The 72,089-nt window shown below is 37.9% G+C and overlaps 2 protein-coding genes across 2 annotated transcripts in view; one reads left to right on the top strand and one right to left on the bottom strand.

The window, feature by feature from the left end:
- Positions 1-2,603, bottom strand: part of ISPF (isoprenoid F) — a 3,668-nt gene extending 1,065 nt beyond the window's left edge. The window contains exons 1-3 of the mRNA XM_087668284.1: positions 2,380-2,603; positions 1,369-1,598; positions 1,149-1,279 (exon numbers count right to left, since the gene is read on the bottom strand). Of these exons, the coding sequence (XP_087524410.1) occupies positions 1,149-1,279; positions 1,369-1,598; positions 2,380-2,492 (474 nt within the window). The 5' untranslated portion in view covers positions 2,493-2,603. The remainder of the gene's footprint in view (positions 1-1,148; positions 1,280-1,368; positions 1,599-2,379) is intronic.
- A 36,681-nt stretch (positions 2,604-39,284) lies between these two features.
- On the top strand, positions 39,285-43,047 carry LOC148013352 (uncharacterized). The gene has a single exon (XM_087668381.1). The coding sequence runs from the start codon at positions 39,374-39,376 to the stop codon at positions 41,369-41,371; it is 1,998 nt and encodes a 665-aa protein (XP_087524507.1). The 5' UTR covers positions 39,285-39,373; the 3' UTR covers positions 41,372-43,047.
- Positions 43,048-72,089: the final 29,042 nt, after the last annotated feature.

Here is a 72,089-nt window from a genome sequence, read left to right as displayed (position 1 = left end):
ATGGTAATGTGAACGAATAGCATGACATCAAGATGCTAAAAAAAGGTGCTCACTACCAAATGATGGTTATGTGAGCACAAGTTAAGCACCACAAAGATAGAGAAGTAACAAAGTCTGAAAAAAATGAGTTTCCTGTGATGATGAGCAACTCTACTCTTACCTCAGAGTTCACAATGTATGCACATGGGGCAAGAACAAATATCAGCATTAAAACATGGTACACTCAAAGCAGGTAAGTGCATAATCCCTCCCTAAAAGAATATTTATAGACTATTCGAATAAGGTGAAGCTCTTTAGAGCACCATCTCTTGTTGAATTGTCCCAGCCACACTAAAAAGGTTATTTGTGGCAGATTCTCCTCAAGATTGATCATAGGCAGTTTTAAATGTTTGTTTTTTTGGCTTGTTTGTAGTCTGGACTGCATATCAGGCCTATTTTTGGGGTCTAGGACTTGAGGGGAAGTTATTTGTATCTACAAAAGAGAAACTCTTCATTTTTTCAGAGTCGCACAATATAGCACAGCCCCTAATGTGTGGTGCTCCTATGCTTCCACCTTGTTGTGCCTTGGGCCTATGTATAAGGTTCCCATTTCAAAAACTATGCTTGACTCTTCCTGTTTTTGCACTGCAAGGGGGACACTCATTGCTATTTACATTTAAGTTGCCACACGAGTTGAGAAAATGCTTGGCAGGCTGGCTGCTGGGTGAATGCATTGGTTGAACTCGCTCCTTTATGAACATAAGAAGTGTTTACTAGCTCCGGCCTACATGATAAGTGCTCAATGTCTTTGCCAAGGAGCAGGTTCCAAAAACCTCCTTTGGGTCAAATTAGAAAATCTATAATTTCAAGTAGCTTGAATCCCTAGGCAACCAAGGCCCTCATATGTGACAAATGCAATGACAGAAAATTCACTTGTTGTTGTCCATAAGATTCTATAAATCCACCTTAAGCAAAGTAAACAGTGACCATTGACAGTCTTTGCACATATTAAATTTCAGGAATGAACCACCTCTATGAGATCATTCAAGCCATCTCTAGAGTCTTTGAAATTGCTGGAAGCACCGAAAATGTAGGCAATAATTTCCAACCATTAAACAATTCAAGCAACTAAAACAACCAATGAAATTTTGTAGTAGCAAGATCCACACCGCTTCTTTCACAAACACTGAGGACGCTGCCCCCCGCCATTTGGGATCATTATCTGGAAAGATCTGGCCTATATCTGGAAGGCCAAGTGCTCCAAGAATTGCATCCACAATGCAATGAAGGAGAACATCGCCTACATAGATCAGAACACCATAATCATCAACCGTTTACCACGGAATTATCATTGTCATACATACATAGGAGAGAATGAAAATAACTCACCATCAGAATGAGCCTCACATCCTCGATCGTGGGGTATATTTATTCCACCAATAATTAGAGGCAAATTAGGCTCCAGCCTATGCAAATCAAAACCATGGCCAACTCTGAAAGGCAAAACAGGAGCTTTCTTTTCCACCTTATTCCTAGTCTCAATATAAGGTGCAGCTGATGTAGCTTGGCAGATTATTTGATTTGCAGAGAGAGACGATCTTTTCTCAACACAATGAATCCTACACATATCCATGTGCAATGTAAAGTTCAGCTTATTGAGACAACTGGATTAAAGCCTACTAGTTTGTATTAAGAGATCAGAAAGAAACTATCCAGTTAAAATCAGACCAGATATGTTCTACAACAATCATTTTGTCTATCTGGCCTGATGCCCTGCCGTGATTAGAAATTAAGTTCATCTTAAGATGTACTTGAACTCAGATCAGGCCTATTCCAGTACAGTCATTTCCTCTATCTCGCCTGATGTCCTGACACGGTTAGAAAGATAATTTATTTTAATATGTAATTGAACGGCTGGGCCAAGCGGTTCTTTCAAGGGAATTTAACAAAACTCATGCTTACAAATGGGATCAGGCTGCAGCCTCAGTAATTAGAAAGAAGTTTTAGATAAATTTGCATATAACTTCCACTTTGTGAATTATGACAACATCATGAGCTTCTTTGAGGGAGGTTCTGCATACCTAGCTATATGCAGTTGGGGGCAAGGGGCTACTGGCCCCCACCCGCACCTAGCTAGGTGTGCGGTGCCTCCCAAGCACAAGTCATGATGTTGAACACTGTAAGGAAAAACAAGGGAAAATAGCCCCTTTCCCTCCCACATCAGAGGATGTCAAAAACTTATTGTGATAGTCCGTCCATACTTAATAATTGATAACCTCTTGTGAAAGTCCATACTGAATGATTGATGACCGGACATCGCATTTTGTAAAGGAATTTAGCAAAACTGCATACTGTTCACGAATGGATGCAGGCTGTGGGCGACACATATGACAGACACACCTGAGATTGCTTTTGTTGCCGGGGCTGGCGAGAGGCAGAGAAGAGGCGTGTGCGAGGTGAGGTCGAATCTCCACAGCATGGCCTGTAGGGGGAGCCAGTCGAAGGGCCGCCATTGCAGCAGAGGAGGCCGTTACCGATGTAGAAGAGAGAGAAGGTTCAGTAGAGCTTGTATGTGCTCGCGCGCGAGAGGAGCATCGTTTGGGCGAGATCGCGACAATCTATATTCGTCATTTTATGTTGTTGGCCCACGTTTTCTAGCCCTCTCTTTAACACCACACATTGGTGAGTGATGAGAACTTGTAAGGGACCAATAGTGTGAGTTTAGAGCCTTGCCATACCTGAGTCCATGTAGTGAGCATGGAGGGGCCTTATTAGAAAACACCCTTGCCATGCACTAGTCAAAACTTGTATGGACCGCTCAAAAATGCACAAGAGCAAATGGTTTCAAAGAAGCATCTATAAAAGGAAATATAGAGAGAGATCGCTATAGAGCTTCCATTGGTAGAACTTGCTAATGTCAAGCTAATAGCTCTATATTTGGTGATGCTAGGTTTGCTCGGTGAATTCCCACTTTTCCAAGAGCACAAGTCAAGCACCTCAGCTACACTCCCTGCAACGAGACTCCATCAACTTGTGTAGGTCAAATGGATTTAGGGCATGGGCTTATTAGCATCACATTCAAGAATATGATGACAAAAGTTTTCTTTTTATGCTAAAGAAAAATAATTTGTATCATTGTATACATTACCACAAAAAGGAAGGAATGAACATGTCATTGCATAGGCCCAAAAAGATCCCCATTAGTACAATTTAAGCTAGTATGAGTTTCTTAAAGTCCATCTTGAAATAGTTTGGCCCAAGGAGTAGTAGAGTTGTGGTAACAATTGATGTAAATCATGGAGCGTCTCAAGCCTAGGTCGCAAAAAAATAACATCCATTACATTTGATGTGGTGGCGATCCTTTACTATTAGAATGTCCTAAACATATGGGAAGATTTTGTAGCCACTATGGGTGGCATTGCCATGATGGAGCTATAGCCTTGAGACAAGGATATTCCCATTTGAATCCATACCCAAACAATCCTTATCTACCCAATTAAGGGCTTTTATATGAAAAAGGAGCACCCTTAGTCCTACTTGCACTCAATCATCAAAGATCTATGGCACCTTATGATAATATAATTTTTTACCACCCCACTCAATAATCACACAATCACTAGCCCATTATGTCAAGAAACCACTAGATGATGAGACTTACATGAACCCTTACAACATTTATGATGAAAAAGGGAATGTAGTATAGACGGACTATGGACATGTTCTAGTGATGGTACTTGGGTAAGGGCAAGTCTATAGACTATTCCAACTGAGAGAAGAGATCTTTTATCAACATTATGATCAATCTAGCATGTAGCATCTTATTGCCTAGAAATCAAGAGTAGAACAAGGAAATAATGTAGACCAATGATGTTATAAATGTGGTGTCAAATACATATTCATCGATTTCCCAAAAGGAGACACATCTATTAAGTGCCCTAGAGCTTGTTTGGATTGATGCTCCTTCCACCATAGCTCTTGCTTCCACTCATGTGCTTCCACTTCAGGGCTCACCTCCCTTCAACTAGTATTAGAGCCATCTTCTCACGAGCTCGAGCTTCGTCCATCATTGCCTCATAGCTTGCATTCAAAGGTTTCTTCATTGGCAGCCATGGCTTCTCATTCGAAGGTATGCCTTTGATACTTTGTGTTTGCTAGGCTACTTCCAGCTGCATTGGACCTCTTCCAGGCCTTCCTTGGCAACCCTTCAAGCTTGCCTTGCCCCCCATTTTCCTCAGCACACACTGTAGCACCCCCAGGACATGTTGCGTAATTTGCGCATGTTCCTGATCTCCCCAAATTATCTCAACTACTCCTCGAGCCTCTAAATGGCTCCTGGCACTCTTGGCAACCCTGGTGATCATTGGCAACTCCTCCTGACACTTGTATTCAGCATTGGGCATCGAACTTGAGCTCTACATTCATGGTCATTGTTGGTCATAATTTTGGGATAGCCTGCCCTGAGTTCTACATTGCATCTACATACTTATGTGATGCTTCTACTAATGCCCATTGGTATCAAATCACTTGTGGATGTTATGCCAATGCATTGGAGATCATTTTGGGCTGATTAGAGCACTTCATTTGCTTAGTTTGGATAGAGATTTGTTGATGTTTATAATAGGTTTGAAGCTTTTTTATGAGTGAAAGCATATGCCTATTGCTCTTGGGTGCTTACCGACTATTCGGGGTGATGTACAGATGCTTATGGATAATGTGACATGCTTTGTTATGGTTTTGAAATGCATTTGAGTAGTGATTGAAGCGCATTTGTTGATTGAAAATCTATGTGCTGCTTATGTTTTGAATAGGTGTCTCACAAGAGCTTTATGCACCATCACTCCTTATGATGCATGGATCAGCTCCAAACCTTCTCTCAATCATTTGAGGATTTTTGGATCGCTAGCATATGCTCATGTGCCTTCTCAAAAAAAGCCATAAGTTGGATGATAATGCTATCCATTGCATATTGGATATAGTGCTAAAAGTAAAGGGTACCATCTTTATCAATTGTCTACAAGCAAGGTTATTGTCAATAGAGATGTTATCTTTACTGAAAACGCTTCTCATCAAAGATCTTCTATCATTTGCTATAGTAGGCATCCACTTGAGACTGTTTATGCCTATTATCCTTGGACGATACTCGAGTTGTCCACTTGGATGTTAGATGTCTAATATGAATGTTATATGTCTTTACTATATATGATGAACATTTGGGCTTTGTCTTGACTTTTTTTGAGTTATTCTCGAGCTTTGGACATTGACATTGGTTTATTAGTCATTGCCTCATATGCTACAGTGGATGCTTTGCCAACCATCTTGACTTGGATGCTCCGAATATATGCTACTTGGATCTTGGATGTATGGATGCCTTCCACATGATGTTTTGAGCTTTGTTTGCTCATCTGGCATTCGACTTTTGTTCCGATGGTGGGAGCCAATACTTGATGCTTGGATATTACATTGAGCATTTGGTTATGTAGTTGAGCTTGAGGGTTTTTCAGTGACACCATAGGACTTGGTGACATGTGTATGCTCTTGTGCTGATCTAACATTCCTCTCTTGGGTTGGCACCTATCTCTGTCCATGATGTTGTTAGTGATGTATGCATCTTGGTCGGTTATGTATTGACCTCTCGTTACATTGCTCAGTCCTGCTGCAAAGTGGAACACGTGGCAAAACTAGCAAATTAAATCTCAATCATAAACAAAGATTTTAGTGGAAAAATCTAATAAATCAAACATCTCAACTGTTGAATACAAACAATATTATAATACATAAGAGGATTTGAATAACTCAATAGATTGAGAAAGACAAGAGAAAAACACACGATTGGGCCCAACCTCCCCCATGGCAAAAGCCATGGTTTGCCATCCTTAATTATATATTATAGTTTTACATGGATATTTGCATACATATCTTACATATAATTACAAAGAAAGTACAAATATCAATTAAAATACAGAGTTTTAAGAGTCAAGAGGTATCATGTAACATGCTACAGTTGCTGCAGAAAATTCTGCGCTCTGAATCTTGATGTTTTGACATCACCATCGCATCCGAGCAATGCCAAAACCCCCAAAATAACACTTGAAGTTCTGAATTCTAATGCTAGATGAGGGAGAAACGAAAAAACTAAGTTTACATCCTATTCTCCTATTTTACGTGCGATCCTGTTGCTTTTATAAAAAGAAATCTAGAAAAGCCTTCTAAACTTAACCACATTAAGAAAATAACAAGTATTCCATAAAGAAAGTTTATTTCAATAAAAGCATATCTTAAATCTCATATTCTAAAATAATCTATATTAAAAAACAAATAAATTAATATTACTAAGGACAGTGATCTAATTATTACTAAAGAAGTTTAAACTTATAACTTACAAATAGAGTAATAATTTTAATAATAAAATTTACGTTTGGACTTACGCTAATGCCCAATGCTATACAAAGCCACCACTGCTTGCTCTACACATCAACTGAGGCATTCACAATTGTTTATAAATAAAATAAATAAACAATAGTGAATACCTACCAGTCTTCAGCTACAAAATAAATAAATAGATTGGAACTCTGTTCTAACCTTAATTTAATACGAGTGCACTCTAAACTCATAAACGTATATTAATTTAAATATGTATTTTGTGGAATCACCCGCTGTGGAGTCACCCACGCGCATATTAATTTAACATGACGCCCGAAAAGGATAGGCGTCCCCGTCAACTTCTCGCACAAGGAATCCAACTTGTGTACAAGCCCCGGCAAATAAATAAAGTTTTACGAAATCCACCGTGAAATAAAAAACTTACGAAATCCACCGTGGAATATGCCTCCTGGCATCAAGTTCGTTGTGCCTTTGGTTGGTCTCTACTATTACATGTAAGACCCACTCTATGCATGATGGTTATGGCTATGGGATATATCTTAATCTAACACAATGATTCTTTGATAGTTATTGATGCCAAACGTATATTCACTCAATGCTAGTTGGAGCTATTCCCTAGCAATTGCAATTTGTCTCATATTGGTGATGATTGCCCATCTTTGGCAACATTGATTTTTTACTATTTGAAGAGTACCCTGCCACGGCACAAATCAAACCACGAACCGGCTAAGTAGAAGCTGCAAATACATTGCTGGCCACAAAAACTTGCAAGAAAACTTTCCTTCTTCTCACCAAGAACCATGCTCTCCAAACACACGAGGAAGGCACACAAGAAATTGGACAATTCTTCCATCCTCACCCTCTTCCTCTTCCTCACTCTCCATAAAAATGAGCATGAAGCACAAGAGAGGGAAGCAAGAACAAGAAGGCAAGTGTTGTGCCAAAATGAGAGGGAGAAATGAAGCTTGATAGGAGAAGATAAAGGAAGAGAGAGGGTGTAACCACCTCAACCTCCCACCTCCCCAAATCCCGCGGCTGCAACCACCTCCTTTTCCTTTCTTGAATTATAAAATTCAAATTTGCATACATGGATTAAGGTCTAAGGACCTTTCAATTTTTGAAATGAGATAAAAGGGTTTGACCTTTCCTTTTCCTAGCAATATTTTAAGATGTGAGCTTAAGGACCCACATTGTTACATTGCTTCATAAATGATTTTTGACAAAAATTACATTTGCAATGGATCATTTTACAAAAGATGTTTCCTTGTGAGCACATTTTGGTGCCTTTATTTGCACATATTTGTTAGTCATCATTCCTCCCACGCTTAAGTGTGACGCATCCTCATGAACAAATTTGAAGAAGAACCACGATCAGCACTTGAAAAAGCCTTTGTCTTCATCTTCGGCCTTCATTTCTTCTTGGATCTTGGCATTGCCATTTGAAAGAGGAAAAATAATAACACAAAAATGAAAAACACAACTAGGTCGTAAAGCCTAGGTAACAAGCACCCGAAACAACAAAAACACAAAGGATAGGGTTTTCCAACAATATTGCACACCAGGGCATCTTCACACATAGCATAGATAGGAAAACAACCATACAATGAAGCACATTAAAAGGAACCTGAGAAGGATATGAAAATAAAGTACACCCTCACTAAGGATATTACATTCACGTACTCCACCCAGTCTATGGATTTCAGAAAAAAAAAATAATAAGAAATTTTATTAAAGAAAAGAAATTAAAGAACAAAAAATAGTCTTGGTGTGATTGGAAGAGAATGATTGTAGTGGAAGGTCATGTTAGGATAGAAAATAGAATGTATGTGAAGAAGTCTTAGAGAAGATTTTGTTTATGAAAGGTTTAAAACCTATAGTATTATAGATTGAAAGGATTAAAATGAAAAAAATGAAAAATAGATTGAGATAAGGTTCAAGAGTTGCCACGTGAAACGAAGGCAGGAGTGTGAAAGAGGATCAGACGATTGTGATGCCGATACAGTTCTTGGCTATTGTCGATGGTGGTGCAGTCGATGTTTGCCCGGAGCTCACGTACGCCCCATTTACCATAGAGCACCTGCATGTATCCGATGGCACACAATGGTAGGTGTCAGGCAAGGTAATCGATGACAGTTTGCATGGGACTTGTGGGAAAAGATTCACAATGTCTATGATGAGTAGAGCCACGCTTCTCAGATGTATTGGTTGAAGCAACTCATGGACCTTCACATAAAGGAGGGCACTTCTATGTTAGCTCACTTAAATGAGATTCATTCCATTATATAAGTCATTTGTCTTTGCAAGGGATTGAATTCAAGGGTACTCTTCTTCCCTTGTTCCTCTTAGTTACACTACTTGAATCATGGGATACACTTCATACTACTATGTATGCCAACATACCTACTGATGGGATACAATTTTAGGATATAGAGGGTGCACTCTTGATGATGTTGAAGAGGTTAACAAAAAGAATGTGAATGCTTTCCGCACCTCTCATGCTTTGACAGTTAGAGACAATATTAGTAGGACTAGTAATGCTCTCCATGGGAGAGACTCTCAAAAGTCTCGCTCTTAGTCACAAGGACAGTTTTGCAGTAAGTCCCATGCTCGTCGGCTATTAGTCCCCATTAACTTGTCATTACTATGGGAAAGCAAGACATATTCAATTATAGTGCCATAAAATGTGTGAAGACAAGTGGGATAAAATACATGACAAAAATGATAATTGCAGCATTGCAAGTCATGTGTTAAGATTAAAGAGATTAATGTTGTGCAGACTGATTCTAATGATGATTTCATACTTGCAGCTTCTTCTCTTTATAATTCACAGCTAGCTAATGCTTTATCCAGGTATACTCAGTGTTGGCTAATAGATTTAGGGGCTTCCTTTCATGTGACCCTTCATAGAAAGTGGTTTCACTCCTATCACAGTATGACTGGATATGTCTGTTTGGGTAATAACTTGGCTTTGGCAATAGTTGGTATTGGTGATATCCAGCTGCACTTGGCTCTGGCAGCATGTTTACTCTTCATGATGTATGCCATGTACTAGCTCTTACAAAGAGCCTTATCTCTATTGACATTTTGGATGATGCAAGTTATGTGGTTTCTTTTGGTGATTCCTCATGGAAGATTACTTGTGGGAATCTTGTCATTGCATGTGGTGCTAAGTCCAATACTCTCTACCCCTTGCTTGTATCTAGGTTAATTGACCATATTTTGAAAGTGGGATGTAATTCCACATGTATCTCTATGGCATCGTCACCTTGGGTACATGTCCCTGAAAGGAATGAAAATGTTTATCCGTTTGCAATATCTTCCAACCCTTTACCATAAATATATTGAGTCTTGTTATCATTATTTATATGTCTGGTAGACACGCAATACACAAAAGGTTGGGTATGACATGCATGGGTGAGCCTTTGGCTCTTGTTCATTCGAATGTATGTGGTCCCATGCCTTACAAGTCATTAGGTGGCACAAAGTATTTCATTATTTTCATTGATGACTATATGCATAAGGACTTGACATATCCTATTAAGCAAGAATTAGAAGTCTTGGCTATGTTTCAGCATTGGCTTGCTTTGGTTGAGAACCAATCTGGGTATAAGCTGAAATGACTAAGGTTGGATAACGGGGATGAGTATGTCTCTAAAGCCTTTGAGTAGTTTCGTGATGACAGGGGTGTGAAGCGTCAGTTGACTGCCGTGTACATCCCACCCCAGAATGGTATGGTTGAGCACATGAATATGACAATTTAGGAGTGATGATTAGCCAGACAAGATTTTCACAACATTTTTGGGCTAAGACAGTTACTACTACCGTACACTTGATAAATCAGTCTCCATGTATTGCTCTTAACTATCGAGTTGCAGAGGAGATATGGTCTCAAAAACCTCCCTCATATGCTCATTTGCGTTTCTTTGGTTGTGAGGCTTCCTGCCATGTACCCAAGGACAAGCACAATAAGTTGGATCCTAAGTCTAGGAAATGCATCTTTATTGGTTATGGGGATGTAGGTGAGATGGGCTATCACCTATGGGATCTGTAGGCTTGGAAGGTTATTCACAGCCGTGATGTTTTTTTTCATAAGGAGAAAATGCATAAGCAACTTGAGCTTGTCATCATTGAGATACGTAGGGTGATATTTTAGGAGAAGCCTCTTGCTACTATACAGGGCCAGCTAGATAGCTAATGCTTCATGGCCTAGGTTCCTAATGCTCCACAGGATATACATGTCCCACAGCCTGTGGTCTTTTTGGAGATAGACAACAACCTACATGGTTTGAGCCCTCTATGGATTATGTTATGGTGAGAGATGTGGGTGAGCCTCTTACCTATGACGAGGCTATGAGCAAAGGTGACAGTCACTCTTGGAAGAGGGCAATGTAGTTAGAGTATGACTCATTTCATAAAATTCATACGTGGGATTTGGTTCCTTTTCCTAGTGGCAAGCGTGCGGAATGGTGTGGACTTTGATGAAGTCTTTTTAATGCCAGGAGGCATATTCCACGATGGATTCCGTGAGGTTTTGTGGTGGATTCTGTAAAATTTTATTTATTGCCGAGGCTCATACACAAGGTGGATTCCTTGTGCGAAAAGTCAATGGGGACGCCTGTCCTTTTCGGGCATCTTGTTAATTTAATGTGTAAGTGGGTGATTCCATAGCGGGTGATTCCGCAAAATACATATTTAAATTAATAGACATTTATGAGTTTAGAGTGCACACTCGTAATAAATTAAGGTTAGGATTGAGTTCTAACCAATTTATTTATTTTGTAGCTGAAGACTGCTAGGTATTCACTTTTGTCAGTTTAATTGTATTATTTTCTAACAATTGTAAATGCTTCAGTTGATGTGTAGAGCAGGCAGCGGTGGTGTTGGGAAGCACTGGGTGATAGCGTGTATTCAAATTATTATCATTTTTAATGGGCGCGCATCTTAGGCATGATGCCAATATTTTGATGCGCTTATTTATTGAAGCGCTTAATATTTATTTATTATTTTTATATGTGCATGGGCGCATGATTTAAATATTTGTATTGGACATTGTATTTAGGTACCGCCTGACTCTTTGGGTGCCCAATAGCTTTAATTCTTTAAGTGGAAAAAAAGCAAACACAAAAGCTAAAGCATGCTAATTGTAAATTAGGCTATTTTTTGAGCTTGGAGAGGAATAATATATCAAATACATGCTTTGTGGAGCGTTCACACAAGGCATGGGGGGAGATTGTACCCAATTAGTCTCTTGCTTCATGTCGTGTAAGCTTTCTTCCTTGTTCTTTGTGCAAAAGTAGAGTTCTTTTGTTCTTGGGGACCTTCCAGCGCTCACTACGTGCGCATACAGCATCCGATCTATGCACCAGTGGTATCAGAGCGAAGCTGAGATCGAGAGCTTCCAATCGCTTACCATCTGACGCAAAGTTGGAGCTCTTGGAATGATCGAGCTCTACAGTCAATCTTGTGGCAATCTGCCAATACCAGCATGTTCCTGGCAGTCAAGAACCCCCTGTTACACACTTAGATCGCGAAGAACTAGCTTCTGCAAGAGGAGGACCACACGGGAATCTTCTCCAACAAGACATTTTTTTTTTCCAAAGATACAGTAAGCAAAATCTTCATTAGTAATAGCTTTAAGCTTAACAAAGCTTAAGCTATTCAAAATTTGACGACTTGTTGCGTGAGGATGTACTCGATGCTGCTGCCGTCCTGGTCGTTATCAAAATGATTAGTTAAGCTTTATTAATTAAAGCTTAAGTCTCTTCTAAGTCCTACTAAGGCTTAAAATCCAATCCTTAATCTCTTCCATAGCCTACGTTCACACGGAAGTACACCCGAATTGGTTCTATAACTCTCTGTAAGCCCCTGTTCGTGCTTGTATTCTGACAAAGCCAGATTCCAGCAAACAATTTACAATACACAGTCTACACGCAAGATTATCTTTTTGGAAGACGACCGTGATATCAATTTCCGCATCCGCAAAGGAGAAATACTACAAAAAGCCATTAAAAAAAAAAGCCTTGTAAACTTGACTTTGAGCTGCACTCATCCCGCTAATAAGATTTCGAGTGTGTGAGGTCTTTTGGAATTTTGCAGGATGTTCGATCAAACCATGGAAGATTTTATGGTTGAAGGTGAACTACCCGAACCAACAATGGAGCAAGAACTGGATTTGATTATAATGCAACTTCAAGAGGAACAAAGAGCACGTCAAACCTTGCAAGCTCAATTGGCCAATCTGCAACGATCTATCGTCGACTAAGATGGACCGCAATCTGAAGATCTTATACGACGTACGATCGATGCAACACTTGAAGCACAATCCATTCGGAAAGAAATAAAGATAAGTAAAAGAAATTTCAAATTTCGTACTTTCAATGGGTCACGCGATGGAAAGACTTGCTTGCTTTTATCAATCAATTTGATGATTGTTTCCATGAAAAACAATATGCTGAGAAAGACAAAATTAAGTGTGTCACTAATCATCTAGTTGACTGAGCATCCCTATGGTGGACTGTTGTCCGCAAGAGCATTGATTGTCCTACTACTTGGGAGACTTTCCAAAAGAAATTTTTGCAGAATTTCCTTCCACCCTAATTCCACGAAAAAGCAATTAAACAATGGGATCTTCTGCAACAAAGGGATCATGAGCCTATTTCACAATATAGCGAGCATTTTTGGAATGCTTTATTGCAACTACGAATGCTTGAAGATATACCTGAGACAACCCATAAACGTAAGTTTATGTCTGGCTTACTTGGACATTTTTATGTGAAGGTCAACATGTTCAAGCCAGCGACTCTCAAAGATGCAATTTCCTTGGCCCATGACACTGAAGACAAAATTCGAGGATGAGAGAAGCGACCACAACAATTTCAAACTAATGGTAACTTTGGTTCAAAACAATTCAATTCAAATTTTTGAAGATTCAATCAAAGTCGTTTCCTTCCATCTTCATTCCGTAAATCTTGGACACGACCACTTGTTTTACCATCAAACACAAATCCAAACCCTAAGCCATCTTTCCAGCCAAATCCCAACATTCCTAAACTTCCTGCTATTACCAATAATGTATCTAAAGCCAAACCCATAGTCTATTTATCAACTTGGACATCTAGCGGCCAATTGTCAATCCAAAAAGCCAATTGTTCATATCAATTATTTGGGAGCGACAGAAGATGAAAAACATGAAGAAATACCGATTTCACGGAAGATGATGATGACATTGGTACTACTTCAGATACTAATTTACCAGTATGCCAAATCCCCATTCTTTATTAATGATGAAATGTCTTGTGCATGGTAAAGAAAAGACTGTTTTACATGATAATGGGAGCACACATGACTTTATTTCTACAAAATTGGTCAAAGAATTGAATTTACATACTGTTTCTACACATTATCGTATCAAGGATGCATTCTTAGGCACTAGATACAATGGAACACAAGAGGTGCATGACTTAGAAATTAAAATTGGTGATTATATCGAACGTAGAAATTTCTTAGTTGTGCCTTTGCAATCTAGTGATATTAGCTTAGGAATGCCTTGGCAACATCAGTACAATCGTGATATAGATTATTCCACGCATTCAATGAAAATTCATTCTAATGGGAAACAAATCACATTGCACGGTATGCTTACTTTCAATAAATTTCCATTGCTTAGTCATACTCAGGCTAAACGTGCATTACGAAAAAGTAGCAAATCTTATTTAATATGGGTGAATGAAATCGAAGCTAAAGAAAATCAGATGTATCTTAGGCACGCATAATTTCTTTCACAATTTCAAGATTGCTTTGCTGCTGACTTACCACTTGGATTACCACCTATACGTCCTGAAGATCACAAGATAGACCTAGTTCCTGGATCACAACCACCATGTAAAGCACCATATAGACATAACCAAATTGAACAGAAAGAAATTCAAGCCCAAATTAAAGAATTGTTAACCAGATGACTCATTAGACCTAGTAGTTCTCCATTTGGTGCACCTATCTTATTAGTGAAGAAGAAAAACAATACCTATCGCATGTGCATTGATTATCGTACCCTAAATAAAATCACTGTTAAGAATAGATATCCGATTCCTAGGGTAGATGATCTTATGGACAAGCTACAAGGATCTACAATATTTAGTAAGATAGATCTTAAATCTGGATACCATCAAGTAAGATTGGACACATCTGATATATTCAAAACTGCATTTACAACACAAATTGGACACTATGAATTCCTGGTTATGCCTTTTGGTTTAACTAATGCACCAGCCACATTCAGTCGTATGATGAATCGTATATTTCTGAAGCACTAGCATTGTGTCATTGTTTTCTTTGATGACATATTGGTTTTAAGTAAGAATGAGAATGAGCAATTATATTTGGTTTTAAAATTATTGAAAGAGAATCAATTATATGCTAATCCAGAAAAGAGTGAATTTTTCCAAACACAAATTGAATATCTAGGACATATTTTTTCGTTTGAAGGTATTAAAGTTGACCCTAAAAAGATAGAAGCAATTTTGAATTTGTCGATACCCAAAAATGTGCATGAATTACGTTCTTTCTTAGGTCTTGCTAGCTTTTACAGAAAATTTGTAAGAAATTTTTCATTGCTTGCATTACCTTTGACAAAATTATTAAAGAAAGGCATTGTGTATCATTGGTCTAATAATCAACAAAAGTCCTTTGATTTATTGAAACATGCTTTAACTCATGCTCCTGTATTGCAATTACCTGACTTCAATAGACCATTTTTCCTAGTAGTTACTGATGCTAGTGGATCTGGAATAGGAGCAGTCCTTATGCAAGATTCTCATCCCATAGCCTACTCTAGTTGCAAACTTAAACCCTTTGAACTTAAGTATTCTACCTATGATAAGGAATTGATAGATGTAGTACAAGCTTTACATCAATGGAAATACTATTTGATGGGATCTGAATTCATGATCAAAATTGACCAACAAAGCATTAGACATCTCCTTAGTCAACCACAAATATTTGACCGACACATTAAATGGGTTGCTTTTATTCAAAGTTTTCATCCACTCATACAATATCAACCCAGAAAAGAGAATGTTGTTGCTGATGCTTTAAGTAGAAGACTGACTATTCATAATATTTCTATGATATCTTTTGACTCTCTTCTCCCTATGAAAGATACTTATGACCAAGATCCTACTTTTCAAGCTAATTGGAATAAACTAGTTGCAAATAATTGGATTCCCATTGATTCATTGTCTTACACTGATGGATTTATGTTTTATGAAAAAATATTATGTGTAACTGTTCCATTTCGATCATTTGTTTTGCATGAAATTCATTGACCCCCATACCAAGGCCATAGAGGAATTATTTCTACTTTGCGCACACTGATTGAAGATTTTTATTGGCCACACATGGAATCCGATGTATCCAACTTTGTATCTGAATGCTTAATTTGTCAAAGAGCTAAAAGACACCATGGTAAACAATATGGTTTATTAATACCTTTACCAATTCCAGAACAACCATGGAAACAGATTTCAATGGATTTTATCACTGGTTTGCCTAACACTGAAGCTAATCATGACATGATTTGGACTATTGTTGATAGGTTTAGCAAACAAGCATATTTCATTCCATGCAAGAAAACATTAACTGCATCTCAAGCTGCTCAATTGTTCTTGAAAACTGTTTTCACAAGTCATGGTTTGCCAAAAGTTATTATTTCTGATCGTGATTCTAGATTCTGCAATAATTTTTGGATTACTTTGTTTGCTAACTTAGGGACAAAAATTGATTTTTCATCTACATTTCATCCTGAAACTAATGGCCAAACAGAAGCTACTAACAGTAACATTTTAGATCTTTGGCGTGCATACACAATTTCAAAACCACAAACATGGGATACACATTTACATTTACTTCAGTTTGCATACAATAACACACCCCATACAGCTACACAGAAAGCACCATTTGAAATTATTTATGGATATAGATTACCTACACATGTTACATCATTGTCAAACAAAGTTCAAGCTGCTGATGATATTGCTAACATACATGCTACTATTTGTGATGAAGTTAAAGATATGATTGCCAAAGTCCAGCAATCATACACAAAACAAGCTAACAAGAAAAGAAAAGCTATGAGATTCAAAGTTGATAATTATATTTGGTTATGAATTGAAAAGCGAAGATTACAAAGTGTTGACAAACACCCTGTTGTAAAATTAGCCCCTAGATTTTATGGACCTTTCAAGATCATTCACAAAATCAATGACAATGCATTTAAACTAGAATTACCACAACACTGGAAAATCCACAACACTTTTCATATCAGTTTATTATGACCTTTTGGAGGACAATTACCTATACACCCTGTATATGAAAGCCCTCCTTTACTAGAAGAAGAAATTGAAATCCTTGAGCCTGAAACTATTCTAGATACTGACTTTATGACCACTAGAACTGGCCATAGATATTCTAGATATTTGGTTCAGTTTAAATATCATCATGTTGAAAAGGCCCAGTGGATGCATGCTCGAGACCTAAGTGCTTATCCTTCACTGTTGGCTCCACATTGAACTAATAGCAATTGAGGACAATTGCTATCCCACCCCGCGGGTATGATGCCAGGAGGCATATTCCACGGTGGATTCCATGAGGTTTTGCGGTGGATTCCGTAAAATTTTATTTATTGTTGGGGCTCATACACAAGGTGGATTCCTTATGCGAAAAGTCGATGGGGACGCCTGCCCTTTTCGGGCGTCTTGTTAATTTAACGTATAAGTGGGTGATTCCATAGCGGATGATTCCGCAAAATACATATTTAAATTAATAGACGTTTATGAGTTTAGAGTGCGCACTCGTAATAAATTAAGGTTAGGATTGAGTTTTAACCAATTTATTTATTTTGTAGCTGAAGGGACTGCTAGGTATTCACTTTTGTCGGTTTAATTTTATTATTTTCTAACAATTGTGAATGCTTCAGTTGATGTGTACAGCAGGTAGCGGTGGCGTTGGGAAGCACTGGGCGATAGCATGTATTCAAATTATTATCATTTTTTATGGGTGCGCATCTTAGGAATGACGCTAATATTTTGACATGCTTATTTATTGAAGCGCTTGATATTTATTTATTATTTTTGTATGCGCATGGGTGCATGATTTCAATATTTGTATTGGACATTGTATTTGGGTACCGCCCGACTCCTTGGGCACCCAATAGCTTTAATTCTTTAAGTGAGACCAAAGCAAACACAAAAGCTAAAGCATGCTAATTGTAAATTGGGGTATTTTTTAAGCTTGGAGAGGAATAATATATCAAATGCATGCTGTGTGGAGTGCTCACACAAGGCATGGGGGGAGATTGTACCCAATTAGTCTCTTGCTTCATGTCGTGCAAGCTTTCTTCCTTATTCTTTGTGCAAAAATAGAGTTCTTTTGTTCTTGGGGACCTTCTGACGCTCACTACGCGCGCATACAGCATCCGATCTGTACACCACTTTTCTCCTATTGTGAAGATGACTACCCTATGCTTGGTACTGGCTTTGGTTGCTTAGCTTGACTTGGATCTTTATCAGATGAATATCAAGAAGACTTTTTTTCATGGGGATGTGCATGGTGAGATTTACACAGAGTAGCTTAAGGGCTTTGTAAACCCTAATAGGGAACACCTAGTGTGTAGATTGAAAAAGAGTCTTTATGGCCTTAAGTAGGCACCTAGGGAATGGTATTTCAAGTTCTATACTTTTATGCATTCATAGGGATATTCTCGTAGTGTTATGGATCTGTGTTTATATATGAAGAAGGCTCATGATAGCAACCTTATGATTTTGGTACTCTATGTGGATGATATGTTGATTGCTATGAGCACTCATGATGATGAGTTGGATAACTTGAAAGTTCAGCTCAAGAAGAACTTTGAGATGAAAGACATGGGATAGGTCTCGCATATCCTTGGGATGCACATTACACATGATCGCTTTAAGGGGCTCCTTTACTTGTCATAGAAGAAGTACATTCATAAGGTCCTTTAGTGGTTTCATATGCAAGCTATTAAGCCTATTTGTTGTCCTCTACCTTTGCACCTGAAGGTTAGTCAGGCCAATTAGTCTAATGAGTAGAAGGCCGAGATGGCCAAAATTCCTTATGCATCCACAATGGGCAGTTTGATGTATGCCATGATAGCCACTCATCGTGGCATAACATTTGTAGTGGGAGTTGTGGAATGTTATATGGCTGCACTTGGCAGATGGAATTGGGATGACATCAATGATATCATGAAGTATGTGAAGGGCACATAAGCTATGTACATAGGTATGGTGGCCAAGATACAGGAGTCATGGGATACACTAACTCTGATTATGTAGGACATGTAGATAGTAGGAACTCCACCTCTAGCCATGTTTTCATTTTTGTTGGAGGTGTTGTTTCTTGGATGTCCATGGTGTAGAAATGCAGGGCCCTATCTACTACAGAGGCAGAGTATGTTGCAACCATTGAGGCTTGCAAGGAGGCTCTCAGACTTTGGCATTATTGATGTGGTCCCTACATTGCATTTAGATTCTATGAGTGCTATTCAGTTGGCCAAGCACATTGAGGTGCATCACCACTCTATTCAAGAGGTCATTGGTTTGTTTAATGGATACTGATTAGGATAGAATAGGTTTGAAGAGGAAAAAACCACAAAAGAAAAGAAAAAAAAAATTAAAAACCACAAAAAATTTGGACTAACTACTTAGTGACCCTAGAATGATTATCCAAAACCACATTGATGGCAACACACATTCTCATATGTGAGAAGGCTTAACAAAAGGCCTAGTTTGATAAGCACATCAAACAAATATATTTTCAAAAAGGTGACTTAGTGATTCTTTATTTAAACAAATGCCATAAACAAAACTAAATGTTGAGGGGCCCTGGTCCTTTTTGCATGCAATTGATTAGTAGAACCGACAATGTGGAACCTAAGACCCTTGATGATGACATCATAGGTTTTTTCAATGGTAGTTGAATCAAAAGATACTGCCCCACTGGTGTATCCACTACACCAACTCCTAATGGCATTGCCAACTATTACCAAACGTCCTATTAGAATCATCAAGCTCAACCACAAAGATGAAGATTCAAAACACATTGCTTATCTTCGGGCCAACCTAATAGCAACGAATCAATGCCCTAATTGATAAAGATACTAACTATAATGTCATGATATATAATGACTGGATGAGCATGCGGAAACCTTTGCTGATTCTGATAGCTATTAAGGTGAATCCATATCAAGGAATTCCATACAAATTATTTGGGAAAATGTTGAAAATCATATTGATCATCACGACACAAAGTCTACCAGCCATCTTCTATGTACTACCTAACACAAAAAGTTGGATATGAGGTATTGTTGGGTCGCCAATTTAAATGACAAACCAAGAGTGTGGTTGATTTTGAAATGAAACACATTCACTTGGAGCTACCCACCACCAACATAAAAATTATTATCACTTTCAATAAGGATATCCTTGCTTCATCAATGCAACCTGTGCCACTTATGCCATCAACATATTTCAATACGTCTCTTAAGGAGGGGTTTGATATTCTCATCAAAGTTAGTGGTATGACCCACCAAAGAATCCTAAGGCACCACGTCAAAAAGGAGATTTCTAGTCTTGTACTGGCTACTCATAAACTTTCAACTCCCACCAAGAAAGAAGGCAATGCCAATGTTGTAACCACAACTAAGCTAAATGGATCTCTAAGGTTCTATAAACGCACATGGCTACTATATTGGCAACAAATGGTTTTGGCTACTAAAGGTGTCATGTAGTATTGCACCCACAACACCCTAGCTACCTAATGTTAAAGGGACCCAACCCACCATAATTGAAAAGGAAGGACCCGCAATGACCAACACCAAGCACTATATTTCAATTAGTCTACTAAAGGAAGGAAGCACACTTGTCAATTGACCCCACAAAGAGTTCACATTCTAACAAACTATAGAAATTTGCAAATGGCTTGCTCATCCAGTTCAAATTGCCCTATCATCATACCATCTATCACTAACTATGAGATAAAACCAACAAGTGTAAGTGTTTCCCGCCACCAAAATCCTCAAACCAACCCATAAATGGTGGTTATGGGAAACTCATCACACTCTAATGACATCCTTCCCACAACTCAAACCCAACCAATTATTCCTTTCAACCAAATCAACCCAACAAAGTTAGATCCACCCCAAGACTATGACTCTCTTTTTAAAGAAACAATCCCTCTTAGAACTAGTTGCCTACATGGTTGTGGATACCAACAACGACATAGCCACATGTATTCACAAGCTAGATAACACCTTCACTTTGTTTTCTCACAACTATGAGTGACTTGATCTAGGCCTCTTAAATAAGAGCACTAGAGAGGATGTAAAGTCTCTACCTTGTGTATGGGAGCAATTTAAATTTATATTTAGTAATGCCTTCTCAATGGCTAATGAGCTCTCCACAAGCCAAATCCCACAAGAGAAAAGCCTTAGAAGGGCTCTTGATTACCTCCTTTATAGATGTGTTGAGACAACACTTGAGAATCTCACCAATCTCAATGGTCTAAGCATAATCCGAGTCCTTGCTTTTACTTCAATAGTTTGCCTTACGAGCACAATGGGAACAAGTGGACTACCAAATTATGACCAATGTTGTATCCTTGCACCATCAAGACATATGAGTATGATCCCACTTATTTCACCCTAACTTTTTTTAGGCCCTTACCTTGACCTATAAAATAGACCATTATAAGATAATTTCATGCATCTATACATGGACTGGATCCTTAGTGTGAAGAGCTACACATTGCTAGTAGAATAGGTTCAAGTGACCTCCTCATTGATGTCCTGACCTATATTATCCATGTGGGTATATGCTCACAAGATATGGATCATTGTGTTGCATTTGAATACAATCCACACTTCTATTATTGGTTATTGAAAAAGGTAGTTGAGTGCCCCTCAAAATATAAATAAGTACTCTTTCACACCAATCTCAAAGTCGGAACACATACTACACCACCTTCCCCATCACTTTCTTTGAGCAATCCTAGTATTGCAATTGATTATGAAGGGTGGAAATTTGCAAGAACTTCACTCAAATGCAAATTTTTGAGTTTTATTAGTGTAAAAAAGAGTTTTGCTCAATTGTAAATTTTAAACTTTTATTGGTGTAAGTTATCATAATGATATATAAATATATTTTTCTTAAATTCTTACCATAATGTATGTTAAGATTTTGGACATGGCAAGCTAAGGAGGAAAATCCATGCAAGAGAAGATTAACAAATTACTAATGCCATTTGTTGAGGAAGAGCAATTGATTACCAATTGAAAATGGCGGTCAAGAGATATCACCACCTATGGTACCGGGGCAAATTCACCATGTAGGGGAAGTGGCAACCAAGAATCAATTTGCCAAAGAGCTGATGGATCATTGTGGGTTAACCACCTACATGGAAAAATTCTAAGGATAGGTGAGTAATGAAAAGTTCATGGAACTCTTCAAGACCTACAACCTTGATAGACACAATGGGATAGTCATGGTGAATGATGACAACGATTAACAAGTGGAGATGTCGCTCATACAAGAGGTGGTCCATAAAGCCTTGGGCTTGCCAAACAAAAAGAAGAAGAGAGCAAAAAGGGACATCTATGCAATGCTAGGGATGGACAAAGAGAAGGTATTCACTAATAATGTTGTAAGCTTGGGCTCAGACCCTACTATGAGCATCCAAGCAAAGTTTTTACATGCTAGCTTTTCCAACAACAAGTACAATTCCATGATGAGAAGGATCCAAGTGGCAATATTAGAAAGTATAGCTACATGAATAATGGATAATAAGAACCTTAATGCCTTTGTTCCGAAGGCCATCCATGATGCAGCCAAGATGGTTGGGTTTAGTGAACAAGATTCCGAAATAGGAGACCAAGGGGAATAGGAAGTCAGGAGATTGTGGCTAGAAGCAAAGAAAACTGCTTGAAAACTCCTAGTAACATTATAAAAGCTCAAGAATTTAGTAGGAAGGTATCAACCTAGATCCTGATTTGGCAAGCCCAACCAAAGAAGAGGAAGTGAATCAAGTAGAGCACATAATAGCTATTCATTATGCTCAAGTACTGGAGTGGCCACCAAAACTAAGAAGCAAAACATTTCGTTACCCAAGACATGTGAGACTTGTAGCATACCTATTTTTCTTAGTCAACTGCATGCAATCATCAAAATTTCACCCCTTGATCACTTGTCCATGAAATTTTTTCGTCTATTTATACTCATATGCCCTCATAGAACCTCAAATTTGATTGGTTCTCACCTAGCACACTACAAAGCAAATAACCAGGATAACTAGGTAGCAAAGTAAATGCACAGAGCTTTGCTCCTCACCATAAAACCTTCAAATCAACCTCCCTTGCATAGAGATACACATAGACACACAAGACTCAATATATCCACACCGACCAAGAAACAAGATTGAGTGGCTCCTCCTCAAAACTAACACACCAATAATCTATAGTTGCTTCACAAGTATGAGAAAGAAGAGGAGATGGACAAAAAGAGAGTTTGAGAAAGAAGAAAGAAGGAAGATAAAGAGACACAACAATCTGCCATGCTTCAACCTCCTCAACCACCCTTTCCCAAGAACTCCCAAATTGCACCCTTTGGATCTTTATTAAATTGAAATATTTGACCATATAAAAACTAAGATATGAGCCTTTTAGGTGTTGCATGTATTTTAGGCAAGTTCCCTAAGGTTTTGAACATAGAAAACATATGCAATGGCTTTCATAACTCCAAGCTAAGCATTTACAAGGCACTAAAAGATATATCAATGAAGTATAATGAATGTGCACATAGCCCATCATTTTGGATAAAGTAAATGATTTCCTAATGAAGAGCCCAAACCTTTTAGCCTTTTTTGGTGACGAAATTAGAGGCTATCAAAATTATTTTAAGTTTTAATTACTTAGTTTAAAATAATTTCTACATAATTTTTTTTCAAATTAAATTGAACTATTCCTATTTATCGTATTTTTTTCTATTTATCATGATTTTTCCTAAACTACCATTCTTTTGTATCAATTTTTTTAATTTCTATTTATTAACTATTATATTTTATTAATTTTATTGGTTTTTACATTTATTTTGATTTATTAAATTTTTTTCTAGTTTATTTTAATTTATTATTAATTTGATCATGGTTAAGAAAATTGTGCAATAAATTGTAAGTTATTCCTTAATTTAGATTCCTTGGTATTCTATTGAAGTACATTCTCATGCATGGTATGTTATAATGCGTTCACCGTACAACATGTTAAAATACATTTACACATAGTATGTTAAAGTGCATTCATGCACATGGTGTTAAACTCAATTTATGAGTTGAATTTCTTAGTGAATGAATGGAAAACCCTGAAATTTCTTAGTGAATGAATGGAAAACCCTGAAATTTTCCATTAGAAAGTTTCAAATTTATTGAAAATTTATAAAAGTTTAGTCAATCCTTGTTTGGAAAGGAAAATATGTTGGAATTTATTAATTGATTGTGGTTGCATTAAATATAAGGAAAAATGTTCTAATTACATGCTTGCTTCTAGCAAACTAGACGATATTGAAGTTTGAGGCCATCCCCAAGGCCCACCGCCTTGGATACTCCTCACTTGGAGTTCTATATAGGGTACTTGAGGCAGCCAACCACTACTTAGGTACATTTGGCCTTCCATGTAGAAAGGTTCTCCCTTATGGTGGGCAAGAACTAGCAAGGCTATGCTATGAGATTGTAATCTCGATTATGTTGGCCCTAAGATAGGGAAGGAAACCTATACGAGCCCAATGTAGTTTAGCATTGGAACACCTGGGATGAATGGGGCAGGGTGGCATCCAATTTCTTGGGTTGTTTTGCTCTACAAAGTAGCTACAAATATAAAAATAATATAAAATACTTTATTTTCCAAAAAGATTTGCTTTGATGTTTGGAGGGTGTTTGTACATAAGAATGTATCAAAGAATCTTGCGTAAAGACTAATTTAGAAAGTTGTTTTTATATGTTTCACAATGTGAGTAGTATGCTTGCTTAGATAACTAAAATATGCCACATTGAGAGAAGTGGGTGGATGATCTTCCTATGAATACAAAACTACCTACCCTAAGAATTAGGGTCGGGTATGTTTCAAGTATAGAAACCTCGCAGCACCAACCATAAACATAATCAAAATTGTGAAAATAAGGTATATCGATAAGAAAGGAAGGGGAAAGTTTATCATTTAAGTACCCACCAAACAAGGAAGGCCACATTCAAAGAAGAGAAGGAATGAGAAAGATTCGGGAAAGAATTAAGGAAGGAATAAGAGGAACAAAGGCTAAAGCTGCATGAAGAGGAGGAGTGACTTAGGAAACAAGAAGAGGAGGACATAGCCTTGGCTACCAAATGATCAGTTTAACAACCCTCAAAAGTGGAAGAATTTTTGTTAATGAGCCTCAACTTAGGAAGCTCATTAGAATCACATACTAGCATAATAGTAGGACGTTCAGCAAGGCCACCAATCATAAACAAGGTAAGGCTCCACTAGAAACACCTCTTCCACAAATTATGGGAACCACACATTTTCCATCTTAGTCCCTACACCATAGGACATGACTAGAAGCAAGACAAAGAACATAGTATACAAAGCTAGCTATGCAAGTTGTTGCACTATCTAAGGAAAGATTTGAAGAGTCCACAACCACACGCACTAAGAGATCAGCAATTGTAGGTGCCAAGTTTGGACAAAAAGCACCAAAATAGTGAAATGTAAAACAACAGAGCAACAAGGGCAACTAATGAGAGAGTTGGAAGAAGCAAAGTAGACAAAAAAGAAGGCCCAAGATAGCTTGTGGAGTTAGAAAATCAAATAGAAAAAGGCACACATAACTACACACAACTCCAAAAGCAATGAAAATGTGAAATGTAGCAAAGGAAAACCTTGAATCAAACTTGGAGGGAACTAAAAACCATGCTAGAAGTCCTAATTACTTCTCTAGCTACTCAATCAAAAGAAGGTAGCAGAGGATGAGAGTTTTCATCCACTCTTCTTTGACCTAAATGTAGGAATAATTAGATATGCCATGGTGAGACTACTTCTTTGAGCTACTCTATTACTTGCATATTGTTTCTTCTACCTATTAGATATGAATAGCAATATGCTCAATAGCTAATAACCATCCCTTTCTTCCATCTACACCCTAGCTACAAGGACAATGTTGAAGTTGTACATGATGACCAAAGCATGCTTGGAAAGATCACCACACAACCATTTTGCTACCAACATCGAGGAACCAAAGAGAGCCATGATGAAGCTTTCATTAAAAGAGAGAGAGAGAGAGAGAGAGAGAGAGAGAGAGAGAGAGAGAGATAAAAGAAATAAAATAAAAGTAAAAAAAAGTCTCATTAGAAACACTCAGTCACATGACCTAAGGATTCCCAAACTAGGTATGTCTCGTGGCAACAATTGCTAAGCTCCATCCCCAACTCACTAGCCCTTTTCCACTTCATAGAATCATGGCACCTCAAGAGCAAGACATCTCAAGGACATTGACAAACCTATCACCCTAAGCTTTGCACCACACCTTTGCTTAATACCAATTGGGTCCTCAAGTGTGGGACAACACTCTAAGCTTGCTCAGTCTTTAACACATCTCCCAATTGCACTCACACTTGCACAATAGTCATAGCACAATAAGGTAGGCATACACCCTTAGGGGTGCACATTTTCTTCTATAACAAGATTATGGCTTGAAGGTTGACTTGACTAATCCAACAACATTAATGGCCCTCGTCATCTTGCTCTCCTCCACCTTTCCCTTGATGGCAAGTCAACCCCTAAAGAATAGAGTGAGACCTAATCCCATACCACTAACAATGGCCCAAAATTGCCTCATCATTAGTAGTACCCTCTGCATGGCCCACCAACACCAACCACACAATGATACCCACTAGGTTAAAGAGTGTCATGGGATTGACACAAGACTAGGAGGGGGATAATGTTAACCCCTTCTAGGAAAGCATGATAACAAGGCAAAAAAAAGAAAGGAAAAGATTTTGGGATGAAAAAAGAATTGAAAACCATACAAGTGTTTGTAAATTTTTGGTAGAAAATTAATTTATATAAAGAGAGTCAAACCACAAATTATAATAAGGTCTTGAGTGAGGCATGAGTGTAAAAATCTCGGTCTCATCCAACAAGTTGGAAAATAGTTGTAAAAATCCAAAGAGTGTGTGCAAGGTAAGAGAAGACTAGTTTAAGCCAATGAGATGGGAGGGTGCCCAAAAGAACTATGTCCATGTATAAAAGCAAAAAATAAAAGTATAAGCTTATTCTTGTGGTGTGCAATCTTATGAAGCTCTCTTCTTGCTTCTTTCTTATATCTTGCTTATGTGAGGGATGGAGAGATTGAGAGAGAGAGAAATAGGGAGTGAGATAGAGTGAGGGACATGCGTGGGAAAAGCTATTGCTTTCTTATCTTCTTTTCCTTCTCCTTTTCCTCCTCCTTCTTCTTCAACACGAAGCTTGTATATAAATCAAGGCTATGGAGGTGGAGAAATTGATGACCTTCATGGATAGACTACAACGAGAAGGTAAATTGCTTGAAGTGTGGAGCAATTGATGTCCCTTCATGGATAGACTACAATGAGAAGGTAAATCAATGAGTTCACTATGTTTATTTTGAGAACATATAATGATTATGTGAGAGGTATCCATTGCTATGTTGCTCAAAGCACTTGAAGCAATAAGCGTTCCCTTAAGTTTAACATGCATGGCTTGTGAAAGCAATGACAACCACTTTCATGATTTCGCTATGAAATTTCTAGTAAATACAAGGAACCCAAAAGGGCACTACTCAATACATTAGCCAAAGGTCGAGTGGTGGAAAGGCCACCATGGGAGCAAGGTTCACTCCTATGAAAGTTTGAGAGTCATGGACGTTTTGGACACTCTCAGGTTGGACCTAGGATGGAGATAGAAACCTTTGTGCCATGACGTTTGCAAGTGTTGGAAGACCCAAAACTAGATATGGATGGTTTTTAGCCTACTACCAATAGTTCTAACCCAAAGTAGTTTGCTCGATATCAATATGGCAGTCTATCCGAGTTGATTTTTCACTCAATACTAATAGTTCCATTCTAGAGTAGTTTGTCAAATGGCCAAAAGAACAATGTGCATGATGAGGGCTCTAAATACATATTAACATAGTATTACTCACATGATTCCACAAAGGCTTGCTTATTTGAACATCTGTTCATCTCTATATTTTATACTTCCATGAATAAAATCTGAGGATCAATTAACTTTTAAATCATGGTTATATAGTTATATCCTAAAGAGTGGTTCTTATTTCATCATAGAAAAATAATATACATAGTTAAAGAGCACATATTTGGGTCTATAAATTTATTTTTGCAATGTTTTCTTATTGCATTGGTTCCTCTAAAAGAGAGAAACATTATGATGGTATGAAAAAGGAGATGGTTTGCAACATGTTGGTTGGTCTTTTGTTTTGCTTGGAAAAAGGGGTTCCTCATGGGACCTTATGTTGAAAAGATAGACTCTCTTATGGTGCCTTTGCAATCTAGTGATTGCATTTTGGGAATTCCTTTGTAAAATAAATTTGACCCACAAATTGATTATGATATGATATGCACAAATAGCAATCATGCATAATAATAAATCCATCTATTTGGAAGGCACTAAAGATAAATAAATTAAATTAGCCACATAGGCTAAGAGTGCAATGTGCAAGAGCTCTAAATCTCATTTGTTCTATCACTGAAATTAAAACCAAAGAATCTCACATGACTCTTGCACAACAACAAATTCTTTGATTTTTTGTTGACGATCTACCATCTAATTTACCTCCTTTAGACCCATAAATGACAGTGTGGATCTAATTCCAAGTATTCAACCACCTTATAAAGCTTGCTATAGAAACAAATTGTTGGAGATAAAAGGAATTCACACTCAAGTTGAAGATTTTTCAACAATTGTGCCTCACAAGCACAATGGTGAGATGTTGGATGGCACTCTTCTTATTTCAAGAGCTTCAATCTACCTAGTATTGTTACCTCTCACACAGTTGTCTACACCTCATATCAATGTTACAATCTCCTTCCATACCCCAAGATCAAGAATGCAAGATTGATGGCAAGTTGAAGCCAACCCACCTTCTTACCTTACTTAGTCAAGACTTGAAAGGTTTGATGATGGGTCCATGGTTTGAACTGGTGCCTCTTTGAGTAAGCTACTATCCCATAGCCTCCAACCCTCTCCACGAAAGCTCCATTATGAGAAGAATAGTAAGAGGAAGAAGAAAAAAAGATGGAGATGGAGAAGATATTCTCCCATCAATCCCTCACCCACACACACGCATGCGCACGCGTGCACACACACACACACACGCATGCGCACGCGTGCACACACACACACACACACACACACACACACACACACACACACACACACACACACACACACACACACACACACACACACACACACACACACACACACACACACACACACACACACACACACACACACACACACACACACACACACACACACACACACACACACACACACACACACACACACACACACACACACACACACACACACACACATGCAAGCACGCACGCGCGCGCGCACACACACATGTGCACGTGTGCACACTCTCTTTCTCCATAAGTATGAAAGAGAATAGGGTAGAAGCAAGTGTAGGCTCTCCCAAGATTGCACACACAAGAATGAGATTTTCCATTTACTTTTTGATCTTTATACATAGGGTTGGATTGGGCACCCTACCCTTCTTTTTAGCCTTTTACTAGTCTTCCTTTGATTTATTCATGCACTTGGGTTAATCAGGCCTTTTCTAATCAAAAGTGAACTAGAGTTTTATATCCACAACCTCACATCCACTATAGCTAACTAATCTAACCCAAAAATATGTTACATTTTGCATGGGAGTAAACTTAGATCTCTTCAAAAAATATAAGTACTTATATGATGTCTTTTTAATAATTATAGTGTCCCAAAAGGTAAACTTAACTCAAAGATTAATATTGATACAACTTATTTAAAAAAAAATTAACTCTTGTGCTTTTGTCTTTCCTGGATTCTTGAATTCTTGAAATCCCACCTTCCTAGAAAGAGGTCAATGCAGCATAGACATGGAATATTAGGGATGGTCACATAGGGTTAATTAAATGGGGGAATTCTTATCATTGACATTGTGGGATATATGGTAGGTTGTTTTTGGGATTACAATGGAGTTATTATCTATTGGATATGGTATTGATTAGGGAATAGGTGATGGTCAAAGATAATAGTATTGAGAAGATTCATCTTGGAGTAGAACTTGTGGTTCTTCATGTGTTCTTGTACTTGCAAAGTAAGCCCTCACATGCATTCTCTTCCTAGGGGAATTCTAGTTTTCTTTTGCATGCATAAGAGATTTTGCTACATTAGGAGATGGGTTGAACTCCAAGCAAGCTTAGAGTATTGACCTACACTTGAGGATCCAATCCATGTATAGGTTATGGTGCAATTATGATATGAGTGCATATGCTTACATAGGCTATTACATAGTTAGAAGAAAATTTTATGGTTTCTTCTTGTCAACAATTTGATGAAGCAAGGTCCATGGAGATGGAAAGTGGTGATGTTGCCGAATGAAAATAAATTTCAGGAGAGGACCATGAAGGGAATTGTAAGACGTCATGGATAGAGACTAGAGTCCAGCGGCCACATAGGTTGGACTGGCATGGTTCTCAATAAAGCAATAGCTAGTAGGAGCTACAACACTTGGTGACTCTCTGCTAGTATGTTTCATTGACCTTGCATTCATGATGGTGTATTTGCGTTAGTTAAGTGAGAGAGGAAGAAGGGGATAGTGCAAATTACTTAGCAAGATAGGTCTAATCATAGATAAGTTAAGAATCCTTAGGTATATCCTACCCTTGATGCACCTTGAGCATATATGGGGGAAGTATGGAGAGTGATTAGGGGACTAAGGATAGAGCTTGTCGACCAAGGTCACTAGAGTGTACTTAACTTGAGGACCCCTAGGTGAGATGTGGTGCTCATGGGTGCATATTCCTTTTCTTTTCTTCATTTTTTTTTCAAAATAATTACAATGCCATAATTAGGATTTCAACCTCGCATGAACTAATAAGTGTATGCACTCACAAGGCTAATTGAAGAGAATAACCTTGGTTGATGCATCTAGTATACTCATGTGTAAACTAATGGTGGATATTAATCTAAGGTATCTTTAATCTCAAATCCATATTGTTTGATGAAACTATTGTCAAAGAAGGGTCATTATTGCTTGTGAATGACCATCTTTAGATTGGATTTCTTGCAACTCTCATGGTGAAGACAATAGCTAGCTAAAGTAGATGTTCAAGGCACACTTGTTAAAGAGGATGGGTTTTGGTAGTCAATGGTTGTGGATGTGTTGGGCTTCCAATCAAGTCTTCCACTTGGTCCTTGGATGGATGGTGCTACAGCTTATGGTCTTTCAAGAGAAGAAGGTATGCATAATGTCAACTTCAAGCATTTATTTATCAATCTTATGACATGTTTTGTCTTGCATTCACTTGATGAAGATTTGAGAACATCATGAACTTCATTCTAGCTCAAAGGTTGAGAGAATTTGATGATGGATGTAGTTTCCTACTAGTGCACCTTATACATGATTTTTTAGAGTTCTATGTTCTTTCCCATTTGATAAATGTGGAATGTGATAAGTGCTATAAGGGTGGATAAGGAGGTGGTTCAACAATACATTCTAGTGGTGCTTGTTGGGAAGGGGGTAAAAATAAACAAACTTAATGAGTAATTACAAAGATGAGGAAATTATTTATTTTTAAAAGAGTGGAGGTTTGTTGATTTACATCTAGCAATCGTTAAAGCAACCACTTAGAAAAGTGAGCATTGGATTCGAGGGTCACATAATGATCCATGTCATATGGGCATATACCAACTCACTTGTACTTGTACCCATATCAGCTGAGCAACGACTAACTATAAGGTCAATGGTTTATTATATGATGAGTGTAGTCCTAGAGGTGGTTTGGATCTAGTAATACACACTTGGTGTTTATGATTTTATGATGCCTTCAACATTGATGATGGATCCTTGGTTGTCATGAGTGGTTGTGGTCTTTTTTAATGGTTGCTAGTGGTGGTCAACATTGGTGGAACTATTTTTGCTTGTTATTTTATTGATGAATCTTGACATTTCTTAGAAAAAGTTGTCAATAAGTGAGGAGAGGTAGTTGTTGAGTTGTCTTTAGTCTTCTCCTTATTCTTAGAATCATTTATTTGTGTGGTGGCAATAGTTGGTTGTTATTGTAGCGCCTTCACTTGTATAGTTGGTACCCTGTCGGCCATTTGGAAATGCTATATAACCAAACTTTCCATGGTTAATCAATGTAGTGGGAATTCTTACTTCCACTTAGAGCTTGAAGTAGTTGTATGCTACATCAAGATTGGAGATATTGTAAGCTTTTTCTTCATGTAACAAATAACATGTTTAGATTATAAATTGTTGTTTCTCATACTTTTGAGATTGTTAATCATTTGAGATGATTGGTAATGTCATAGAGACGTTTGGGTTATTGTAGAGGGTGTTTTAGCAATTTGAGAGGTAGTAGATTATCATTGAAGCTTTGGGAGCCAAATCTATCTATTTCTACCATAATAACCTTGAGCATGCAATAAGTTCTTGGGGGCCCATCACACCTTTGTACTGGTTCTTCTTGTATATCAATGATGACTTGGTCTTGATTTATGGGATGTGGATCTATGTGATTGAGTTGCAAGTACAATAGCTTCCTCGCCAGTTCTTTTGGCTTTCATTATCCACTTTTCAAACCACTCTCAAGGTTTGCGGTCTTATTTATTTTAGTGTACCTCTTTTTCCTTTCTTAGGCCGTCGTAGGTCATTGAGTGAGGTGTTACCCCCTCCCTAGAGGCCTCATTGTGTTCTACTAAAGACATTGGTGGCATGATCTACTTGGTAGAGGAAAGATTGTCTTGTTGCAAGTACTAATGACGTTTGTGTTGGGAAGGGCTAAGTGTATGTGCTAAATGTTATAACCGACATTGCAATTGCCTTGTCACTTAAATGTTCTGCGCAATAGGGTTTGTTTCTCAACACCTTTTGCATTTGGTAGGATATGAAAGATCATGTGAAGGTTTTTAGTCTTGATATTTAGCATTATCTTACATTTTGCCAATAAGGTGCATGGTCTACCACCATATGGGATGAATTTGGTGTTGGTTGGGATCACTTGAGGTTGCCCTATTTGCATCCAAGCATCATGTGGTAGTATGTTGCAATTAGCTCCCTTATTAACAATGAGAGCATCCAAGGTGTGCTCCTACATTGCAGTTATCTTGACTCTAAGAAAGACAAGTGGCACCAATTTCAGTGGTGCTTGCTCCTTCATTGAGTGATGTGCTAGGCTTAGTTAGAGCTTCATATTTATTTATAAGGGCATAGTTGTACCATAGTTTATGTCATGCAATTTTGTCCACTTTCATTTCTAGGTTTTTACAAGTTCTTTTAGGGGTTTTGAGTTACTATAGAATTGTTTTTCAAATTATTTAAGGAAGTTGAGAACTTTAATTAGCTCTAGCTTATAGGAGTTGGATGCTTGGAAATTCATGCTAGAAGTTGTTTCATTATTTGCACTACCTTTGCTATCATACATAAGGATACTATGGTTAAGACTTTGTTTGAGGCTCAATCCAAGATCATCACCTTTTTCAAATTGATTACTTTCTCAAATACTTTCATGTACTCTTCCTCGTCATCTAAAAATGACAAGTTGATGGTTGCAATATGCATCTAATTGCACTTGCTCTTTGGGCAAAATATGTATTTGGTGAGTAGTCCATAATTATGAACATTTCATGAAACTTCCTTGAGCATTGCAGATATGGTATTTAGGTCAACTAGTGAGGTCTTCCACATGTCCATTTCAATGTGGCATGCTTCAGTGTAGTTCCTAGTGAATATTAGTCCATTATCCCAGTTTTTGATTCCATATCCAATGTTTGCCTAATAAGATATCATAGTCCACTCTCTTCATAACAATAAAGTTCAAAGAGAATTGGATACTTACAATTTTCATGAGCCAATCCTTTGATACTTTGAAGGGTTTCACTTTTGTCATATTCGCCAATGTCATTTGAAGAGAGCCATCATCATAGGAGGACTTCTCCTAGCTTGCAAGATTGTGTGGGGTTAAAATACTAGTATCAACAATCTCATGTCAGGTTGTATCTCCTAAGGCCACCATTGGTAGGACTATATGCATTTTAGTTCCTTCCCAAAAGGCATTAACCTATATACAAGGTTTCAAATAAAGAGCTAGGCATACATTTAGGTCTATGCATTTTAGGGTTGTATTGTTGTACATTTGTCTTGATGAGTCATTGGCTTGGTAGTTTAGTTCTTAAAAGCTTGCCACAACATTGGATTCTGCTTCATTAGTAGAAAAAGGCAATTCAATACATTGGGTAGTTGGTCTGTAAGACCTATTGCAACCATTATGCCCTCTTCATCTACTTCAAAGAATGTATAATTTAACATTGAGAAGTTGGATGGCATCAAATTTTCTTACAAAAAAGAGTAAATGTATAATGTATTGGCTCAAAGGAAACAAGTAAAGCCAACTAAATGCAAGGGTTTAAACCTAAAGGTAGCTCATACGCTCAAAGTTCGTATGTTTTAATGTAAAAGATTTGGAAGGTGGTGCATTTGGTATATGAAAAAGCTTGGTAACCTATATGAGAAAGAAAGTGAAGCTCCATAAGTTTATTAGTTTAAAAACTCATTAATCTCCATGTGGAGGGGGAGACTTCTGTATCCAACCATCTCAATGAGTCCAATCCTATTTTCAACCAATTTGATATGTTATGAAAAATAGATTTGATGATTTATTATAACAATTTGTTGCATGATTGTGACTTATCGCACGTGTAAACATGTGGCACCAATCGCATTGTGCAAGGTGGATGTCATGTAAATTAATGTATTTTATGTTACAGTAATTGACAGATTATTATTTTTGAGTGGAACGCAAGTTAGTGCACAATGATTATTTATTTACTAGTATTTCATAATTGAGGATTTATTATATTTTTATAAGGGTCCTTAAGCACACAATTATTGTATATGCACACACACACAATTTGTTTATTGATATCCTATTTTGTAAAAAGTCTAATAAAGCTTAAGAAAGGATCAAATATTATTTTGAATATATAAAAATATTACGATAAACAAGAGAGTGATATTTTGGGACCATACTTTTGGAAAAAAGCATTCGTGCAAAGCAAGAGCCTAAAAGTGAGGTTTAGCATATAACTTAGACTAGAAGATAATTTAAAATTACAAATACATACATTGGGAAGTACTCTCAATACATGGGGGGATGCTTGTACCCACTTGGTATCTTGTGTATGAATTGTCTCTCAACTCTTCTCTCTTATAATTTGTTGGTTTCTCAAATTTCTTCAATTTTGGTTTAAACTATGGAGAATTCTTACAACATTGGTATCAGAGCACAATGATTGGCCTGTGAATCACCATCAAGGTCAAGATCAAGCTCAAGATCAAGCTCAAGATCTCCATCCATCATCAAGGTCTCCTCCATGTGCACCATCAAGCATCACTGAAGAGACAATGGGGGGGCACCATCAAGCATTACTAAAGAGACACCCATCCATCATCAAGGTCTCCTCCATGTGCACCATCAAGCATCATTGAAGAGACTATGGCGCAAATATTTTATATAGTGGTTTCTTGTCTTGGGCATGGGAGCTATCAATTTTCCTCTTACCAAGGTGAAATAGCCCTTATGTGTGTGTGTGTAAAAAAGATTTTTGCTACTTCCATGGCACATCTCAAACCACTTTGGACATTTCTTACTGCTTGAATTCCACTATCAGGCTGCCAAGGTCAACATGCCCATCATCCGAATAATCATGGAGCTTCTGCAATTTGTACTAAGGCAACCACCATTTTTCTCATGCCATCCTACTACCATTGAATTCATGTTGATGATTATCCTAAGGGGTACCATTTATGAAAGCTTAAAGCTTTAATGCTTTCTAAGTATTGCAATCTTATGGTCTTATTCCATTTCCTAGCTATTAGTTTTGAAGGGGGAGGATCATTATTAAAGCCCCTTTCCCATTGAGCTATTTTTATATTATATTCTTGTCTCTCCACAACCTTGTTCTTGCATGAGGTCCCATGATTTTTCGTATTGGCACACAGATTGAACTTCCAGACCTCCTACTTATATGTAGAAGATATTTCATGGTATATTCCAAAGCTTTTCTAGTCCTACAAGAGATATATTTCATTGTTTCTTATTTTGACAATGCAATTTATATTTCTTTACATGCTTGTTTACCCATAGACCATAATTATCTTGTAGGGATTTTCTATGGCTTGTTCTTATGCTAGAAATCTTATTTTGTAGAATTATTCATACTAGAAGATTGTTTCGACACGTTTTTTTATATAAAGATTTTTATCTTCAACCATAAAGGATCCATAACTTATGGAACATGGAATAATAAGGCTACTACAAAGGAGTTTTGCTCACATGCCATGTGTCTCTTCAACCAATGCCAATTCATAACAACACACTTTACCAACAAAAAGGGGGAGTTATTTTCTTTATGGATATTTTATTACACAAAACTCTTAATCATACTATCCTTGGAGGGGAGATAGTTTAGTTTCTCTCTTAGCATGATTGGCATTCTCTGTTCTACAATAAAAAAGGGATCCTAGTCAGAATTTTGGACCAAGTTTCTCTTGACTGGATATTGCATACTTTTATATCTATTGAGCAAGGGGTCTCTTCATAGTTTCTTGTAGTTTCCAAGATTTAGTATTGCTATATTTGCCTTCTATAGGCTATAGAAGATCTAATTGATTATATTAAACTACAAAATCGCGGTGTTATACCTATGGTATCTCTATTGATCCAGTGTCTTTCATAATCCCAAGTGGCATCAACAATGTGTTTTCCAGTTCAACCATTTCTTTATCTTGAATGATAACGATTACCTTCTTAATTGTGTTTTTAACTATTTATGTTTGTTTTAAGGTGGATTTGATGTTGGTGCTCTTTTCAAAAAATTCCATATCCATTGGTAATCTTCATGCAGATTCAGTGCATCAGGCAACACATTTGATTTGTGGTGCAAATTCGCCGCATTGAGGCAATACTGACACCATCCACATCTATCATGGAGTTTGAAAATTATTACTTTTAAGTGGAGCACAAGTTAGCATACAATGATTATTTATTTATTGATATTTCATCAGCCTCAGTTTCTTATATTTTTTATAAGGGCTTTTGGGTGCATGATTATTGTACACTCACAATTTATTTATTGGCATCTGATTTTGTAAAAACCCTAACAAAGCCTAAGAAAGGCTCAAATATTATTTTAATGTGAAATATTGGGATAGACTAGAGAGTGATATTTTTAGGACCATACTTTTGGAAAAAATCATTCATCCAAAACAAGAGCCCAAAGTGAGGCTTAGCATGCATCTTAGGCTAGACGATAATTTAAAATCACCAATACATGCATTGGGAAGTGCCCTCTCAATGCATGGGGGGATGATTGTACCCAAATGATGTCTCATGCATGAATTGAAGTATCCTAAAAAGCCATTAGATTGTAGAATTCCAAAGAAGTTATAATTTAGAAAGAGGCCTAGTTATGATCACATATATACTTTGGCCATGAGGCATTTATGCATGTACCGAGGAACAAGTAAAGCAAGCTTAATCCAGAAATGCATCTTTCAAATTCAAGAAAAATGGAGTGTCACTTATGGGATCCTAGGTCCAAGAAGGTATTATGTAGCCATGATATTCTTTTTAATGAGGATAAGGTGCAGAGATAACTTGCTAAAACAGTTAAGTTTCACAAGGTAGTGCTCCAAGAGGATGAATAGCCATCATATGAGCAATATGTACAACCCATTCCATATGATGTAGGGTATGGACATCTAGCTAATGTTGAGGTGGGAGTGCCATAGGCAAGTGGATAGCCTCATGCTTTACAAGATAGATAGATGGGTTAGTTAGAGGCTCCTATTAGGCCAGTTTTATGAATGTGTACAAGGGTTTCTAGACCACTAAATAGATGCAATCCATCTCTAGACTATGTCATTATTATGAATTATGATGAGCCTTTTTGCTACGTTGATGTTATGGCTAGAAATGATTACCATAAGTGAAAGAGGGCTATGTAGTTAGAGATGGATCTTTTGGTGAAAAATACTACTTTGGGTCTTAATTCCTTTGCATGTTGTGGGAGTGGTTAGAGAAGTACATAGAAAACTAGGGCAAGAAGCACTGGGAGGTAGTGAAGAGTGTCATGAGATACTTGAACTACACTAGAGGTATGTGCATATGCTTTAACAAGCAAGGTGCATCTAATGTTTGATATATAGATGGTGATTTTGCAAAAGTGTGTACTCTAGGAGGTTAACTATAGGTTTTGTGTTTACTTTTGCAAGTGGTGCAATCTCATGGGTCTGTTGATATGACTTTATCTACCCCACTAAGGCTAAGTACCTTATAGCTATTGAGGCCTACAAGGAAGGTATATGGCTTACTTATCTAATGGGAGACTTGGGCTTTGCAAGAGAGGTGCCTACATTGCATTGTGATAGCAAATCACCATTTAATTACTACCGAATCTTGTATTTTGTGCAAAGACAAAGCACATTGAAGTGAACTATCACTTCATCAAGGAGGTGCTTGAGGACAAGCGAATTGCACTTGTCTAGGTCCATATAGATCATAACACCACAAAGGCACATTAGGCCTTAAGTGGGAGGTTGTTGGGTTAAAGGCCAATGGCCAACAACCATGTGGACATCTCTTATATAAGTACACATTGTATGGATATGTATATATAAGTGAAGATAACAAAGTATAAGGGGACCATTTATTAAACCCACTAAACTCTCTTGTGTGCTTCTCTCTGTCAACCCTCTTACACTTCATAGCTTCTACTTCGCATCCCACCATTACTTTACTCTCAAATACATCATTCTTATTACCCACGTCTATTAACTACACTTGATGCAAAAAGAAATAGCTTAGAGAAGAAGCTTGAGAGCTCACAATATAGGGTGTTTTTAGAAGTGTCAATGTGTAATGTTTATAAGTCCAAGTTTTTCGTATATTTAATGGGGATATACACCAGTCAAGGAACAAGAACCTCTTAATAAGAATGCAAAGTGCCTTGACTATTCACACACATCACTACCAAATATGCTAATTCATTTGGATTTACTGAAGTACTTATCGAACTATACTTCTTTTTTTCCATCTATCTCTACCTTTAGTTAAAAGAGGGACTCCAATAAAAGGGGATCTTTCAATAAATTTTCATGGAGCCATAGGGACAATATTTAATGGCATGCTATGCCATGGACTTAAAGCCCTTTTAATAAGGCTTGTTGTTTTAAACTTTTGTTACTACTACCCTTCACATTTCCTTTCCACGACCTTAGAGTTTTTGTTCACCTGACCCTCTTGATCTGCACAATCCTTCATTCTCATGACACTTGCATTCCAATCACAACTAGACGCTCCGCGCCTAGACTCGCCCCGGTGCGAAGGGCGGGCGCGATTTTTGGGGGGGAGCGGGTGCTGGACGTGTGGCACCTGCCCCCGCGTTCTCTTTTTTTTTGTGGGGGAGGTGGGGGGCTGCCACGTGGCACCCGCCCCCCACCTTTCCTTAACTAATAGTATAGATTATAGACCATCCTTTGGTCTATTATCCTTCACTCTCACGACACGTTCATTCCAATGACACTTACATTCCAATGACAATTATAGACCATCCTTTGGTACGCACGACAGATAAGTTTTCGATCAATCGTTTGTTGGCAGGAAAAGAATGCAGAGCTCTTCGTCTCTGTCCCCTAGACAACGAGCTCGTATCGCAAAGCAGAGAGAGCTTGCCCTAGCTTTGCGCAGGCTCCGGGAATCTTCCTCCGACGGCTGGGCCCTGTCGAGTTGCTCGCAGGCTCAGCCTCATGGTACCACGAACATGGCGAACCCTAGTTTTTCACATCCAGGATCAGGTCAACAGCATTTCTTGTATGCGGCAAATACAGTTTCTTTGTGTGATCAGTGGGTAGATGCAGGTATTCAAAGGTCAGATAGCTTTGAGCATGGCCGTGGAGGTGCTTCTCCCCGGCAGGAAGGCCCTAGGTTTCCACATCAGGGATCGGATGAACAGGGATTCCTGTATGGGGAAAATACGGCTTCATGGTGCAATCAGCGGGACATTGCAAGTAGTCAAAGGTTAGGTAGCTTTGAGGATGGCCACAGAAGTGCTTCTCTGATGCAGGAGGTTGAAGCACATGGCTTACATGCAGAAACATATCCAGACAATCAAGGTGATCAACATTTCAAGACTTCGTCTTTTGGAAAAACTGAGCAGGCCTTGGATTCACCAAAAGAAACAGAAGATTCGCCAGAGCCATCATCATGTAGACCTAGTGAGGGGGCGCTGCCAGTCCTTGGTTCATCTCATGTCCCAAAGGGACCCTTGATGTTTTCAAAGCAGCAGATGGAAGTACTGAAGGCAGTTGCTGCAGGCCAGTCGGTTTTTATGACTGGTTCAGCAGGCACAGGTAAAAGCCACATTCTCACTCATATATTGAACCTGCTCAGAAAAAGACTGGGGAAGGAATCTGTCTATGTGACAGCATCTACAGGCCTTGCGGCATCTACATTAGGTGGCACCACTTTGCATTCCTTCAGTGGGATTGGGCTTGGAACAGATAGTGCTGAAACATTAGCAGCAAAGGTCCTAGGAAAACCAGAACCAAGGGAACGTTGGCGCCAGGCTAAAGTCCTGATTATTGATGAGATAAGCATGATTGATGGTGATCTGTTTGACAAGCTTGATTATGTGGCTAGAAAGGTGAGAAAGAATGAGGAGAAATGTTTTGGAGGTTTGCAGCTGATAGTCACTGGAGATTTCTTTCAGCTTCCCCCGGTGAAACCATCAAATCCCAACAAATATTTTGCATTTGATGCAGATTGCTGGAAGAAATGCTTTAATTTGCAAATTGAACTCAAGCATGTCTTTAGACAGCGTGATGAAGGTTTTGTAGGAATGCTCAATGAGATAAGGAAAGGCTCATGTTCATCTCACACACACAAACAGCTCATGGGATGCTGCAGGGTGCTAGCAGATGATGGGTCAGGGATCACACCAACAAGGTTGTACCCGCTGAAAGTTGATGTCAAAGCAGAGAATATGAATGAGTTAAAGGCTCTAGCAGTTGGTATATTAAAATTCACTGCTTATGATAATGCTTCAAGTTCTGTTCATGCACGTTTGCTTGATGGCATGAGGTTTGAGAAGGAGGTGGATCTCTGTGTTGGAGCCCAAGTCATGCTTCTGAAAAACTCTGATACCAGAGTGGGTTTGGTGAATGGTGCTCGAGGGGTTGTAGTTGGATTCGAGTCTTTAACTCTTAAAGAAAATGCCCGGAAGCAGGAGGCTCTTTCAATCAGCCCTCTGAATAAGTGGCCAGTAGTTCGATTTCTTTGTGATGGTTTTGAGAGGATAGTAGGGCCTGAAAAGCAAACCATTGAATATGGGGGTGTTGAAGTTGCAAGTCGCATTCAGGTACCGTTGATCCTTGCATGGGCATTAAGTGTCCACAAGTGCCAGGGGATGACACTTGACAGGGTTGAAACTAACCTTTCGAAGGCATTTGAATATGGAATGGTCTATGTAGCACTCTCCCGTGTAAAGAGCCTAGATGGTCTGCAGCTTTCTGGATTTGATCCTTCTAGAATTAAGGTGCACCCTAGTGTTGTTCTTTTCTACAACAAGCTCACCTGCAGTGATTTGGTGGAGGGAGCCAGGAGATGACAATTGACTGAGGATTTTTGAGTTTGGTGTATTCTACGTTGTGCTCTATGTGTAAATTGGTGTGGGGGATCAGATGTCTTATAAATTGAAGCACTGCCAATATTTCAAGGCTTGAGTTCCCAGTCTTGGAAAGTATCTGTGCAGATGTGCAACAAGTGTGTACCTAGAAGATAATCTAATTGTGCACAGAGAAGTGACTTATCAGTTGCATAAGAGCTTATTTTGGTGTAGGATGAACAAAAAACAGTTGCAAGAAGGGGGACCGATTAAGTTTTTGTATAGATGAAAAGGTAACCTGGTAGTTGAAACATTCAATATTCTGGGGTGCATTGGAAATTGGTGAAACCAGAATTAGAACTAGTTAAGATTTGTTCGGGCACACCATTTTTAGAGATCACTTGGTGATCTTCACAGCATGCCATCAAAATGCAATATTAGTCCAGACTCCCATGAAACCCATGGAATTCTTACCTAGTTTTGAAGAAACAGATACTTTATTCAAAAGTTGGTTCATGTTATGAACTGGGGAAGGTGAGCAGAATAGTCAAAGCCAAATACTAATGTAATTGCGATCTCAGCAAAAGTCCCTCGGATTGGTTAAAGTCAGTTGTCAAAGTCAGCGGTTCTACCATTTGTGTGTTGAAATAATCCAATCTACAGAGTGTTACTGGACAATGGACCTCTGTCAGAAGGGCCATCTTGCTATCAGAGGAAAAGTGACTGCAAGGTAAATATAGCAGGATACTCACTACATTATAGCCCGGCAACAAGTGAATTATGGACTACTCAACTAGTTAGCATATTAAAGATCTAAATTGTCTTCCCTACACTGACAGTGAGATTCGTCTCTGTGGGGATTGCACACGGGGCATCAATATTGTATTGTATTCCCCTGGGAGAATATGAAGTCAGCATATCATCATTAATATATAGTTAGACGTGGATCAAGACTCCTGCAAGGGGTACTTCTAGCCGACCAAACCCGTCAATGAAATCATTGATCTCTAAAGGAATAGTCTAAAGACTATAGATTTCAGTTGCAGCCTTGCTTCACACCTATCATGCTTTGTACTATGGCAGACATCCCAACTGGTCTTGGTCCCTCTGCACTAACTTGAATAAAGTGTGAGGATTAGGCATACCTATCATCTATCATGGTAGCCTTATCTCCTAGTTCGCAAGTAGCTTGGCTTGTGGTGATGTGTCCACAAAGCAGCAACATATCCTTTAAGGTCTTTGCAACAAATGTTTTGGCTTTCTAACAAATACGGTAGGGGTTTTTCTCCATGAGTGGTGGTTTTGCCTTGGAGCTATTGATACTATTTTGGAGTTCGAGATTATGTGACATTAGGTTACACTTAGGACTTTGAGATTGAGGTCAAGTACCTTGGGTTCAAGAGGAGTTGTATCATCATGAAGGAGAATGAGATATCATAAAGATATCGAGTGTCAAGAGAGAATGGAGAGAGGAGAAAGATAGTAGAAGAGAGAGAACATGGCAAAGAAGACTAGAAGTGAGAGAAAAATGAAGAAGAGAGAAGTTGAAGTAATCCATGGAAGCTGTTGCAAGAGAGCTTGAAGATACAAGAGATTGATTATTGTTGAATGGTGACCAAAAAAAGCCTCTTTACATATTTTATATCCATGTCAATGTGGTTGGTGTATATAATTATTTTACTTTAAAATAATATTTTTTTCACTATTTACAATCTATCTCCATGCAAAGTTTTTTGCCTTAAAAAACAAAAGAAAGGGCGTATTACAAATGGCTCCAAACAATGGAGATGATATAGTACTACTTTGTTTAAGCATTACAATAATCTAAAATCTTGAGGAATCTTAAAGAGTTAAATTGGATTCGGAGTCAAAGACCAAGTATATTACATGTATGCTCCATGGCCATAAAACCTCCACGAATAGACTCATGTAAGTAGTACGTAGCATGTTGTCTACTAGAGACCATGTAGTGAAGCTATAATAACTATCTCTAGATTGATCCAAATCAATCATATCATATGTCAAAAGAAAGCTTATTTCATATACTTACAGTCCATATAATTTTTGATTTGCTATCATTAGTCTAAGACATAAATTGTTCTAAAATAAAAAGGCTATCTGTGCACAGTTTGTAGTAAAACATGGGCCAAACTTGTCTATTTCTTAGCCAAAATAGCATCTTTGATGCAAGGAAACTCCTTCAAAATAGTTGGTCTCCAAGAAGCTTCTTCAAGAGAAATAAGGCCTTGCCATTTAACCAAATATTCCTAGATTAATCAAGATTTAAGTTTCTTGTATGCCTTAAGATTTCCTCAGGAGAGTATTGAATCATTCTCTATTCATCCATAGGTGGTAGCTCTTTTGTAATCCACTTGAGATCCAATAAAAGGTTTGAGCTAACTCACATGAAAGACATTTTGAATCTTTATGAAGGAAAGCAGTTCTAGGTAATAAGCCAAGTCATCCATATGCTTGATAACTTGTATGGCCCATAATACCTATATGCAAGTTAATTGCTTGAGCCATCCTTGAGAGTAGCATATTGTGACTTGGGTATCTTATGAAGTACTAACTCTCATTGAAACTCCATAGGTTGGGTCTTTCCATTAGCTCCATTTGATCTTAAGCTTTCATAAGGTTCACTTGTGTTGTTGAAGTAGGGCTTGTACATGCTCGAATTGTTCTTTTCCTTGAGGATTTATCTTGTCGCTAAGCATGACCATAGGAAGGGGCACTTTGTACCTATACAATGTCCCGAAGGGAGACTCCTATGCTTGAATATGTGACATAGTTGTAGGCAAATTTAGCCAAATGAATCCATGAATTCGATGCATGTTGTATGTTATGATAAAAATGTCCTAGGTAAGTTTAAAATTATTTATTTAATCGCTTTGTTTGGCCATTAGTTTGGGAATGATATGCTGTAGATGGAGCTGATTTATTTTTTCCTTTGAATACTAAAGTCCCTTTGCGAGTGAAGTGATGTACTAGTTATCTGTGAGTGTTATGGGCTATTTTCAAGTATTTAAAATCCCTGTTATTGCATGGAAAAGTCTGGCTAAGTTGTTTGAGGTAAACACAAAGACCAAAAATTTGCAATTCAAGTTAGTTGAAGTTAAAGGAGGGAATGTATCCATCCATGACTATGCTTTAAAGACTAAGAGTATTGTGGAAGCTCTTAGATCTATGACTGTAGTAGTTGATCATGATGATATTAAGCAAGCATGTTTAGATGGACTTAGAGATTATTATAAGAGTGTCAAGTTACCAGGGATTAGATCCATGACCTCTTTTTCTTAAAGTAAGAGCAAGCCTAAATAGATGTTTTACACTAAGAACATATAGAGGTTTTGGCCAAGGCTAGGGTGGCGGTTGTGGTCAAAGGTATAGTGTTGACGGTTGATATGATTGTGTTTTTTGATGGATTTTTGGGTGATTTTTGTATAATTTGAATGATGATTGATTGTTTTGGAAGTGATTGAGAGAGTTTTGGATAAGGTTGAATAGGTTTGAGAAGCTTATGATGTTTTTTAGTGGAGATATGATATGTTGAAAGGTTTTGTTGAGTGTATGATTGGTTCTGTTTGGCTTCTATTTTGTTTGGTTTTCTTTTTGTATGAGAGGTTGAAATGATGATTGATGGAGTTTGAGAGTGTTTGAAAGCTTATTGAATGATTCTTGATGGTTTTAAATGGTTTTAGTTGAGGTAAATGCTTTCTGATGACTTTTTGTTAAGCTTTTTGTAGAGCCTTTGTTTTTGTTCTATTTTTGCTTTGTATGCCTTTGTCAGTGTTCTATGGGATGAATGTGTAGCTTGGGGAAGCTTTCTAATATTTGAAAGAGATGAATACAAGTTCAAAATAGCTCAAAGAAGTAGCTGCTAAAGACTCAAGTGAAGATTGAAGTGACAGTGACATTGTTGACTTGCGAAATGATACTATAGTGGCTCTAGTGACACTTCATGTTAGACATATCTCTTAGGAGGGGTATCCACGACCAAAGAGGGATTATAGATGATTATTTTTCATTATTCCAATATATCATTGAGAGAGAGTATATGTGAGAGAGATAGAGAGTGAGAGATAGCCAATTTTTAATGCAAAATAATGTATATATAAGTGAGAGACTATGAAGACCATGAAACTATTGAAGATGAATACTATGTGATGATTTTCATTTAAAATAGAGAATTCCTTATGTTCTCTTGTTCTTTTGATAAAGAATATGAGGAATGTGTTGAAGTTTTATTGTGATAAATCCATGGGAGAATTATTATATAATGCTGCATGAAGATTTGAGAAGATAGGTGTTGTTTTCCTTTTGTGGTTGATTTAAATATGAAAAACATGCTTGTTGATGATACAAGATAGATTTTCTTGCAATAGACTCCCCATTTTCTTGGTATTTTTCTTGGCGTTCCATGTTTTTGGTGCGCAGCGGATTCAGGGAAAACTGCCATTAATAAGCACAAACAAAGGCTGAAAATGGAAGAAGTAGCACTGGTAACGAGAAAGAAAAACAATGGAAGATTCGAGACTCCCTGCTACTATTGAAGAATTAGAGATTTTCATTCCCAAAGCCATATTCTATAAGAAATGCATCCCTCAATGGCGGAAGTATGTCACTATCTTGATGTGGGCTCTATGCGATAGACTGATCACATTATCCTTAGAAGCTATAGAAAGTTGTATCACAATAGACAATTGTTTCCCATAAAACTCAAAAGAGAAGTAAAAACAGAGAGAATGACCACCCATGAGAGATTTGGCCTTCATTGAAGAATTTCCAGATATCATCAAGTGGGAGATTGTGAAGAAGCTTCAGGAGTCGTGGTCAATTGAAGCTTACAACAATAAGAAGAAAAAGAGTTGAAATCTATTTGTGGATGCTCAACAGCAAGATACATGGGATGCTTGGTGCACGGATAGCCTTCTATTTGTCCAATTGGCAACCCATTGGAAGCTAGTAGATAGAGTGTTTTTCACAACCTATGCTATTGAAACCCTTTGAAGTTGGTATTATTAAGATGATGGCACTAGGGAAATCCTTAGAAGAATGAGTTTTGATACCTTCAAAACTAAATATCTTCCACTGTAGTGGAATGAAAGCTGAATTCAGAGACATTGAAAAGAAGGAAGTAGAAGAAATATTGGCAAAAGAGTCCTCTAGAGACTGAAGCCCTTTTAATTTTGTTCTGTTAAGTATATAAAAACTAGGTGGAGCTAACTCCCAGATGATGAATGCCGCGATCAAGAGGCAAGCACTAGAATGAGTCCAAAGGTACGTGAGAAGAGAGAAGGAAAAAATCAAAGCTGAGAATAAAGTAGTAGCAGAAACCTCCTTTAACGCCCTTGCGGCACTCTTTATAGAAGTCCCCATGGTGACTCAAGGTCCCCATCCTAGTTAGATCCATCCTAGAAATATTGATGATAGACTAGTGAATATAGTCCCATTGCCCCGCCACTTTCAAAGGCGTAACGTTTTAGTGGTATGAGAGACAAGCAACATGAAGTTTTGACACATGGGATTCCTACAATTGACCTTTCTCACTAAATTTAGGTGTGAAGGTTTTGAAGAGTGGATGCGAGAGGAGTTTATGAACTTAAGTCAGTTCTTTGGTGAATGAGTGGAAGCACATGCCTCTAGAATGGAATCCATATTGAAGGGATGGACCAACCATCACTTGGATGAAGGCATCCAGAAGGGATTTTTTCTTAAAGGCCTACAACCAGACGTTCATAAGTTTGTGGAATTGAGAAGACCAATCAACTTGCAAGTTGCAGTGGAAGGTGTAAGACTGCATGATGAAGTTAAAGCAAGGTTGTTGATGACCTCAAAAGGAGGAGTCTTACCTTCTCCCTTGCTAGGAATGGCATATTCACTAAATGCAGTCCTAGGGACTGTTTCCTACCCCTACCCTCAGATGCAACTAGTGTTGCAGTATAGTGCATCGAATCCACAATGGCCACAAATAGCAGTACCTCAAATGATGGTTCAACCACAATAACAGTGGCCTCAAACAATTCCTCTAATGGTGACTCAATAACAATGGAATCCTACCAATTGGAATCAACAACCACTACTCTCAACAGGAGCTCTGAATTAGAATTAGAATAGAAGACCCTCTGGATCAACCCAACCAGTCTATGCAATGATTACGAAAACTTTCCAAAACCCTACTATAATGATTACGGAACATAGGATCCTCTACATCAACCCAACCAGTCTATGCACTAATTATGGAATAGAGGATCCTCTAGATCAACCCAACTAGTTGATGCAGATCTTACGTAAACTTTCAAAAACCTTATTGCAAGTATTCCAGGAGGCAAAAATTTGAAAGACTATTTGTCCAATTCAGTCACAAGCATCAAGAAGGAGTTGTTGGATGTGACAGTAGAATAGCTGCAGACGTTGAAGGTGAATACTGTCAGCATATCCAGTCTTGTAGGAGGTGGAAGAGATGTGACGCGATCTAATACATGGTGCAGAAAGTGCCATCAAGCGATACATCTAGTCACTGAATGTACCCGAAAACCAACTATCCTCGGAGCCTTCTATTCGTACTGTTGAAGGAAGACATATAAATGATATTTACTCTTTGAAGGAGATGCATGAAAGAGGGAAGAAAGATGAAGAAGCAAGATTCATTTTGTTGGAATCCAAGATAATAACTCAGGATATCGGACCAAAGCCTAGAGAGTTCAGTTCTAATTTTGGCCCAAGGAGGTTTCCTTCTCAGAGTTACAGAGGATGACAGTTTGTTGGCAGTAGCCATAGATCAAAAGTGGAGTGTTACAAATGTGGAGAAAAGAGACATATCTCACCAAACTGTCCAAACCCTAGAAGGTTCATGGACTACAAACCCTTATGTAGTGGATGCAAAGGAGAAGGCCGCACTCCAAAAGACTATCCTAGTCCAACTCTTGTGAAAGCTATCCTGATACCCAACGGAAGACCCAAGAACCTGCCTCCAATTTGGTAGAATTGAAAGTTGCCACAATAACATGTGCCAAGAAACAAGAACCCACAATTCCAAAAGAGAACATTTCGTCTACCAAAATGGAAAACTTTAATCTTCCAAAGGAGAAACAAAACATTACAGGATAGAATGGTAGAGTATAGGGCAATCCAGTACTACTACAAAAGGATACAAAGGTAGATACAAATGATGGTGCTAACTCCCTAATATCTTCAAGCATCTTAGGTGCATTTTTTAGTAATGCGTGACAAAGATGCATGGTTTTATCAGGATCCATGAGTGCATCAGTATAACTAAGTGCAAAAGCCTTTGTTGCTACAACAAGGCATGCATAGTGATACATGCTTGATTGCAAAAGTTGCAAAAGTATAACTAAGTGCAAAAGCCTTTGTTGCTACAACAAGGCATGCATAGTGATACATGCTTGATTGCAAAAGTTGACAAAGGAAACATCATTGCTATTAATGAATTATATTTGGTCTTCTATATTGGACAATATGGCCTGTATCAAGCATAAAGCGGGGATTGCCAAATTCGCTAGCCAATTGGAGAAACCCATGGATCCTATTAAAGAGTATGACTTGGTCAAAGACCTATACACCTTCAAACCAAATCTAACATTTTGACAATTGCTAATGCTATCCCCTAGTTGTTGAAAGAAATTAAAAAGTATATTGACAAGAAGACGAGGCTTAAGGATTGCTCTTACCACTATCCCTAAGTCCAATAAGATCCTAAAATCCTATGAAAGAAGTGGATGCGGCTAACACCTTTTTGGATCCTGGTACTTTAGAGATTGGTGTTTGGATTGAAGGATGCTTTATAACGGATGTATTGATTGATGGAGGTTCATCAGTGAACATAATGACACATATCATAATGAAGGATCTAGGCTTGCAAGGTATGTGGCCCATGCAAAGGCTTATCAGACTGGAAGACCAAAGCAAAGTTAAGCCTTTGGGCATTCTCCCATATGTAAAAGAAACCCTCGCAAGAAGAGATTATTGATTGACTTATCTGGTGGTAAAATCAAATTCCTATAGGACCTCATATCCTCTAGTGTTGGGAAGACTATGGCTTTTTGAAGCAAAGGCACGGATGGATTGGTTCAATAACCCTAGGTAGAGGACCTAACAAAGTGGTGCTGAAGTTATATGGCTCACAAAAAGGTAATGGATCCACTTCCATTAAAGTCTTAAAAATCTTCTCCAACGAAATAATAGATGGCACATTAGGAGAGGAAGAAGCTATCAAACATATTTTTTCCAAGAAAATAGAGGCACAATCCTTGACAATGGCAATTGTAAGCCAACTCTGAAAGAAGCAAAGACCTTGTCGATGGGTGAATATCTGTTGCCTGAATCGGAATTGACTTCAGAAATCACTTCTAACAATGAGATAGAGACATGGATGTAATGTACTACCTGTTACATGGCTGTAGCAGAGTCAAAGATAGAAGTAGAGATAGAGACAGATACATGAGGAGAGACAGAGACAGAAGCAAAGGTGAAAGACGACATAGAGAATATGTTATTCTCTTACAAAGCCCTTACAGAGGTGGAAACAAAGTTTGAAGAGGATGATGATGATAGTGCAAAAGAAGATTATAGAAGCACATTAGAGGGATCCATCTAGCTTGAAGAGAATACAACAAAGAATTAGTTCTTATCTTACAGAGCCCCTACAGAATCGAAACAGAGTCTAAAGAGGATGATGATGATAGTGCATAAGAAGATTTGAAAAGTGCATTGGAAGGATCCATCCAACTTGAAGAGAATACAGTGAAGTCCCAGAGGTCCTAGAAGCTCAAGATCCCATGCTATTAGACAAAATGACTCTAATATCCTCCGGATTAGTAAATGAGTCATATCGTGTGCAAAATATCCATTCAAAATAGATTAAACAGAATAAGCCTTCCTTTAGTAGTGGCTCTTGTCATCCAAATCCACCCTTCTCAAGAGAGGATGATGACAATGCACCATGCCAACAACCACTAGCCCTATCACCCAAACAAAACTCTAAAGGGTCCTGTTGTGTGACATTCCTAGAGGCATCTTTAGAAGATGAGTCCTTGATCCAAGAGGTGACTAATTTCCAAACCAAATCTGAAACAACCCTAATACCATCATCCTAAGGAGCAACCTCAGTCCTCGTTGAAAGAAGAAGTTGGTTCTAGTGGAGCATTAGAAGAGGAGACTACTCCCTTGAAGGAGTTGGATCTCTACCCAAAAGTAGTATGTGGGACCTTCATTTGTGAAGAAGTGGAAGGTGAAAAGCAATTAATTTTCATGGATGGTGATGGTACTAAACATCACTTGAAGGTGGGAATCAATCTCCCAGAAGAGGAGCTGTCAATCTTGCATGACATCCTGAAGGAGAAATTGGACGTGTTTGCATGGTCATACAAATATCTAAAGGGAATTGATCCCATGGTGTGTCAGCATCACATCGATCTAGAGCTTGATGCCAAGCTAGTAAGGCAAAGACAGAGTTACATGAATCCCAATTACTCAGTCCTCATGAAAGCCAAATTGTTGAAGCTCCTTGAAACTGAGTCTATCTATCCAGTGGCCAATAGTGAATGGGTTTTGCCCATCGTGGTAGTATCCAAGAAGAATGGAAAGCCGCGAATATGTGTGGACTTTAGAAAGCTGAACTCCAAGACAAAGAAAGATCATTTCCTATCCCTTTTATAGACCAAGTATTAGATACAGTGGGGATGGACATGAACTCTATTCCCTCTTGGATAGGTTTAGCAGATACAACCAAGTCCATGTCATAGAAAAAGATCAATCCAAAACCACCTTCATAACATAATGGGAAACCTATGTCTACAGAGTAATGCTATTTGGGCTCTGTACGCTCATGCTACTTACCTTCCAATGAGTGATGATGGATGCATTCCAAAACCATATGTATGATTTCATTGAGGTATACTTGGATGACTTTTGTGTCTATAGCCTAATCCGTGAGCATTGGGGACACCTAGAGCAATGTTTTGATAGGTGTCGAGAATATGGGATTTCTCTCAATCCTGACAAATGTGTCTTCAGAGTCTCTTCAAGAGTTTTGTTGGGACACATTGTTTTTGCACAATGGATATCAATAAATCCTGCCAAGGTCGAGAAGATTGCAGCTCTAATAGCACCAATTAACCTCAAACAGTTGAGGGGACACCTCGGCCATGTGGGCTATTAGGGATGGTTCATTGCACACTTTGCAACAAAGGCAATCCCCTTGCATAAGTTCTTGAGGAAAGATGCAGCGTTTACATGGACTGCTAATTGTGATGACATGTTCAACACTATGAAGCAATGTTTGATTGAAGCACCCATCCTAGAACTTTCTAATTGGATGAAGGAATTCCATGTATACATTGATGCATCTGTCGAAGGGTTAGGAGCAGTCTTATATAAGAAAGGCTCCTCAAAGTTAGATCAACCTATTTATTATGGAGGCTGAAAAGTAACTGATCAAGAAAGAACCTACACATGACAGAGCTCGAATGCCATGCAATGGTGCTTGCCTTGGAGAAATTCTGACACTACTACCTGTTGTTGACGCACTTCAAATTCTATGTGGACCATGAGGCCCTATCCTTTTCTATGAATAATGATGAGATGGCTTCTTCTATTCTCTAGGTGTTTGACTTTGAAGTAGTTACCAAACTTGGTTGCTCCCATGTGTTGACTGATCATCTATTGTGAATATCTCAGAGCAATGAAGAGGAGCAAGATGATCCACACCTCCTAACGCTTCCCTCTTTCTAGTTGAAAGCGTAACCCATGGTATGTAGACATAGCCAACCTCTTGGCAACTCAACAATATCCTCTTGGTATTTGGAGCTGTAAGAAGAAGAAGCTTTTGTTGGAATTAACCCTTTACACCCTATTAGGTGGTGCTCTATACTTGGGAAAAGGATGAAGTACTACAAAGATGTGTGGTAGGAGATGAGATTGGGACAATTCTAAAAGTGTGACGTACTGGCTACTAAATATAGTCGATAATATTTGGTGGTCGTCTGGAGTCTTTCCTAGTTGTCGAGTCCACACTCCATTGGAATGTTTGGACTTTGATTAGTCTAGGCGACCCGAGGTCCACCTTGCAAGGGAACGTCTTGCCTCATCCCATGAGGATCGACTTGAGTCTTTCCTACTGACCTAACAGTCTCCTATCTTTAGCTAGCTCACATTCGAAGGTGTCCTTTGAGGGGCTTCTCGTCCGAACGGAGAGGGGACATTACTCTTAGTTCATGGAGTGCAACACTTTTTTCCAGTAATGGGCTTGGGTTCATGGAACCCTAACGCGTTCTGGCACAACCGCTGCACCTTTCCCCTAAGATAATGATCAGCTTAGGTTTTAAGACTCTGACCCTAGGGTAAGTCATCGTGTCAGCTCTTATCCTATTTTTTCCTTTTAGGAAAGCACCCGACTCATCGGGTCCACCCTACCATCGAAAGCCTTTCGTCGGGAAAGGTCGCTTGCCCACTTCCCTTTAAATGGTGTATTCTTTAGTTATCTAAACAGAGCATACTACCACGCTGTTGAACACATAAAAATAGCTACATTAATTACACTTTTAGCACATGCTTTGTTTCATGTCTTCGTTAATTCACGACACAAAAATAGTAAAACCAGTCCTTTCGAAACATTGGATAAAAGTATATTTATATATTTTTAGTTCCGCCCTCAAAACCAGAGGTGTGTCTGCCCTCAAAAACTAAAGAATCATTTCCAACGTGTATCTATAGGATTTAAGGCAAAACCACATTGATAACAATACAGATTATGACCCCGACTACATATTCTAGGAATAAGTTCCAATCAGAGCCCCTCATGGTTATGAGTCGCCATAGGAGGGAACCTTCCGTACTGGAGTGTCCATCCTAGGCATTGATCAGATGCTCTAGGTAGACTAAAAAATATATCCAACTCAGTAGTTGACCCCAATAAAAAGTCAACCACTAAAATTACCCTTAATCCGGGCAAGAATATTTCCTTTCATTAGTGAAGAAATCGCAATCACATCCAAGTTTCGAAAATCAGAAACCATCAACCATTTAGTCCTTTGCAATCAGTATTTATTGAGTAATTAATGCTACTAAAAATAATAATTTATAAAGTTGATTATAAATTTATTAAAAAAAATTAGCCAATAAATTTTAAGGATTTCCATTCCCTGCTTCTTTCTTTTTGCGGCTATATTGAATTTTCTACGTGAAGACTTTGCTTGATTTGTTTTGCCAAATTTCTAAATTTTCAAAATTATGGCAACCAATTCTTTTCTTTCTTCGATTACCTTATTTTTCTATGATTTTTTTTTAAAAGTTTACTAAATCAATCATTTCATGTACTTTCATATTTATGTGTTTTGTCACCCAAGAGTTAGGAAATCCATTTCTAAGTAATAATCTATATTTTCTATGTTCTCGAGGATAGTTTATGATCATAAAAGTCTTTCCATGGCCAAATCAATAGACACTATTCTTATTTAAAGAAGCATTTAATTATATTAATTATTATCATTATTATAAAAATAGTCTTATATATTTAAACGCTCATAAAAACTATTAAGTTTTAGTCAGGAGAATAACTCAAATTTCAATGATGCATCTAAATAATTAATACTATAACTATACTTAACTTTTAGAGATGGACTTAACTAATTTATTTTTAGTTAATATTTAATATTTCTAAGAAATTCACTAATGTCATTTTTATAAGTGTGATACTAAAATTGATGGTTAGCTCAATCATGGAAAGAATTCTGATATTCTATATATGTTTCTTTAATACTAATTCTAATATTCTAATAATGTTAGTTTTCTAATAGATTACCTTGGATAAGCCTTAAACTAGATATGATACTAAACAAGATTTTTGACTTAACATTTTATGTAAAATTTCCTAAAGCATAATAGTTAGCATAACATTCTAAGTTGGAAAATTTTCAAGCATAACAATCATTAAAAAAAAAAGAAAAATTGACTTTATTATCCCATGTATATATACAACTAATTTTTTTAATTATTTTCAATGACTAGAATTCAATCTAAATTTAATTATAATTATCACTAATCATTTCTTCTTAAAAAAGAATTATCATGCAATGAAGAAAAAGATCACTAAATACTAACATTAAAAATCAATTTTGATCATTAATTAATTGAGCTTTTCTACTTTAAAGTAATAATCTAATTGATGCTTTCAAGAATAAAATGACTTTAATTATTTTTCTAAAATAAAATAGCATTTTTAAAATTTATTTTAGAACCTGATTTTGGTTACGATTATTCGTAGCTGGCCTTGCATTAAGTGACGATGTTGGCGACGTAGAAACATTTGGGGGTAATGCCACACGTCATCTTCTTGGTGGCATGATGAGGATATTTTTAGATTTTAGAGAAAGAAGAAAATTAAGAGAAGATTTTGGCAGCATAAGGGTGTCATTGTTGCTTCTTTAATCACCCTTCTTCACAACAGAGTTTGTTTAGCTCCACACTCATGCTCTTGCAATGGAGGGGAGGGGTCTTATTTATAGGAGAGAGAGGGGGGGTGTGAGATGCTGCCTGCATAAGTGGCATCTGAGGTGTCATATGGTGGCACAATGAAAATGATGGGTGATGGGTTAATTAATTGGGTGTCACCTTGTTAAAATTTCCTAAATTCTTTTTAATATGAAAATGCTATGTGTAGGATATTTCTAGTGAGGTGTCAATTTGAGATTTTTCAAAAAAAAAAATTGTTTTTTGATTTTAAGAGAAAATTAGGAAGAGGGTATGAGGTGTCTTGATGAGGTTGGAAGGTGGCTAAAAATATCATAATTTAAAAAAATTAAAATTAGGAAAATTAGAGGAGGAGTATTGATGTGGCAACTTAGAAATTTTCAATTGATAAAAAAGAATATCGTTTTTGATTTTTTCATGAAAAATTAGGATATGAGAAATGAGTGTTTGTGGAGGTTAAAAAGCACTAGGATTTTTCTAAATTTTTTTATATGATAGTTGGAAAAATAGGGGAATGAGTACTTATATGGCAAGAGATGGGAGGAAAAGTATATACTCTTTCTAATCATTGCTTATTTCTCTCTCACCATGTGTCATTTTCTTGTAAAGTCCTACTTATAATTGAACTCTTTTTTAATTTTAGTTAACTACTCTTTGACTTTTAGTTAGAATTAAACTAACTGGATGATTTTTCTTTTTTCTCATTTTTCCTTTTCATGCATACATAATGTTTTACATGTTTTGTCGAGGACTAAGGTGGAGTTTTCATGATAAGGAATAAGACACATACACTATTGAAAATAACTAGCTCGTGTTTGCAAAAACTATTCTTTTTGCACGTGTTCACGTGTTTTAAAGTAAATGTATAACTGTACATCAAGAGTGAGTTTACAAGCGTAAAATATATCTTTATTTATGAAATGTGCATGTACGTGCTCACATGCATACGTGTGCATATATGCCTAAGGAGGAGTTCACATGGATAACTTATCCCCACCGATTCGGTACTTTTAAGGCTTAAGTCCTTTGGCTAGTGGGAGAGGAGGGGGGGAGTTCATGCAAGGATCGATGATTTTTCTCGTGTATATGATGAAGAAAATTGCCATGGGAGATTTCTTAAATTTATTGTGTGTACATTTTATGTTGTCAAGGCAGTTTGTTACAAAAAGCATGCCATGATGAGCTAGTGGAGGATACTTTGTAGGAGAGGCAACAACTAGAAAGGCCTTACTTGCAGGATATTGGTAGCCGACCCTCCACAAGGTTGCCTATGACTACTGCAAACGTTGTGATGCTTGTCAACGGATGGGAAATCCTACCAAAACCAATGCTATATCCTCATCCTTCTACTTGATTCATCAAATCTTTTTGTGCTAGCACAAGAAGATACCTCATCTGCTAGAGACTTGTGGGCATAGTTACTAAGTATACTACCCATTTAAAGTGAAGAGACAATGCATAAGTTGACTTCAATCCGTCTGAATGTCTCACAAAAAAATTGAATACATTTGATAGTGGGTAGCACAAGATTCCACAATGTGAGCAATGTCTTTATACATCTCGTGCCACCAATATTTCTCTTTGATATTTTCAAATGTATCCCACACACCCCTACAACTAGCCCATAAGCCTTCATGAAACTTCTAAATAACATGTACTTGTGTAGCTTTGTCACACCAAGGACTCGGAGATCCTTGCTTCTTCTTAGCATGTTTCCATAAATAACCATCTTTCAAGAAAAAACCATGTGCCTTCCTCTTTATACTCTTGAATTACTCCTCTGTCCATTCTTTCCTCTTTGTTAGAGTGCTAAAATATTGCTCAATTTCTAGCAAGTCACTTGTATATGAGTCGTCGAAAAAACATCTCTATAGTACTTACATAACATCCAAAATGCTTCTTCTTTGCTGTGCAAAATGCATTCATTGTTGTAGTACCATTATGTACTATTGTATTTATTGTTACAACACCTTTTCCAACTAGTTCAATCATTGTACTTATTGCATTTAATGCTATCCTTGCATTAATGATAGATGTACCTATAATTATAACATCTAGCAATTTAAACTTAGTAGTAATTTTATCATTTTTAGTAAGAAACTCATATTCCCCTTCCTCATCCATCATGCCATTTTTATCTTTATACCATGCTCTTGACAACATGTTCGGCATTGGATAATTTATCCTTTTAATATGTCAAAATTCAAGAATTAATGATTTTATGTATGCAATCTATCGTAACATGGCAATGTGCAATATGGCACAACTAGAAATCATACCCAATATTGGTAAGAAACCATTTTGAATGACCACATGAGTACCCATAAAATATTCCTTTTTGCATTTAAGGACTGTAATAACACACACACACACACACAAAACCAAGAAAAGAGAAAAAATTCTTGCAAAACCCACACATAACACCACTGAGATAGATAATAGGGGAAATAAAAATATCAATAACAACACATTGACAGGACTAGACCAAACCTCCCCAAGCATTTCACATCCTACAAAAATTTTGGCATGACCTACGCACATATTCGACCAAAAGCTTCATGCGATGCATGCATTCAAGCACCCACAAACCCCATAATCAAACACTCAAAACAAAATTAAATTATATGCATTCTATATCCCAAACACAATACAAAACCAAGACTAAACCTATGTTTGGGAGATTCGACTTGTGCAAGTATCAAAATCATGATTTTTGTGATATAATGTGATGATTTTGAGAAAAAAATTGGAATTTTTGTGAATTGGTTTGAAGGTCATAAGTTTGCATAAGGCAAACAGGGTGCCAAACTAGGTAGTGAAATAATGCAACTAGTAAGATGAATCAATTGTCTATGTTACTATGCACGTGATGTAGAGGATATACATATAGTAACTTCCTCGAGTACAGACAACAGTGGTAGATACATGACGATGGTTGCTTGATTTTCTTCACATTTTTTATCAATCATAGCATTGACAACCAAATACAACCATTTACAAACATAGTTTATCATGAAACAATTAAATTTACGACTTACTCATAGAATCCGCACTTTATATCATACACATCTCGTGATTAGAGGCTTGCTGACACTTTCTAATAGCCATTGGCACTCGTTCTAACCTTGATCTATGATCCTTCACACTCTAGTATCATCCCACGATCAAAATCTTGCATCTCAATCCACCCCCTTCTCTCATAGAATCAACCATGGAAACACACAACAAGAGGAGAGAGGAGAGAGGAGAGAGAAAAACTAGAATTTGATCTTTCCACTCACTACACCATTTTTTGCACCGATTGAAGTGATTGGAAGCGTGGAAATCATTCATCTTGTTGCTCTCTCCATTCCTCTTGATGCCAACATGTGCAAAATCCCATTTTTAAATCAAAAAATGGGCAACAAAAAAAATGCCCCCTTCCCATGTCATTCACATTTTGGGCTTTTTGCCTCTTAGCTAAGTCATTAAGGCTTAATCATTAAAATGTCTAGCTCAAATTTTGGGTTTTCACACTGCATGCAAGTGGTTTTTTGCCGAATAGCGGCCCAAACAAACTCCGATTCGAGATGCAACTAGACAGATGACTTCACAACATTGAAATCTATCAAACTGGCCTTCGTGTGCACTCGTGAGCACTTTTCTATATTAAATCAAGCTTCAAATATCTACTCTCATTGGAGACCATAGGATAGGGTGACTCAGCCTATCAAATCCCACGAACTGATCTATACAAACAACAACCATAAAGAGTATCAAGTTGCCACAAAACCGAAGATTCAACAAAGCACAAGCACATCTCTCACCCCATCCCCTGACAAAATCAAGGTATGAAAATTCTCAAGGAATAGGCCCATCATAATCTGATAGAAATCCATAGTGAGGCGCTAACCAACTGCTCCAACACAAATGGGCTAAAAGCCCCATAAAAAATGTCATCCTAGGTGGTGGTATGAACTACCTACCCAACTTAGGACAACTAGACTAGGAACTCTTACTAGGCAAGGACACCTATAGCTTGCTGGTCAACATATTTTTTCATTTGAATACATTTTTCTTTCAAGGTTTCCATACTCGCGTGTGTAAAAAGGAGGGAGCTGAGCGTAGTGACCCAAGGAGAACAAGGCATCGGCCTCATGTCTTGGCTCAGTACCCAAGAATCTGCCAAGCTCTTGCAAGGTGACACTTCAAACTTTTTCTCTTCCACTCACTTTTTTTTTCGCTCCAACCTTCCTTAGTATTTCTTTTCCAGCTAGATGCCATCCCTAGGAAGACAAGGCATTGACCTCGCGTATGATGACTCGTCCCCAAGAACCTGCCAAGCCTTCGCAAGGTGATAATCAACTACTCTTAAGATTTTTTTTATTTTTTTTTTGTTTTAGGGGTTAGGATCCCTTTTTACACCCCTCCGTATTTTTATATTGCAAGTATATTCATTGCTTGTTTCTTTCTTTTATTTCGGTAAGCTTCTCTAACTACCTCACACTAGCCGGGACTCCTAGAATAGTTGCCTAGTAAGCTAGCAGAATAGGGTCACTAGAATTGCCTTCTAAAAATAGGCCTTTCAATGCCTAACAATGTCTTTACTGAAGGTAGACAACTACTCGAACCTCCCCCTGATATATCTAACCTAATCCTGGGACTTCATGCCTTGATTGCAAGTCCTTAACAAAAAAACAATTCTCCCCAAGTACATAAATACATATAGCAGAAAACAATGTTAGAAGGTAATTGTAAGTGCTCCCTTAGATCACAATTGAAAAAGACATCTTCAACAAACGCATAATTGGCCAGGGAATCCGCAAAGCGATTCCATTGTCAAGGAACTAGCTGAAAAGTCACCGTCTAAGAAATATGCAATATATCTGCATGATGGTACATCCACAGGATGGGATCCCGCACACTATAGGTCCCATTCAACTAGTTGATCACTAATTGCAAGCCATCTTTCACCAATAACTAGTAGCACCATATCGGGCTACATTTAGTCCCATAATCAAGGCCTTGTATTTTTCGATATTATTAGTAAAAGAGTGTCCTAAATATACTTCCATTTTCATAACAACCCTATGTTAGGGATCTTTAATGACCACACCAATGCTCCCATGCTTAGCAGGGACTCTAGAAGCTCCGTCAAAATACAAAGTATAGACCCAAGCTTCATTGATAGGCCACACCATACTAATTAGCTTACTCGTACTTATGATAATCAAAGTCGAGCTGAGAGAGAGGATGTATGATAGGTACAATCCCTCCTTCCTTACTAAACTTGATAGGAATACTTGTAATAAGAATCCTTTGACAATGGTAGCAATAGATCTTAATATCCCATGTGAAAGATCCATCTTGCTACTCGATAACCTTATAACCTTTACTCCACCAGATCACTCGACCTTGGTGGTAATGCTTCTCTAAGTACAAATGCTCAAGATAAGTAATGATTCTTCCCATCCAATTGTCTTGGACCTACTGCAAGTTAAAGCTAAATCATGAGGGACCTACACAAGCACCAAGTATGACATCAGCCCTTACACATAGGAAGGCTTCAGCTTATTAGAGTTAACTTTATTTTTAAACTCTACCCCCTACAAGTTTGCTAAAAGGGTTATCGAGTCATTCTTTCCTATACAGATAATTCTATACAGCCAATCCCATTTGGGCTCTAGTTTACCAAGAAATAGCTCATGGGGTGAACATCATAGTACAACACCAACAATTGAACCTTTATAAATTTTTATTTCTTAGCTCGAAGGTCATGAAGTGCTTTCACAATTGAACCTTTATAATTTTTTATTTCTTAGCTCGAAGGTCATGAAGTGCTTTCATTCCCTTCTTCCCTACCTCTTGATGTAATAGAGCCTGCAATCAAATTTCATCAAGATGCGCAAGAGAAATAAATATTTCCTGCAACAATTTTGTCTCACCCAATGAATGATTGAGAGCAAATCACGCAGTGGGAAACTTTATTTCCAATGGTAAAAGACACTCTTCCCCATATACCAACTTGAACCGGGTGTGGCCTATAGATCTCTTGAATGTCGTATTGTAAGCCCAAACTGCCACATACAATTTCTTATCCCAATCTCTCTTACTTTCAAACACTGTCTTGGATAAGATCCCTACAAGCTATTTATTCGTACTCTCAACTTGACCATTTGCTTGCAGATTATATGGGGTATTTTTATTGTGTTTAATCTTCGGAGCTTCCGTCCCTTGATCAAATACTAACTCCTTAGGTGGACCAAAATGGCAAACAATCTGGTCCATAATAGAACGGGTTGTCTCCTTAGTGTTATCGTTCAGCTTCAAACCACTTTGTAAAGTAGTCTATTGATACAATAATATAATGCTTCCACGTAGTCGATGAAGGGTATATTCGTCCAATAAAATCAATACCCTGTTTTTTGAAGGGTAACGTAACTAAAATAGGATTTAGTGGCTGCTTACGATTCTCCCTGGCGTCGTGTTTTTGATAGACATCACAATGCTTAACATAATTGAAAGCATCTTGGAAAATCAATGGCCACCAATATCCAACATGTAGAGCTTTCTCGGCGGTAAGCCATGTAGAAAAATGTCCCCAACATGGTATTTTTCACAAAGACGAAGGGACTTAGGCTGTTGATGAACAAGTTGTAGCCACCTGATTGTTTAGCAAAGTGGTTAACTACTGTGCGAGAGTTCGATTATGAGATTCGAAGTAAGCCATTGAAGAAGCTACAGGGTATTGTGGAATGTCTTGTGGATTTTAGGGAGCCAAAGGAAATCATGGCTAAAGAGAGAGATATTGAATGTCTATTAAAAATTGATACAGCTTCCGTCCCTTCCTGGTATGCAACTATAATCCATTATCTATCTATAGGAGAGGTTGGAGCTACTCTATCAAAGTTTGAGAAGAGAAAGATTAAGCAACAAACACTATGATTTTTTATTATAGTGGGTGTCTTGTATCAAAAATGTGTGGACGAGATTTACCGCCGATGTGTAGTACCTGATGATGTGTAGTACCTAAATGCTTTCACTCTCCATATTAATGTTCTCTTACACTTACCTAGCCAATCCATATGATTGACTGCAATGTGGTCAATTTTTGCATTTATTGGCACAATGTCTAATTGCTCAATCTCTATTCAAGCATTTTAATTTAAGAAATTATAGTCGGGCTTTCCTCTTTGCTATTAAATAGAGCCTAAGATAAGGTTAGGCTCTTTCCTTGATTTAGATGACCCAATGTAGTCCTAAAGCTCATATCAAAGATCTTGATGTAGCTAGTTGATTCTATTCTCTTTAGCCATCCTATTAAGATACTCTTTTTAGTTACTTTATGATGTCAAATATAATCAAGGGATAGAATTTTCTTTAGGGAAGAAATCCCTTAACCAAGACAACTTTCTACTTTAAGTCTTTATGAGATCTAAAAGCAAGTATTTTTTTCGAGGTATAGTGTATGCCTCTTAGCCCTAGATGACTTGATAAGGCTTTTAGGTTCTTGTGCTATAACGTCAAGTCTCTTTGAGGTTCTACTTTTGGGTCTTTGTAGATTAGCACATGCTTTCTTAAGTCAGCATGCAAGCTTTAGACTTGGGCTCTTACTTTGTAAGGGTCCAATAACTTCTTTGATAGAATTTGTATGGCCTTCTCTTTGCTCCAACTCTTCTTTAGATTGTCAGATCAAGTCATGGGGTCTTTCTAACTTGAGTAGGTTCACTTATTTCCTTGTCTAGTTGGTCAATAGCCTCTCATCAGCTAGCTAAAGGACTCAAGGTATTCTAAGGTATGTTGAAATACTTGAGGAACTTTAGCAATGTCTAAAAAGTCATTTTGGGCTTATTTTCCTAGTGCTCTAAGTTCCTATTTTTTTCACGTGGCATAGGTTAGGTGTATGAGTGTGTGCATAGAAGCCTAATTCATGTGCACACATTCAAGAGTATGAAAGGGTTCCTACCTTATAGTCTATGTGGGCGCCTAGTTGCTAACATTTACAATCTATTGGGTGCCTATGCATGTGGATCCAAGTGTGAATGTTTTAGTCTAATATGAATGTGTAGATTTAAGTGAGTATGCATAGGTATGAATTCACCTATCTTGTAATGTGGGTTATGTGCACGGGTTTAAGTGGTGGGTGTTTACTTTGGTAATTTAACTTTACCACACCAATTCAACTAGAGAATAATGAATGCAATTTCAATAAGAGGTGATGGTGTGAACCTTCAAACTCACATTTCTCAAGGTTGGGGTAGTAAGCCTTTGAGCTATGCATGAAGTAGTTTCAATTGATTGGTGCCTCTTCTTGTGATTGTATTTTCCTTGACACTTCCTAATAGTGGTGTGAGGTCATACTCTTAAGCTCAAAGCATCCTAGGGAATGCCATAATGATGATGATGATAATGTTAGTGAACATTAAAATGGTGATGAGTTTCAATAATAGTGATGAAGGTTGGGATGAGGTGAAGGATAATGGCCACACTAATTATGATAAGGGAAATGGTGTGAGAGGTGGAAGTAGGGTTAAAAATGATGACAAACATGATGATAATTATGAGATAGATACCATCCTACCTTTAGGGTATTGATTTTGGCACATTCTTTGCACTTTTGGTGAATGAATGTTGTTTGTTTTCTCATTTTTTAGTATCTCACCTCAAGATGGTGGTAACAAGCATAAAGATGATGACAATGCACAAAATGATAGCGATTATTGAGCTATCATGAAATGAGGTATGATTTGATACCATGTTAAGAAATGATCGCTATGGAAGCAAACCAAAGATTAGTAGGGCTTGCTGGGAGAAACATAGAGTGTGTATGGAAAACACTAAGAGAGAAGGGAAACTCGGAAAACACAAAAGAAGATGATGATGAAGCATTGGATCATGCTTAGTGAATGAAGTTGATACAGCAGAGCTGAAGCTCTAACGATAATTACACTATCCTATGTAAATTAGGCAATAATAACCATAGGGAATCTCATAGTGACGGGAACAAAATGTAGTCCTTTGAGTAGTAGGATATCAAAGTAATTTGAAGAAAAATGACATATGTTGAGGGAGCAAAACATAGTCCTCGGATGCCATCAGAGAGGAAGAAGATCACCAAATACAAACACACACTCCGAAAGATGAGGATCAATAGGATGTCTTGCCAGATGAGGAAATCCATCCCCTAATGGAGCAAGATTACAAAAATGCAAGTGTCTTAGGTAGTAGGTGCCTATCAAAGCTATCTCTGATGTTAGGAAGATATTAGACTACAAAACACAACTTAAGATATTGATGCTAGGTGGAGAGCACTATTGCTAGGTAGAGAGAGGTGATCTAGCAACAAAAATGCAAGTGCCTACTAATACCAAATGGAGATGATGGTTACCATGTGTGGAGGAAGAGAATTAATAGCCAAAAATACAAGTACAATTCGATGTAGATGGTGGAGATGGTCGCCAAGTGGAGGGACGAAATCTACCACCCAAAACACAACCTAGAAGGTGTGGAAGATAGGGCACATGATGTAAGGAGAGATGTAGACCCTGAGAACTACAATATCCTCTGAATGGGGCATGAGCAACCATGGAGAGAAAGAGAGTGATAGAATGTCAAAATGGATGAATGTTGGATGGAGTCAATGCTATATATATAGGCATAGATTGTCTAGAGTGTCACCCACTAAAGTCTCTTAGATGGCACCCCAACTCTCTCTAGAAGCACCTAGAAAGCCTTTTTGGGGCTATAAATGGAAACCAAAAATAGAAATGGAGGAAAATGGTACTAAATGATATGGCTTCTTAGCATAAGTTACTAATTTTGGTGAGTGCTTCGAGAGGCAATGGTATGAAGATGGCCTCAAGTAGGCTCTAGAGGAGGCTCACATAGATGATGATCTTAAATAGGCAATTAGAGTGGTATTTCAAGAATACAATTAGGGTGGTGCCTCAAACATGCCTCAAGCAACTTGGTTCCTTGAGAAAAATTCATAGGAGTGAATCCATCAAGCAATGTCTACAACATGGAATGGATCTAGGTAGGATGTGTTACGCTTTTGTGATTTTGTGCTTTTATGCCTTGCCTCAAGGTGATGTAGGATAATTGTGATAAGCATGAGTAGGCCTTGAGGGTCTTAAGTGGGATGCATGAAATAGCCTCAAGTAGGCTTAGAAGCACCTAGCATGGCATGTTCATAAGTGCCTCAGCAGAAGGAGTACGATTTCCTTAAACAAGTGGTGAATAAGCCTTGAGCAAAGTGGCGAGTCTATGCCTTAAGTAAGCCATAGTAGATTTGTGCCTCAAGTAGACTATTAAGACCAAGATCTTGAGTAGTATGCCCATGAGCTTTTATTTTCTTGAGGATGTGTGCTAAATGAGCACTTGATGCCCTTGTATGCTTTAAGAAATAGACTACAAATTATGTTTAGGGCCCAGAAATAGGCTTGAACTCGAGTAGACAAAGTGGATAGTCCTCAAATACACAAGATGGACCAATGCTTGAATGCCTTAAGAACTTAGTAAGGCTATAGCCTTAAATAGGTTAGTAGAAAGTGTCTCGCATAGTGCATGATGGGAATGTCACTCGAGGTAAGAGAGTGAGTATGCACTCAAGGTAGAAGATTAGTTGGATCAACTTAAGGTCATATGTACACAAGGTCAACTTGAGGTGCCTTTGCCTAGGGGTAATTGTTTTCATAGGCACATTTGGGTTTCCACTTGAGAAGCTTTGGGGACTATCTCATCAAAGATGCAACTCGATTTGAGAGATCATGTTTGCAACTTGAGGAGTATATCTTCAGCATCAATTCTAGTTCAAGCAGTTCCTCGCCTACCTTGCTCTTTCCTTGATTAAATGTTTCTCCTTGCGCATCAATATTGCTAATGAACTCTTGCTCCCTCCTGTATAGGTCCTCTTTCTTCCTGCATAGTTTCTCTTCCCTTTTGCATAGGTCTTCTTGGTGAGACAAATGTGTGCTTATAAGGAAATCCACAATGCCCTAAAGAGGGTGGTCCATAAAGATTCAGTTGTAAGTGGTGTGGTGGTCAGCACTTTTTGAGAAACTTCCCTAATGTCAAATGTGACATACGTGGAAAGTTCGGCCATTTAGCTAGTACTTATTGAAGTAAGATCAGCTCTCTCTAGTAAGGGACTAAGCAGCCACATCCAATAAATCATTGAGCACAAGGAAACAACCTTCATCGAGATGAAGGACCAGAACAAATACTGCAAAAAGGAAAGGCTACCATAGATGAGCTGCCTAGTGGTAGAGGTATCAACCTTGTCAAAGTTGTGCATGTTAACACCATTGAGGCTTCCAATTTGAGAGCCATTACAAGAGGACAAAAGGTTAAAGAAGGTGACAAGGATAATGTAAAACCTATTGAGATAAACCCTAAATAGGATTATAAAGGGACGCAAGTCCTTAACTCTGATATGGAAGTTGGTCCATTAAAAACAATTGATGGAAAAGCTTACCTCAATAAGGGTTTGCCAAAGAAGAAGGTAAAAGCTAAGAAAGAGACGCAAAGCCTATTCAACAACCAAGAGACAAAATGGTCTAACAAGATAAGAGAACTATTGCTAGCTATTATGAATTTGATTAAGCGAGTTCTCTTTGCAAGGTAAAGATTGACGTGAATCTCTTGCAGTTGATCATCTCCAAGAGTGTGTAAAGAGTTTAAGAAGATTCTTTGCACTAGGTATATTGTTGAGCCCTTGGAAATAGTTTGGGTAGGAAATGATTGGTTTGAACATGCTAAAAATCGTTACCTAAGGATAATAGCATATGTTGATGCCATATTAGTGGAACATGCCATTGTGGACACAAAATCCTCCATCAATATTATGAGTTCATAATTGATGGAAAGATTAGGACTGAAAATCCAAAAGTATGCCTCCACAATCCTCCAAAAGTATGCCTCCACAATCCTCCGAATGGTGGATAACAGTTTAAGGCAACTTCAAGGTTGCATTACCAAAGTCCACGTAACTATTGCTAATGTGGAATACATTGTGGACTTTAAGATCATTAGGTGTGTGGGGCAGCCAAGTTATCACGTATTGTTAGGAAGGCCATGGATCTTGCAATCCAACTGTCATGTTGATATACCCTCATTGGTCTTCTGATTTTTGGTAGAGGTACCCAACATGTGATAATGGATGCATATATTGAATCTCTTCAAAGTGAGAGAGTACCTTTATCTTTGCTAGAATTGGATGCATTAGATGATCCATCTAGTAGTGGTTCTTCGTCAAAGTGACAAATCAAAAGAGGGGTCCACTACAGACGATGTCTACCAGGTGACTCTAAATGAGCTAATAGAATCTCAAGATAGAATAAGAGACACGGATGTGTTTGAGCTGACCTCAATACTTTGGATGATTCACGACCAATTAAATTAGGGTCTATTCTTAGTTTGGAAGAAAGGAAGGACTATGTGTCCTTGATCCAAGAATTTTGTGACATTTTTTCATGGAGCTATGATAAACTGAGGGGTATTCCTTCCAATGCAGCTATGCATACCATTCCCTTAAAGGAATCTGGTGTCCATGTGTGAAAAAAAGTGAGGTGTATGCCTTTTGAGCTAAGGAACGGCCTATTTGAGGAGTTACAAAAATTGTGTAAGGCTGGCCCTAATATTCCCTATACAACACATGAAGTGGTGTTTGTTGGTAGTATCCAAATTTGCATAGATTTTAGGGAGCTCAATAAACAAACGGTCAAAGATTACTATCCGCTGCCATTCATTGGCCAAATTTTGGAATAGTTTTGAAAGGTAGAGATATCTATTCATTCATGGACTACTTTGCTAGATATAACCAAATGGCTATTGTAGAGGAAGACAAGTTGAAATCCACATTTATCACTATATTTGAAACCTTTGCATATCATGTTATGGCATTTGGATTATGCAATATGCCAGGTTCTTGGCAACATAGAATTGAGAAGACTTTTAGTGATATTTTCCTAGAGAAGTTGAAAATCTTTATTGATGATCTAGAGGTAGCCACCACAAGGGAGAGATAGTTGGCTATTTTAAGAAAATGTTTTGGCATTGTAGGCAAATGTGTGTTGCTCTTAATCCAAGAAAGTGCATCTTTGGAGTACCTTATGGATTGCTATTGGGCAATGCGATTAGCTCAACGGATATTGCGATAGAGATTCTAAAAAGATAAAGGTTATTGTCACTATGAGCCCGCCATGTACTCCTAAAGAAGTACATAGCTTTCTATCTCATCAGTGGGATACTATCAAAGATTTACTAATACACTAGTCGAGAGGACATTGCCATTGATGAGTCTACTATCCTTTTATTGTCGATTTATTTGGAGTGACCCATGTCGAGTCTCCTTTGAGGATGTAAAAAAGTAGGAACAAGTGAAAGTGCCAGTCTTGAAAGCACCCAAAAGAGGTGAGGTATTCTATATATTTTCAAAAAACCACAGTGCATAGCATCAATGCTGTGTATCCCAGATTTGGGAAGAAAAGTGATATCATCAAAGTGAATTTGCTAGTTGTAAATTGGGCATATCCGAGATTATTTATAACTACATGGAGAAGTTGTGTCTTGGCATGGTATTTGTGACAAAGAAATGTAGACATTACATTCTCAATGAGAAGGTGGCATTTTATACGAAAGCGGAGGGGTTGAGGTTATTGATGAATAAGTTGCAATCACATGACCACCTGGCAAAGTGGTTAATCATTTTGCAAGAGTTTGATTATGAAATCAAGAGTAAGCCACCAAAGTTACAGGGTGTCGTTGAATGTCTTGTGGATTTCAGGGAGTCGAAGGAAATTTTGGCTGAAGTTAGTGACCTTGAGAGTCTATTCAAAATTGATACGGCTTCCATTCTATCCTGATACACTGTCATAATGCATTATCTATCTACAAGAGAGATTGGAGCCGCTTTTTCAAAGGCTGAGAAGAGGAAAATTAGATAGTAAGCTTTGAAATTTTCCTTGATTGTAGGAACATTATATCGGTAGGGGGTTGATGATATTTATCATCAATGTATTATGACTGATGAGGTTCAGTTTATCTTGGAAGAGTATCATGACTTTGCTTTTGGAGGACACTTTGCTAGATGAATGACTGCACAAAAAGCATTAAGAGTCGGATATTGATGGTAGTCCATTTTCAAGGATGCACTTGCATATGTTAAGAGATGTGATGTATGTCAAGGGGACAAGTCAAGACCCACGAGTCAATACCTACAGCCAATTCCTTGACTTCCTGGGGGTGATGTCTAGCCGAAAAAAATAAATAAGGATGGTTGGAGTGAAAATGAAAAAGAGCACAAGAAAAGGATTTAGTGTCGCCTTGCAAAAGATTGGTAGGTTCTTAGGTACCGAGTCTAGACCAAAGGCCAATGCCTTGTTCTCCTTGAGTCACAATACGCTCAGATCCCTCCTTTTTACATGCCTGAGCATTAAGTCTTGAAGTATTCAAAAGTGTTGATTCAAAAGTATCTGAAAGTGAACGACCAAGCTATAGGAGTCCTCACCTAGTAGGAGTTCCTTATCCAATTGTCCTAGGGAAAATAGGATGACTTCTTTGGTAGTACTTTTCACATTTTCTGTGTTAGAGTAGTTGGTTAGCGACTAGTTTTAGATCTCTATCAGGTTATACTTGGCCTATCCCTAGTGGATCTTCATGCCTTGATCTTGTCAGGGGGTAGCATGAGAGTTGTGTTTATGTTTTGTTGTGTATTCTCTTTTGAAGTAACTTGATGCTCTTAACACTTTCTTTGTGTGCAAATTAATTTTTTGTGGATTCGATAGGCTAAGTCACCCTATCCCATGGTCGCCAATGAGAGTGGATTTTTGGAGCCCGATTAATGCACAAAAAGACCTCGAGAGATGTAAAAGTGCAAATTTTCATGTAAAATGAAACGATTGCAGATTAATGAGCCAGAGTTTTTTTAGATATATTTTGACGATGAGAATCCAATGCAAGTGTCCGTTTGTTGATCGGAATCCATTTGACCCCCCATTTAATCCACGCAAGGTTTTGTATTATAAAGCAACTACTTGATTCGAGCCGAAAAGTGCATGACGGAGGCTAGATTGATAGATTTCGATAATATGAAGCCAGTCATCCAATCCAATCACTATTTTGAGGCCGTTTGCACCCTCAATAGAGATGAAACCACTTTGTCGAGAAGTGTGAATATGCAAGATTTGAATCGGTTATTTTTTAAATGAAAGCTTAAGCTTTAAAAACTCACAAATTTTCACGATTGGGAGTAGGGGATTTGATTATTAGGGCCATTTTGCAACTATCAAAATCTAGCATGAATGGAGAGAGACATGAGATCCACCATTTTTTCACTTCAGATCGCCTAATGTCTCATGAGAAACACAGCCATGAATGAAAAGATGTAGTTTGTCTTTCTCTCCTCTCTCTCTCTTCTCTTAGTGCTTTCTTTCATGCCTTATTCTATGTGAGAAGAATGGGGTGGGCAAAGCTAATAGATCTTGATCATAGGATGATGTTGGATTGATATGGAACATAAATCAGTGTTTGGAGAGGCATCAATGGCAATAGAATAGCGTCAGCCACTTCCAAAATACGAAGCATGCATGGGGTTTCATGCAGTTTAATGTGTAAGTAAGCTTTCTTGTCGTTTTATGATGCAATTTGATTTAATGAGATTGAAAATGGTTTCTATTGATTGAAAATTATTTGTCCCATCAGAAAAATTACAAAAACTAGCAAGAATTAATTGTCTATTAATTTTACAATGAGCACACAAAACTCCAAAATTACGGTTTACGATAAATCATGGATTTTTGGGGGTTTTGGTGTGCCAAATCATGTTCTTATGGAATGAAATGAAGGATAAAGATGATTCTCAGTAATTCTAATTAGGTTAAATCAAAAAATAAAAAATATAGTGATTTATTAGTAAATAAATCAAGAAAATAGATTTTAAATGGAAAAATAGTTTTTATGCACCAAAATTTTACAAAACATTATAAATGTGCATGTGGACGTATGATGGACCTAAGGCATGAGGTTTAGCCTTAGCTTAGCCCCATTTTCATGTTATAGTGCATGATTTATTACTTTTTGGACAAGAAAATGACATGGAAATATTCTTTGCACTTACCACTCCAAGCATAACATTAAACAATAGCGAGAGAGGGGGATTTACGATTGCTCATCATGGTTTTGAATCTGATTTATCCATTGCATTTTGCATATAGAATGCATTTATTTTAAAAGTAAAGTGTTCATTAGCACAAGTGTACTCAGTGTTGTCCCTATGCAATGCCACAAATACACTAGTAGTATGAAATCATGAAAATAATTGGTTGTGCACGTCCATGTTGTTGATTTTATTAAATAATTTTTTTGTGCACTTATGGACATTCACCTTTGTATTGCATCTTATACACATGGTATCAAACGAGTATCAGCTCCTCCTAGATTGCATAGCACTTGTTTTCATAAATGTTAACCCATGTTGAGAGTGTGAGAAGTCCCAAGGTATAAGGTTAGTACATTCATTTCTTTGGGGACTAATAAAGTGATGATACAAACTATTGTTAGTTTTCACTCTTGAGTTTCACTCACGTCTATGCTCACAGAGGAGTGTCGGTGATCAATAGGACACTAGGTCACTTTTTACTCTCGGTACGAGAGGTTTTTTCCCCCATACTTATTCTCTTCTTTCGTATGTGCCTATGTTACACACTTACGGGCACTTATTATGTTTAGGTGTGAACACCCCCTACAACCCTAAGGTTTAAGGTTTGTACTTTGTACTTTCAATTTACACTCTTTCAGTCTATTGCATTGGGTGTCATGCTTCACTCTCCACACTGTCTATTGCACTCTCAGCTGAGCATTGATCCTCTTAGCCTCTCACATTTGGTGTTAGAGCTCAAGCTTCTCAACTCAACAACAGGGTCCAGCTCTACTCTGGCCTCAACCTTCAAGATTCCACTGTCATCCCCCTTCTCCCGCTCAATCAACCATCACCACTTCAGAAGGAGCCACCTTGCTCCCGCCCAGTTTGCCAATGTTTTCTACATTGGGTTTCTGTGCCGGCTGCCCCTGTGCCTCGACTATGACTACCCTTCCTGCCTGTGACTTGGGTGCCACCTATGACGAGTGCCCCCGCCTTACCAGTGCTCGCCTTCTCCTCTAGAGTTGCCATCCCCACCAGCGCATACCCACCACTTGCGCCACAAGCACAACCTGCGCCCCAGGTTCCGCCAATCTCAATGGGCCACACCACCTG

This window comes from Lygodium microphyllum, chromosome 26 (assembly GCF_053477565.2).
Source record: "Lygodium microphyllum isolate KBCC chromosome 26, Lygodium_microphyllum_v1.1.10, whole genome shotgun sequence".
In the NCBI taxonomy this organism is placed as follows: Eukaryota; Viridiplantae; Streptophyta; class Polypodiopsida; order Schizaeales; family Lygodiaceae; genus Lygodium; species Lygodium microphyllum.
Note: the sequence above shows the minus strand (reverse complement) of the source record. Positions and strands in the feature narration are given on the sequence as shown.

Coding starts and splice junctions, on each gene's coding strand:
- LOC148013352 (XM_087668381.1), top strand. CDS start 39,374: ATGCAGAGCTCTTCGTCTCTGTCCCCTAGACAACGAGCTCGTATCGCA.